Below are 60,948 nucleotides of genomic sequence, written 5' to 3'. Positions count from 1 at the left end.
GATGTAAAAAAAGTTGATTAAAAGTTCACAAACTTAGCACACAACTTTAAATTTCCATATAGATATAAGGCAATCTTGGTTGTATCTTGTGCTGAGTAAAGATAAACATTAAAGAGAACCTGGGAAGGGGGAGGGGGTGTCCCCATCTAAATGATAAAAGAAAAGAGTAATGCTTGTACATTTTATTAGTGTTTTAAAATTAGTGAGTTAAACTGTCAAAGCTTTGATTTTCCTTTCATGTGTGTCTGGGCAGGTCTAAGCCTCAGGTAACGCCCTTTTTCCTTCTCCCTCTCTTACCTTTCTTTGCACCTGTCCACTGTAGGCTCCCAGCAGCTCCCAAGGAGTCCAATTCCCCTCTTCTCTCCTTTTCCTCCTCCTACCCATCCCCTCCTCCCCGCCCCCGCTCCCAGTTCCCTCCCTTCCCCCCCTTCCCTTCTTCAATATACCTGCCAAGCTGGGCTCCTTTTAGCAGCGATCTATCACTGCAAAGGAGCTCACATCAAAGGCAATCGCACGGCCGCAACAGAACAGCATCACGGTTGTTCCAAAGACAACCCCAAAGAGCGGCCTTGACTGCGCCTCCCCGAAGTTGCTGGCCAGCTTTGGCCAAGTGCGGGAATGATTTTTGCGACTGCATGGATAGAGAGCCGTCAAGGGCCCCTTCTGGTCACTTCCGAAGAGCAAAAACGTGAGAGGAGGCCGGTTTAAGATTTCAAACAGAACCTCCCCAGCGAGCATGAAAGGACTTGATTAGCATATGTCAAGAGGACCCGCATATATACTGTGTGTATGTACACAGGACTCTGATCCGTTTGCGGAGTTGGAGCCCCACGCCCAGCCCCAGTATTGGCAGCGGCGGCTATAGATGTTTCTGCAAAGCCAGCAACCGGCTCCCACCTACCCCAGGAGAGAAGATCGCTCCAAGACAGTGAAAGCCTCCCTGCTCTCAGCGCAAAGTTCATCCAGCGACCTCACGGGACTAACCGGGCCTTAGCTTTTTTGCTCTTGTTTGGCTGTAATTTTTCTCCATTCACCTCCCCATCCCTGCTCCATTTTTTTTTTTATTGGGGGTCTTTTGTTTTCCGGATCCACCGCCTCTCCCTCCGGCCGCCCCATGGCTCCCTTAGCCGAGGTCGGGGGCTTCCTGGGCGGCCTGGAGGGCTTGGGCCAGCAGGTGGGCTCGCACTTCCTGCTGCCTCCTGCCGGGGAGCGGCCGCCTCTGCTGGGCGAGCGCCGGGGCGCGGCGGAGCTGGGCGCCCGCGGCGGGCCCGGGGCTGCGGAGCTGGCGCACCTGCACGGCATCCTGCGCCGCCGGCAGCTCTACTGCCGCACCGGCTTCCACCTGCAGATCCTGCCCGACGGCAGCGTGCAGGGCACCAGGCAGGACCACAGCCTCTTCGGTACGTACCGGCACCCCGCCTCCCGCGCTTCTCTATTCCCCCTCTTGCGTCTCCTTCCCCGTCCGCGGACGGAGTCGGGGCTGCGCGGGGCCGGGAGCCCCCGGAACCCTTCCAGTGCGAGGTGCTGGCCGGGGCTGCTGGGCGGCCAGCGCAGGCACCGGAGGACTTTCCCCGCCCGCGGGCCGCCGCGGTTGCCGGCAGGCCTGCTGCTCCAGACGCTGAGGAGAAAGGGGGGTACTCCGCCCGCACCTGGTTGCCCTGCCCTTGCTGCTGCCTGGGACACCGAGCCCTGGACTCGGAGCCACATCTTTCCCGCACTCCTTACCTCGCAGGCAGTTTTTTTGTTTTTGTTTTCAAACTCCCTATTATTTTCTCCTACTTCCTCTCCTATTTCCCCTTAACAAAAGTTAACAACCGGAAGCCTTCCGCTTCTTTAAACCTGCCCTGCAGCTGTGCAGTTGATGAGCCTTCCATGGCTACTGCTCAAAGGACAGCTCTAACATAGGAGGCGAGCTTTTACGTGTCTACCTAGAGAACCATAAATGTTCACCTGAAAAGGTAACAGATTAACTTTCCGTGGGCGCACCATCGCTACTGTCAGGCTCACCTGCCTGCAGTTCTCAGCGCTCTTAAAGTTTGGTGAGGGGAAAAAAAAAAAGCTTATCCGGCTACTGAGCATGCCCAGTCCTTCAGCCGAGATCCTCTTTAGAAACTGTGAAATCTGAAAGCAAAGATCTTGGTATTGACCTTAGGTAAGAGGAAATGGGGAAGTGAAAGAAGATACGGGTGGGAACACAAAGGGATGTATTTCAGAATACCTCCAACAGTGCCTGGGAGCAGAAGGGGTTAAAAGAAAGAAACAAAAACAAAAACAAAAAAACCCCAATGATTGTTAAGGCAGATTGTTTAGACACTAGCTTGGGAAACCATAAGGTCTCGATTGTTAATTACCCCCTAACTAGCTGTGTGACTAGCACGTGCCCTCACCGGTCTGAGCCTTAGTTTTCTTGTCTGTACAATGATGAGGTTAAATCAGGTGATTCTCTCAAGATGCTCTCCTGTTTTAACAGCCCAGAATCTTTCCTCCACTGTGGAAGTTTTCATCATATTAGAGTTAACTGGCTAGCACTCTCAAAGGATTTTGATCATCAAACTTGGGACTTCATTAGAGAGAATCAGTGTATTTCATTTGAAAGATACCATTTACCTGTCAGCAGCAATGTGAAAGGGCCTAACATAGTGTCAGTTTTCCTTTTCTTTCCTAAGCACTGGAATTCTTTGAGAATCTCTTCTCTGAAGGGCCCTCTCTTATCCTCACCCATGTTCTTATTTGACTTTCTTTTTTTTTGACTTGTAGTCCTCATTAAAACTTTGGGGAAGTGTAAATCTCAGTTTGAGGGGCATTTGTAACTCTAGATGTAGAAATGAGCATGTGGTGGTCATTTGGTAGCACTTAAAGGCTTAGAAAATTAACTTTTTAAAACCCACATGTTTGCAGCTTCCACTGATCTCTTCCAAATTCCCGTTGACTATGAGTCCAGAGTGTCATGACCTAGTGGCCCACCTTGGGGTCACTTTCAGAAAGTAGTTTCTAAATTGAGGAGGCTGAGATTCTGAGTCTAAAGAACTTTGTGACACCAGGTGGCTCAGTTCCCTTGCTTATAAGAATTACTACATTACAGAAAAACCCTCCAGCTACCAGAAAGATTTAGAAATGGACGCAAATGTGATAATGCCTATAAGTAGAGCAGGTAGAAGTTAAGCTTAGGTAATATTCAGACATCTCCCCACCTCCCCACCGGGATACATAGTATAAGCTTGGAAATTCTACTTTTAAGACCCTTATAATTCAGCCATAATCTCTCCAATGTCAAGAGTTGCTTCTTCCACTTTGTGTCTCTTTATAAGACTGACTCTATGGGAAGAGATTAGTAAATATTTATAAACTTGATAACATTCATTAAACTGGTATTTTATTTCATTTCTTAATAAATGTTGCATATCAGAATGACCATCTTAGTAGAATATTTTTTTTTGGCTAAAATTTTGTATGCTTATTTAGTAATTGGAAAAATATGACTTGGACTGATGTTTGTGCTGGTTTAAGCCACTCTATGGTGCAAGGGTACCTATCAGAACAAAATATTTACTGTTACACAAAGGAAAGATAACCCAGATTAGCATGGTAGCTTAAAGGAGTAACAACCTCTAGGATGCATTAGAGTGCATCCTAGTGGCCTGTGATAGCTAAAACATCATAATTTATAACAAGAGAGTGCAGGTGAGAAGAAAGTATATACACAACATGTGTAATATTATAAGCTTCTCTCTATATTTGCCTTCCCTTTTTAGTACTTCAATTATTAACTATGAAATTATTTTTCTCTCTACAAATTCATTTCTGTGTCATCAAAGTAAGAATTTTGAAAATGCTTAAGATGTGCTATTTGAGATGTTAAAGTAAGTAACATTTTTGATAATTTATACTAATTTGGCTATGATTAAATAAAAAATTCAGAATACTGTGTTTTAAAATTTCAAAACCACATCAATAGAATATAAACAAAAAGGTCCCAGTAAGGTTTAAAAAAATTCCTATCTGAGTTAGCTCTGTATTTATAATAGAGTTTTCCTGCACAGTAGTACAGTAGGAAGATTTTACCTAATACATAAACCTGGAATCATTACTTAAAAAAAAAAAGTTTAGCCTGAGATCAAACATATTCTTTTAAAGACCTTTCTTTTATTCTCCCCTATTCTCCATAGATTTGTCTGATGTGGTTGCATTGTGGGTTGACTCACCTGTTTATTATGATTTTAAAAAAGGCTGGCTTTGAAAATGATACCAAAAAGACAAAGTACCTCCAAGTCTTTTTATGGGACACTAGGCATTAGAAAATCTATCTAAAATCTGTGATTACCTCTTAAGGAAAGCTTTTCATGTCTACTCTTTGTTAAAGAATTAGGTTAGTTGCCACCTCATATTATAAATAAGAAAGATTTGTCAAATCTCATTTAAGAATCAAATGATTACAAATTACTGTGTGGTATACTATTTCCTGTGGATAAAAAATGATCAGAATTTAAAAGTGTGGCTAAAATCTTTAAGAGGAACATGAAAAGCACATAACCTTTTCCCCATCAGCCCCTATGAGCCATTGCAAAATTATTTCGACCTTGTTATATGTATATGAGGCTTTGGATGTCGTTTAATGAAGTTGAAGCTACTGAATATAATTATTCTAAGAATATATGTAATTTCTTGTCTTTCTACAATTACATATTTTTTGACAACATAACGGCATTATTTTAAGATGAGAATTAAAGTGTAAGTGGCTTACAATTTTTTTCTGCAAGAAAAATGGATACTTTATAAGATCTGTTTTATAATTGATTTATATGGAAATGAATCTTGTATTGTACTTGAAAACTAGTTCTATTATACAGTCTAATCAGTTAATCAGTTCCTGTTCTTTGAAAGACAAGAGCATCTTAACGTAAATCAGATACTTAAAGAGAATTAAGTTACAAGTGAACTGCAGACCACTTCTCAGTTTGAATGTAACATTCATTACAACTTCAAGTAATTATACATTTGTAAGTATACCTGGATGAAATTCCATTAATGTATCTTCTTCTACCAATCATGTTTTGGGCCTATATTTTTGTTTCTAACAGGAATCACTCACTAATGAGCTTGGCAGTACATTTAATTTTCCTTTACTTCCCACCTCTGTATCAGGCATTCTAATGGCCATCCTATGAGGTCTGTGTCTTCCTACTATACCTTACCTCCTCTCTGCCTTAGGCTCTCATACAGGGACGGTGACTCTTTCAAGCCACTTAACAGGCAATTTAGCAGTACGATATTGTTGCTGTAAGATCCTTGTTAGCTCTACTGCTCTACATGATCTCCTAATAGTTTGCAAGAGCTCATTTGAGCTCTTCAGAATCTCTGTTTAGAGCTTAAGCATCCATGTTTCTGCCAAAGAGTGAATTAGGATCTGGGTAGAACAGAGACCTCCATATATGCAAATAGCCAGATTCTGTACTTTCCTTTGGCCTTGGGAACGTCACGTGTCCAAACAAGAACTTGTATAATGAATCAAGAAATGACTTAAGATCAAGAGTCAGGCTAAATGGTACACATTTATACTGTTTGTAGAGCTTAAGAGGGAGTGAAGGGGTGAAGGTAGAAAGCTATTGAGGAAGGCAGTTCCAAGCGTAGAAAGTATGTCTATATACTTTTTCACCAGAGTCTAAAGAGAAGAACAAGATAAAGACATTAGTCCAAAGGTTAGTGTGTGCAGAGGAAAAGAGTGATGCAGAGGGAAGCATTAAGGTTTTTTGTTGCTGTTGTTTTTGTTTAACTATGGTGTATTAAGAGTATTGAGTGGAGAGTTTTCGGTACTCATTTACCTATAGATAAATGAAAATAATTCTGGAAAGTTATTGAAAGCAAAATCTACTTGCATGCTAAATTCTTGGTATTTGGCTATTACATTTCATGAATTATAAAGTCCTTTTACTTCTTTGAACCATAAAATTTATTTTTAAGGATCGTGGGACAGGAAATACCATATTATATAATCTGTAAAATTTGAAACTACTGTCTTGTCCTCAAGAAGCACTGTTTTGAAGTACAGACATTGAATTAGGGCTCAGAAGATGTGAGTTCAAGTATCTGTCCTATTAATTACAAACATCATGTCTTTAAGCAAGCCTCAGTTTCTTTATATGTAAAATGGGATAATAATATCTTCTATGCTTATCTTAGGAGGTTGTTTTTGAGGACCAGATAGAAAGTACTGATAAAAGTAGAAGCCCTTTATAAACTACAAAATACTAATACACCCATATAAGGTATACTGGCTGCTGCTAGAAAAAAATTTACTTGATTCATAGTAAGCAAAAACAAAGCAAAACAATTAATAGAACATGGTTATAGTTAATAGAATCAAGGAGGAGAATTATGAACACCTCTATTATGTACTAATTTTATGGTAATAATAGCTTCCATTTATTGGATGCCTAAATGTGTTAGTCTTTACCACTCTCCTGTAAGGAAGCATTTCACCCATTTTGCGTATGAGGAGATTGAAGCTCAAAGAAGACAAATGACTTACATAGACTAATCAGCAAGTTACTGAACTGGATTCAAACCCAGGTCAGTCTGGTTTAAGGTTTTACACCCTTAACATTTTATCATGATGAACAATTTTTGGTTTTTTAGGTTTATTCATCTGTAAAATAAGAGGCTCATCATAATGACAACTGTACATCCCTTTTCAATTTACAAAGGACTTCCACATACATCATTATATTTAGCAATTTGATCTACTGCTCTTTGGAAGATTTTCATTAGTCTTATGTTCTTTAATAAATGCAAATCATTATTTTGTTTATAAATTCAGGTATCCTGGAATTCATCAGTGTGGCAGTGGGACTGGTCAGTATTAGAGGTGTGGACAGTGGTCTTTACCTTGGAATGAATGACAAAGGAGAACTCTATGGATCAGTACGTATTTTTAAAAAAAATTATTGTAATTCATTAAATAATGACTATCCATTTTATAAGTAAAATAGCTACCGATTATGCATATCAGAAGAAATACATAAATAACATGCTTAAGTAGAAATTAAAAATCTAGATCCTCATAAATTTCCATATGTCTAGACAGTAGTATAGCAACTCACTTTCATTTCTTTTTTTTTTTTTTTTTGGCTGCGTTGGGTCTTTGTTGCTGCGTGTGGGCTTTCTCTAGTTGCTGTAAGCAGGGGCTACTCTTCCTTGCGGTGTGTGGGCTCGTGGGCTCAATAGTTATGGCTCGCCGGCTCTAGAGCACAGGCTCAGTAGCTGTGGCACATGGGCTTAGTTGCTCCACGGCATGTGGGATCTTCCTGGACCAGGCATCGAACTAATGTCCTCTGCATTAGCAGGCGGATTCTTAACCGCTGCACCACCAGAGAAGTCCCCTCACTTTCATTTCTTAAACCCTAAACCTTTATTGCTTTTAGCTCACTAGTTTTTTTCTGCCCGTTATCCTGGGACCAGAGACAGAAAAATGAGAGCATTTTCTTCTTGCCATGTTAGATTCTTTTCATCTTTACATTCATTTAATATAAATTTTCTCTACCTATTATTACCTTCATAGATAAGTATACATCACTGACTTGCTGACCTTTGCAATATAGGAAATGAATGAATGAAATCTTAGGATACCTTAAACAATAACAGAAAATGGCAACCACACTAGTTGGACCATATCTGCAGACTTGATAATTACAGTAGCCATGCTCTTACTCAGAGTTGCATTGGGCAGTTTTTAACTTATCACTGGGGATAAGTGCATACATCTGTAGGTCTACTATAAATGTTTTAAATATGGAACTTATAGTAAACTTTTCAAGTTAATACTTCATCAGTGTAAGTTTTTTTTAATTTTCTTTTTTCTTTTCTTTTCTTTCCTTTTTTTTTAAAATGACAAAGCAGCAAAAACAACACAAGAATTAGAGCAACAGGATAATATAAAACTCAACCTGCAGTACTATGTAGATCTTTCTCTTTCACTGTATCATTTTTTATTTGTTCGCAGTTGCTATATAATTGTAAGAAAATTGTTAAAGTGTAAATGTGGGCCACTCCCACCCATTCTCTCATGTGAAATCCCTCCTTAAAGTCGAAGCCTCTGTAGCTATCTCCAAAGAGAATTTACTTTTATGATTTAGCAGATGACACTATCTGGTACCTTCTTTTTTCTTAAAATCTCAATTGAGACCACAATATACAGTTAGAATCTCAATATACACTGAGGAAAATCAGTTATCATATTTCAGTAAGTGGTACTCCACTTGATATCTGTCCTTTTAAGGGCAACACTTGCCCTTTCTGGGCTTTCTGTCAGCTCAGAAGAAAGAGAAATAATGCATTGTGTAATCTTCTAAGAGTAGTATTACAATTGAAAGAGAAAAACATGCACATAATCTTCCTTCTTCACGTATGTGTCAGACTGAAAAAGCAACTGTAGTCTACCCCTTGGGATAATATACAGTCCATCTTGAAAAGACAAGAAATCACTGGGCTTTTACTACATTTACCTAATAGTAATATCCAGATATAAGTTAATTGTGGGGATTATATTGTCAAACAATAAATTCATAAAGGGAAGATATATGACTTGGAGTGATGATCTTGAGTTAGGAATTTGAATGTTAACAAGGTCTTGAAACATTTCAAGATGGTAGTGGAGATTTGCTGTGTAGAACTTTGGCATCTAATGATGGAACAAGATAAACTACAGGCCTCTTTGGCAGTGATGGTGATGGAAGGGAGGTCAAATGGAGCATGGGCAAGTTTAGAATATTTATTGTTTGAAAATAAAATTGAGAATTGACATTTAGCTTAGAGTTCTGTAAACTAAACTGCTGGATGGAGTCACCTGGGAGAAAGAATTCCAGATAACATGAGAACTAAAACAGAACAAAGCAAAAACAATTTACCCTTTCTCCTTCTTTGACAAGGATATAGTTATAGGCAAAGAAATAGAGAGTTGAGACTTTTCTAAGGAAATTCTCTTAAAGATATCTTTTTCAATGGCAGTTATCTTCTCTCTTTTAGGAAAAACTGACTTCTGAATGCATCTTTAGGGAGCAATTTGAAGAGAACTGGTATAATACCTATTCATCCAACATATATAAACATGGAGACACTGGCCGTAGGTATTTTGTGGCACTTAACAAAGATGGAACTCCAAGAGATGGTGCCAGATCCAAAAGACATCAGAAATTTACACATTTCCTGCCTAGACCAGTGGATCCAGAAAGAGTTCCTGAACTGTACAAGGACCTACTAATGTACAGTTGAAGGGTGATAGTGTCTTTACTGAAGAACCAAACTACAACTATTCTTTCTTATTACAGTTTGCATCATAAAATAATAACACAGGAAGACATTCAGAATGTTATGGAGTCTATTTTCCACTGGGAGACTGAATTTGGAAAGAATATTGAGAACAAACAAACAAAAAATATCTTGACTTGAAGTAGATCAAGATCTCTCTTTACAAGTGGATTAAGTTCCCTCGGGTACACTGTCTCTGTCCTCACTTGTAGATTGAAGCTGAAAATCTGTTAAACTGTGGGTAATGGGAACCCCACCTAGTTTGCTGCTGGTGCCTCGCCTCTCTGGAGTATGTTTACTTTAAAAGTTACATTAAAAATAGATACTTCATGTTGAAGAGATGTATTGACATAGTTGACCAAGATCATTGCTACATAAATTTTGAGAACCTTGTAGGATTTTGCAGGTTACGGCATTTTATGTAAAAAATTTGGGTGAAACATGGACTATGAAACATGCCACACCAAGACGGAACATTTTTTTAAAAAGGATGGACCTATTTATACATTTTCAGTTTGCAAATATTTATTATATATATTTATTTATTAAAGAGTTTATTTTTTACTAGTATATGAAGATAATACAAGAGAAAAAAACAACAAACATTTCTTTATCGTGCCATTACTTTGTTGTGATGTCTTGGGCTGTAAAGAAGACATCATTATTGCTACACATTAAACATAGGATAAGATCTTGAATTTCTTTTTAAAAATAAAGTATAGCATAGATTATATTTTTTTGCAGTCAATTGCCTTCTAAATGTAACATTGGTTTCTTTGGCTTAGAAAAATGCCGTATCAATTTGTATTGAATTCAATACACATTCAAAAAGGGAATTAAACATTTTAATTTTTATGTTTTGGTTTCATTCTTTTTCAGGTGGAGTTATTCTACTTATAAGACATATTTTTAAAGTGACAAAATTCTGAGTTCCTAGAGAAAACTTGATATTTAGAGAACTTCTAATGGTGAAAATTATTGGATATTATAAGCCATTTATACTTACTAATTTTCTTGACTTAGTCTGGCAAAGCCCATTTCTTTTCACCCACTATGATCACAGAAAGAATGCGTCTTTGTGGTACCACCATTAATAATAGAAAGGCTTCATCTACCTATCTGAGTGTGCTATCTTTTCCGTTATAGCTGCTATTTTGTTATTATTTCAATAAACAGTCATTAAGCCTACTCTACAGAAGATACTGTTAGGCACCAAGGAAAATATGGTGATCAAGCCAGAGGTGGGTCCTGCTTCATGGAGCTTAATGTCTAGTAAGGGAAACTAACGAACACCGTAACTGTGAATTGTAACGTGCTCTACAAGAAAATCAAGGTTCAGACACAGAAAAAAAGAGAGAATAAATTTAGATAGGGGGAGTCAGAGGCTTCCCTAAAGAGCTGACATTTCTTAAAGGATAAGGCTAAGAGGAGAATAAGAGCCTTAAAGGAAGAGGAAACAGTGAGTCTGGAGTCCCTAAGGTGAGAAAGAGCTTTGTGGCTGGAGCTGAGTGACCAGTTGGGAGAGTGGCACATATAAGTTTACAGAGCCACACAGATACAAATCCTGTAGGTTCTTAAAGACATTTCTGAGGTTTTATTTGCTCCTACCCAGCAGTTGTCAGTGTCACCACCCACACATGTAGCAGTCATCGTTGGGAATGTGGTTACAATCATGGAAGCAGCTGTCACCAGTTAGAACCTGGAAGTCTTGGTGAAACACATTGCTGGGCTCCAGCCCCACAGTTTCTGATGTGTGGGTCTGGGGTGAGGCCTAAAAATTTACATTTTTAACAGGTTCCCAGGTAATATTGATGCAGTTGGTCTGGAGACCATACTTTAAGAACCACTAGTCTAGAGTGGTGTTTCTCACACTTTAATGTACATGCAAAATCACCTGGGGATCTTGTTAAAGGACAGATCTGTTAAACTAGGTCTCGGTTAGGAGGTGAAGAGCTGAACTTTTGCATTTCTAACAATGTCCCAGGTGATGCTTGAGATGGCCAGACCATGCATCACACTTTGAATGAAAGACTAACTGTTTCTTTAATGTTCTCGAGTTATTCCTGTTAATTTATCCTCTCATTACTTGAATGAATTAATGGCAATGTGGAGGGTGAGGGTAGGGAGTTCAACAGATACCTTTAATAAAGCTACATGGGAATGTGTGCGTGGCTAGAGGGGTAGTGTGTGTACTTGCATGTATACAGGGTAAGAGGCAGATAAATGGTTTAGCTCAAAACCTATTGGTTTAAATATAGAATAGATAGCTAGTGGGAAGCAGCCGCATAGCACAGGGAGATCAGCTCAGTGCTTTGTGACCACCTAGGGGGTGGGATAGAGAGGGTGGGAGGGAGATGCAAGAGAGAAGAGATATGGAGACATATGTATATGTATAACTGATTCACTTTGTTGTAAAGCAGAAACTAACACACCATTGTGAAGCAATTATACTCCAATAAAGATGTTAAAAAACAAAACCTATTCCTTTTATAAATGTAAAAAAATACTAAAAATGGTTTAGCAGTAATACTTTAATAATCTTCAGAATAAAATAATTCCCATTTATTTTTATTTGTCAATAAAAGTGAAAACCTAGTTTTGGTTCAGTGTTTGACACCTATATTTAAAGCATGTGTCCCAAAGCCAGCATTATGCAAGTATTTCGAATCTTTTGCAAAATGTTGCTGGTGTCTAAATTTATAACTGTGGAGGAAGTCATATAAATTTAAACAGATAATACACTGATCAAAGATGGCCCACAACGAATATTGTTACTCAATCAAAATTTCTTCTTTTTTTTAGATATAATAAGAATATAAATTTAACTTTTTTTTAAAAATTGGGGTTTAGTTGCTTTACAATGTTGTGTTAGTTTCTGCTGTACAATGAAGTGCGTCAGCTATATGTGTACATATATGCCCTCCCTCCTGGACCTCCCTCCTCCGCCCCCATCCCACCCATCTAGGTCACCACAGAGCACCAAGCTGAGCTCCCTGTGCTAAACTGCAGGTTCCCACTAGCTATCTATTTTACACATGGTAGTGTATATATGTCAATCTCAATCTCCCAGTTCATCCCACACCCCATTCCCCACCCCGTGTCCACATGTCCATTCCCTATGTCTGCATCTCTATTCCTGCCCTGCAAATAGGTTCATCTGTACCATTTTTCTAGATTGCACGTATATGCGTTAATATACGTATTTGTTTTTTTCTTTCTGACTTACTTCACTCTGTATGACAGACTCTAGGTCCATCCACGTCTCTACAAATGACCCAATTTCATTTCTTTTTATGGCTGAGTAATATTCCATTTTATATATGTACCACATCTTCCTTATCCATTCATCTGTTGATGGACATTTAGGTTACTTCCATGCAAAGAAAACCATAAATTAGACGAAAAGACAACCCTCAAAATGGGAGAAAATATTTGCAAATGAAGCAACTGACAAGGGATTAATCTCCAAAATATATAAACAGCTCATGTAGCTCAATATCAAAAAACAAACAGCCCAATCAAAAAAATGGGCAGAAGATCTAAGTAGACATTTCTCCAAAGAAGACATACAGATGGCCAAGAGGCACATGAAAACATGCTCAATATCACTAGTCATTAGAGAAATACAGATCAAAAGTACAATGAGTTATCATCCCCTGATGCAGGTCAGAATGGCCATCATAAAAATATCTACAAACAATAAATGCTGGAGAGTGTGTGGAGAAAAGGGAACCCTCTTGCACTGTTGGTGGGAATGTGAATTGATACAGCCACTACAGAGAACGTATGGAGGTTCATTAAAAGACTAAAATAGAACTACCATATGACTCAGAAATCCCACTACTGGGCATATACCCTGAGAAAACCATAATTCAAAAAGTTTAACTTTTTTATGGTGATAGCTACCTGTAGAAATTTGAGATATCAAATATGATTGAAGCAGTGGCTTTACAAACTTTCAGAAAACTAGAAAGTCACTATATCTTGCATTCTAATTCTGTTTATATATTGGCATGTCTTCCTATGTCAGAAAAACAATTTATATCTACTGAATTTATACTACTTGAAGAAATGATCTATTCCATATCTGAATAGATTTCACTTGATACTCCTAAATGGAAGTAGTGTGTGAACATATTAATTAATTCATACATGGAAGGATAAGAATAATTTGGTTTATTATCAAATCAATATTTTGAAAATAATTTATTTTATCCTCAGGTTGCTTGGGGAAAATCTCACCTATTAGTCATCTTCTTTCTTCTCTATTTTAAATGTTCTATTAGAAATCATTTATTAACTGACATTTTCCATTCTTTCTTGCTTGGAATGTTAACTATCATTTGCAAAACTTCCCTACAGTTTCTGCAATGATAAGAGAATGTATATAAATAAATTTTCATTAGCAACAATTAGCTTTTCTACTTGCTAAAATAGAACAGATTGATCTCTTTCCTGGTTGAGTGTTCTCCACAGGCTCCAGCCATTGCCATGTATAACTGGATATAATTAATACTTTGAGACCAAGGTTCTTCTCTCTATAGAGACCACTCCGGCATGGGAGGCTGCAATGTGTCAAATGGCCCATGACAGTTGGTTAAATGGTTCCATAAATGCTGAAAATAGCCTTGCTTCTCATCAGACTAAGCAACCCCACATTCAGGCCCCAAAAGTGCAGTTGATTGGGACAAGCTGGTACAGTGAAGTTGTACCCTAGTCTCGCATAGGATACTATGTCCATCAACAGAAAAGAAGGATTAGAAAACTAGACTAGAAAAGAAAAAACTAATCAAAGGCCTTTTAGTTTTAAAAGATTTCTGGATTTCAAATTAAAGTTCCCCTGGCCCTGTTTGAAAAAATATTCAGTGTTTCCTGGTTCCTCAGCCACTAAAGCTTCCTGTATGATTTGGCTTCTAGGTGGTTCACATGTATCTTGCCACCCATTGGGTCAAAGGGAGTTTGAATATTTATTTTAGCATTTCTGGCAACCAGAAACGAATATCTGTCCTCATTTCATCTACAAGTTCCCCCCGCCATGGTTAAAATATAAGAAAATATAACTTCAGATACAAGTGTTTACTTATATTTTTTTGACCAACCCATGTTTTTTCCCCAATGAACCGTATATTGTTTACCCCAATTCAGTAAATAAGTCAGCTCTACTTCTATTTTCTCTCTAGTTTTTTAACGAAGAAGCATTCGGGACCTGTCACTTTTATTGCTCCAGATCTCTTCATGGTGGTGGAGTGGACAGTCGTGTGTGTGGTTCGAGCATATTTATTGACCAGACTGTTACCTCACCCTTTGCCATGGGGCTTGAGTTGTGTGGAGGGTGGGACTGTGAAGGGGGCAATTATTGTGAAGGGAGAAATTATTGAGAAGATAAATTGTTAAGGTGAAGAAGACTCTACCTCCAATCACACTGAGATTTGGATGGCTACCACATCTTGTGGTATTTGAAAATAATCGTCTTGGAGGTATCAGAGTGAAGAGTGCAGTGGTCAAGCACAGTGTTTCTTAGAAGAAGCAGAGTACCTTGGGCATCAGTCAGGGTGCTCTTGCCGAGGGCTGGCTCCTAGTAATGCAGCATGCTTCTGTGGAGGGCAGTCCTCTATCCTGATTTTACTGCTTCCATTTAACAACGGAGCTCTCATCTGCCTGTCATCCCTTGAGAGTACTGTGTATCAAATATAATCAAATTTGTGGTGGTGGCCAAAGGACTTGATGTTCTGTCTTTGGGTTGCTCTGTTTTAACGATGGACCAATAAGTGGCTGGCAACTGATTTGTACTCAAAAATGAGTACACCATTTGACAGACATGACAACATTTTCATTTCCTTAAGGACATGCCAATGATTCCATGTCAAGGGATCACTGGAGAGTCCACTGGGGAGTCATTCTGGGTTATATGGGCTGAGAGGTTAGAAAGTTGCCTGTGTAATCTTTAAGAAACCTGCCTGTCAGGAGGCCACGTGATCTAATGATGGTACTGCAGCAGAATACCCCATTGTGTCGGTATCTGTACCCGGCACTTACTTTCTTTGCATCCTGTTTAGTGATGTGAGTTTCAAGGACAAACATTTTGTTCCATTCAGTGCATAATTTATATGTTTGAAATAACAACACTCCCATAAAAGTTATTGTTTGGTGAAGGGCCCTTGAACTTAGTTTTTCTGTTAAATTGTTCTATCATTTTTGGTTGTCAAAATAATAAGGGAAGGCAGAGCCTCAAGTACAGTTATTTCCAACTGCTACCCCAATGTGCCAGCTCTAAAATGAATACATCTTCTATCTGAATCAGATCAAGGACACCTGTTTAAATGTTACCTTATTAGATTATAATGCAGTGCTAAAGAATTTATCCTATAGTAGGGCCACTCTGGCCAGAAAAAGGCACACTATATTGATGACCAAAATTAACAGGTCATAATTAGCATCTAAAAGGATGCATTTGCTACATCAGTGACCACAGATTACCAAAAGGTTGATTCAATGTCCATCTCTATTTTGGACCAGTCAAACCAGGGTTCAAGGGGTAAGTGGTTTGTGAGGTTAGTCCCAGTTTCTTCAACATCCCTGCTATGAAATTTATTATAGTCCTATTGCACCATGGTACTATTCCACATTTGCAGCAGTGTGGTTCTAGAGCTTCCCTTTTGGCAGGTCCAGTTGTTGGGGGTTCTACTCTGACATTTGAAGGCTCTTTCCATCCCTAGAATTGCAATAAATCCCTTGCAATTACACACTCAGGGAAAGGAAATACCACCCCAGGAAAACTTCTTTGGTCCTCTGTGTCCAGCCACTATCCTAACCCAGGAACCTCAGCTACTTCTCCTCCATATCTTTCAATAGTCAAAAAAATTTCTCTCCTTATGTTCAAGTTTCCCAGAATTAATGTTATCTTTGATCCTGTATCTAAAAGTTCCTGAGATTCTTGAAAATTATCCTTTGTTCAAAACAAGTCTCGGGGTTTAGAGTCTCTCCAGGCCAATCTAATGTTTTACTGGACCCGATGTTAAGGACTTTGGAGCAGATTGTCCTTCCCTTTGAGAGACTGGGTCTGATCTCCAGACTTTAGTGCAGGGTTCTTAAATTAAGAAAGATCAGAAGAAAGCAAAGGAAATGTTTTGGAAGTTGTCCTTTGTTTTCCATGTGCAGGGAGTTTATCCTTAGGATTTACGAAGCCCTTGTCTCAGTGTTCCCTCTCTTGGCTCAGCTCCCAGTGATTTTGAAGTGGCTTGTTGCTATCTCTGTGGAGGGTTTGCCAAGGTTGTTGCCATAGCTGCCATGCCTGCAAGTTTAGCTGATTCTTCTGTCCTATTGATCTCCTCTGAATCTTAGTAAGTTGTCAGTGTTTCTCTTGTGAATGGAGGATGTGATTCCAAATCTAATGACCCTTTGTCTTAGCCCATAGGGAAATTGTTGTGCAGACAGTGGGCCCAATCGAAATTCATATCTTTCCATTAGCCTATTCTCCAGCTATTTCCCATGAAATTCATGCTTCCATAGAAAGCTTTTGGGAGTTAGAAACATAACCCTTTGGGAGAGACTCAAGATGATCATTTCTTTGCATTTCGGCATAAAGATAATCATCTGAATTGTTAGATTCACCTATCCTGTTGGTCAGGATGGTCCCTATTTGAAGTTCTTTCTTTCTAGTCTCCTTGATCCCTTGCTTATCAGTTTTCTATGATGGGGTTGCTCATCTTGGTTTCCAAGCTTTCCCTACCCACAGAATCAAAGCATTAATTTCAAAGGGGTGTCCACTTCTTCCTCTCACATATTATATTCATTACCTCTCCTTTTTCTAAATTGTGGTAAAATATACATAAATTTACCTTTTTGAAACAATTAAAAATGTACGGTTCTATGGTTTTAGGTACATTCATGTTGTTGTGTAACCATCCCCACCATTCATCTCCAGAATGTTTTCTTCTTCCCCACCTGCAACTCTGATCCATTGAACACTAACTTCTCATTCTCCTCTCCTCTCACCCTTTGGCAACTACCATTCTACTTTCTGCTTCTGTGAATTCAACTGCTTTAAGAACCTCATATAATTGGAATCACACATTATTTGTCCTTTTGTAACTGGCTTATTTCACTCAGTATAATGTTTTCAAGGCTCGTCTATGTTGTAGCACGTGTCAGATTTTTTTTTTTTTTTTTTTTCCCTTCTGCGGTACACGGGCCTCTCACTGTTGCGGCCTCTCCCATTGCGGAGCACTGGCTCCGGACGCACAGGCTCAGCGGCCATGGGTCACGGGCCCAGCCGCTCCGCGGCACGCGGGATCCTCCCAGACCGGGGCACGAACCCGCGTCCCCTGCATCGGCAGTCGGATTTTTAACCACTGCGCCACCAGGGAAGCCCACGTGTCAGATTTTTAAGGCTGAATAATATTTAATTGTACATGTATACCATATTTAGTTTACACATTTTTCTGTTCATGGACACATGGGTTGTTTCCACCCTTTGTCTATTTTGCAAAACTGCTATGAACATCGGTGTACAAATATTTATTCAAATCCCTACTTTCATTTCTTTTGGTCATCCTTTAAACAGGTTTTAAAAATATTCTTTAAAAATTTTTATTGTGGTATAATTTACATAGAATAATTCAAAGATTTTAAGTGTAGCATTTTATGGCTTTTGACAAATATTGATATATACACCTGTGTAACTCCCACTACACTCACAATATGGAATATTTCCATCAGGCCAGAGTGTTTCTCCTTGCCCATTTGTGGTCATTACTTCCTTCACCCACAACTCAAGGAGACCACTGATCTGCTTACTGTCTCTATAGATTAGCTTTTATTTTCTAGAATTTAACATCGATGGAAACATTCAGTATGAACTTGACGTTTTTGAGCTTTACCCATATTGCATGTATCAGAGGTATCTTTCTCTTTATTGCTGAGTAGTAGTTCATTGCAAGGCTATAACACAATTTGTTTATCTATTCAACAGTTGATGGACATCTGGTTGTTTCCATGGCTATTGTGAATAAAACTGCTATGAACATATATTTTTCATTCTCTGGGATAAATATCTAGAGTGGAATTGCTGAGTTGTATTTATAATACAGAGCCAACCAGTGTCCCAAAGTGGTTGTACCATATTACTTTTAAAAGAGCATCATAAGGACTTTTCTGGTGGTGCAGTGGTTAAGAATCCACCTGCCAATGCAGGGGACATGGGTGGGAAGATCCCACATGTCGTGGAGCAACTAAGCCCATGCACCGCAACTACTGAGCCTGCGCTCTAGAGCCTACGAGCCAAAGCTACTGAGCCTGTGAACCACAACTACTGAAGCCCCTGTGCCTAGAGCCCGTGCCCGGTAACAAGAGAAGCCACTGCAATGAGAAGCCCACGTACCACAACGAAGAGTAGCCCCTGCTCGCTGCAACTAGAGAAAGCCTGCGCGCAGCAGCGAAGACACAATGCAGCCAAAATAAACAAATAAATAAAATTTAAAATAATAAAAATTAAAAAAAATAAAAGAGCATCATATAAGAGTTCCAGTTGTTCTACATGCTCGTCAACACTTGGTATGAATAGTCTTTCTAGTTTTAGAAATTCTAGTGATATCTCATGTAGTTCTAATTTGCATATAATTTACATCTAAATGCATTTTATTTAATTAATTAAATTCCATAGTGACTAATGATGTGGAACATATTTTCATGAGGTTATTTGTCACCTGTATATCTTCTTCAGTAAAGCATTAGTTAAGATTTTTGCCCATATTTATTGGGTTATTTATCATATTATTATTGAGTTGTAAGAGTTCTATATATATTCTGGGTATAAGTCCTTTTTGAATATATATTTTGCAAATATTTTCTCTCAGTCTGTGGTTTATCTTTTCTTTCATTAACAGGGTCTTTTGAAGAGCAAAGTTTTAAATTTTGATAAAGTCCAATTTATGAAATTATTTTCGTTCATGATGTTTGTTTTGTATCTAGAATTTTTTTGCCAAACCCAAAGTTGCTAAAGATTTCTCCTGTGTGTTCTTCTTGAAATTTTTATAGTTGTAACTCTTTCATTTAGATCTATGATCCATTTTGAGATTATTTTTGCCTGTGAAATTTTTAGAATTTTATTTATCTTTTTTTTTTGACGAAAGACTATTTAATTCTTCGAGAATCTGAAAACAGACCAAATGTGTTTCACTGTGAACACTTTGTAGAGGCGAACTGAGGCTGCAGTACTTTAGTGGTTTTTTTTTTTTTTAATTTTTAATATTTATTTGGCTTTTCCGGGTCTTCGTTACATGCATGCGGGATCTTCAACGCCCCTTGTGGGATCTTTAGCTGGGGCACACATGCGGGATCTAGTTCCCTGACCAGGGATCAAACCCAAGCCCCCTGCCTTGGGAGCGCTGAGCCCTAGCCACCGCACCACCAGGGAAGTCCCAGCACTTTAGTTTTTTTTTTTTTTTTTTTTTTGCTATACGCGGGCCTCTCACTGTTGTGGCCTCTCCCATTGCAGAGCACAGGCTCCGGACGCGCAGGCTCAGCGGCCATGGCTCACGGGCCCAGCTGCTCCGCGGCATGTGGGATCTTCCCGGACCGGGGCACGAACCCGTGTTCCCTGCATCGGCAGGCAGACTCTCAACCACTGCGCCACCAGGGAAGCCCAGCACTTTAGTTTTGATGCAGTATTCCGCCAGGGTCGTGGGGACCTTCGCTCCATCCTTTTCTGCTTTGGCTTTAGTGGCTGGAACCTGTTTCCTAATGATTTCGGCATATTATTTGTCTTTTCCTGTACTGTCCCTCCCTTCCCTGAACATAACAGAGGCATCCACCTCGGCTGGGGAGGAGGGGTTGAGCTCATTAAGCAATGAAATTACACTTGTCAGGATAGTCCTGGAATTTTGAGTAGCGTTCCGCCTTTCAGAGGGCGGTTCTCCACTCCGTCGGTCGTCTACAGGCGGAGGAAGAACGGAACTGCATACGTCTCCATGCTCTGAAATGTTGGGGAGCCACATTTGGGTCGAGAATCTCAAGGTAGGTGGTGAATCCGTGTAATCAATAGGGAATTTAATATGAGCCTTGAAGTAGCCGCCTCCGTAGAGGGTGTTAGGGGGTCTGAAGAGGACAACCTCCCCGTTGTAGAGGGCGGATTCATCCGCCAGTGTGATGCGGCACCCTCCACCGCTTCCTACTGCAGGGATTTCAGCTCGAGCAGCAGGGCCTTCTGCGAACTGGTCGTCTGCTACTGGGCCATTGCATTGGTGGCGGCGTGGGATGGGGGCCCCAGTCCTAACAAGTGAGCGGGGGAGGGGGGAGGGGGACCAGGCCCTTCCCCGCCGCTTTGCCCTGGGCGGGGCTGGACCCCGGCGTCTTTACACACCTCGCGGCGGTACCAGGCCCCTGACGCCAGTGGGCCGGCCTGGTTCTGCTCATGTTCAGGCCGGGTCGGGGGAGGGCTGGAGAGAGTTAAAGAAATTCTGGGTTGTTCCCCGCCCCACCTTAACTGGGGGGGCGGGGCGGTGAGAGGAGGTGGAAGTGGAGGAACGCGTCAGAGGGCCCGGGATGGTGAGGGGACAGTGCCTAGCTTCCTGGCCCTCTCCTAGAATTTTATTTTATTATTATTATTATTATTATTATTATTATTTTTTGTGGTACGCGGGCCTCTCACTGTTGTGGCCTCTCCCACTGCGGAGCACAGGCTCCAGACCGCAGGCTCAGCGGCCATGGCTCACAGGCCCAGCCGCTCCTCGGCATGTGGGATCTTCCCGGACCGGGGCACGAACCCATGTCCCCTGCATCTGCATCGGCAGGCGGATTCTCAACCACTGCGCCACCAGGGAAGCCCTATTTTTTCTTTTTTAAAATTAATTTTTATTGGAGTATAGCTGATTTACAATCTTGTGTTCGTTTCTGCTGAACAGCAAAGTGAATCAGTTATACATATACATATATCTACCCTTTTATAGATTATTTTCCCATATAGGTCATTACAGAGTATTGAGTAGACTTCCCTGTGCTATACAAAGGTTCTTATGAGTTATCTATTTTGTATATAGTAGTGTGTGTATATGTCAATCCCAATCTCCCAGTTTATCCCTCCCTCTCCCCCTTGGTAACCGTTAGTTTGTTTTCTACATCTGTGACTCTATTTCTGTTTTGTAAATAGGTTCATTTGTACCATTTTTTTTTTAGATTCCATATATAAGTGATATCATATGATATTTGTCTATCTCTGTCTGACTTACTTCACTCAGTATGACAATCTCTAGGTCCCATCCATGCAGCTGCAAATGGCACTATTTCGTCCTTCTTTTATGGCTGAGTAATATCCCATTGTATATATATACCACATCTTCTTAATCCAGTCCTCTGTTGATGGGCATTTAGATTGCTTCCATGACCTGGCTATTGTAAATAGTGCTGCAGTGAACGTTGGGGTGCATGTATCTTTTTGAATTATGGTTTTCTCCAGATACATGCCCAGGAGTGTGATTGCTGGATCATATGGTAGCTATATTTTTAGCTTTTTAAGCAACCTCCATACTGTTCTGCATAGTGGCTGTACCAATTTATATTCCCATCAACAGTGTAGGAGGGTTTCCTAAAATAGATACGATGTACAATTTCTGTACATATTGGCTAAAGGTATTTGAGAATTTATTTGCATGCTACTTCAATTATCATAAGGCTGCAAGTATAAACCCAGGAGTAATTTTAAAATATATGCTTATGAAAGTGCATTGTATAGATTCATAAAAATGTCCTGAGATATTAATATGCCCCGGGGCCTCCCATGGCTCACTCTGTGCCCTGAGATTTGTTTAGAAAATGTAATCCAGGTGGGTTCTGTTAGACTCTGAGCTAGAGTTTAGAGAATAGAACATTTATTAGGCATTGCCCTTGGGATAAACAAATGTGGAAAGAAAGGCAAGGAAATAAGATTGGGCAGGAAAAGTTGAGCTGTGATGCAGACGTCATGTCAGACTTAGCCATTTTGATTGAGCTAAAATGACCCTAGCTCACTGGGGTGAGTTGGCTGGAACTTCTCACTCATAGATCAGCTGCTAGATGTGGGTCCCCACAGGTAGTGGGACTCTGCAGCTGAGCCAGTTTCTGAAAGGGCTGACAACACCTAGGCAGCTGGGACTATAAATCCTTCCTTGCAGAGGCATGTAGATGATGAATCTCCATGTCCATCACAGTCTACCCGTTGCTCAAATCCACGTTTTCATGGAGGTGGTATGACTGGGGTACCTCCTTGTCACGGGCCTACTCTAATACCTGCTCTGCTGTGTGTGGGATCCTGGGCAGGTTGAACAAACCCTTGGGTAGTGATGCTGGCTGAGACTCTGTGTGCAGGAAAGGCAATCCATGCCAAAAAAGGTCTCTTCCTATCTGAATCAATCACAGGTCTTTTAAAGGTAGAAGGGACTCAGTGTAGACAAATTGCCATCAAATGGGCAGATTGTCTCCTGAAGGAATGGTGCCATGATATGGACTCAACATTGGTCTCTGTTGCTGACAGGTTGGACATTTAGAGGCAGCAGTAGCTCGATTCATTATGGAAAGTGGGAGCCTATGCTGCTGGGTTGATGTCTAACCTCTACCTCTTTCACCAGTGCCGCTTTTTAATATGTCCATTGTTCCACCATTGGACCGGCCAGTGACAGCTTGCTGTCATCAACTGGCTAAGTCATTCTACCTACTTGGTGGTTTAATGCCACTTCCATAGTGGGAACTCTTGGATTGATGTTAACTTTTAATACAGAGATTTTCACACTTTATATTCACTCCCATTTCTTTCTTTTTTTTCTTTTTTACCATCTTTATTGGAGTATAATTGCTTTACAATAGTGTGTTTGTTTCTGCTGTATAACAAAGTGAATCAGCTATACATATACCTATATCCCCATATCTCCTCCCTCTTGCGTCTCCCTCCCTCCCCCACTCCCATTTCCCATGCACTATATTCCTTTCTGCCAGACCTCTTTGTCTCTGATCTTCCAATCTGTTTTCTTCTATGATTTTGATCAGCTAGCCAGACTACCCATGAGCCCTTATATGTCCTAATCTCAGGCCACTTCTTTTATCACTTGAAGCAGATGGCCAGATGCACTGTCCCGGTCTCTGCCTGTATTAGACTGTAGTGGCTTCCGTCCACACACTGAGCTGACCCATCTGTAAACCAAGCGGCATTTTCATCCTCCATCAGCTAGTCCTCAGAGATCCCCCTTGTGGGCCATGGGACTATGTGGAGGAAGAGGTGCTGGTGCAACCATGGTGTATGACAGGAGTCTGGGCTATCTGAGTTGATGGGTCAGGGAAGGTTTGGCTCATGAATTCATATGGTGTCCCATAGTCCGGCTTTCAGTTTGTACCATGCCAAGAGTTGCATTTCAAAAAACATATTCTCTTCTGCAGACTGTGTGACCTTGCTCCAGTACCCCAGGGGGCAGTGTTATGATTTTCCCACTGGGACTTCCCCTAAATTGCACATGGTGTTTTTCCCCACCACTGATACCTCTAATGCAAGAGGGTCTGTTGGCTCAAGTGGCAGGGTACAGCTTGGACCTAACCATAGGCATTCCTGGTTACTTGCTCAGGGGCATCTTTGATTTGCTTTTATTTTGACTCTTACTTTTTAACAGTATTTCGAAGGGCTATGAACAAGGATCAGAATGAAATGCCTTCATAGTGCAGCATCTCTATCTGAGCCATCAGTGAGGACACCTGAAATGGATTCTAAACAGGGTTGTTTGTACTCTGTAGTTCCTGAGGATGCTCTCTGTTGCCCTCAGCAGACTAGAATGGTTATATCCATAATGGGCCTCCTGATGGGGTGTGTGTTATTGTGTGTTTAAGAGGATTGGAGCAGAGATGGGGGATATAAAAGGCGAGAGTGGAGGGGTGGCAGGAAGTCCTCCAAATTAGCTGTTTGTTCAAGCTAAGGAGTGATGATGTTACTCTTTTGTATTTTCACTTCTTAGAGACGTAAGACTGAGTCCACATCTTCTGGTATATTAACCTCCTCGATACACATTAATAAATATAAAGTAAAACTATAGAAATGGTGAAACATAGATGCCTTTCCTTGTAAGAAGAGGAAAATATGTACTAAGTGTAGTATAGAGTACTTTATGTTCTATTTATTTAATCTAAGAGAAAAAACATTAGAATTTTTAGAGCTTGAAGATATCTTAGCTTTCATCTAGTTCAACCTTTCCATGTTATAAATGAGGAAAATCTTTTATCTTATTGACTCTTTTCAATAAAGTCATGAAACATTTTGTTGTTCATAAGTTGGTAAGTGTATCCATATACTTTTATAAGTTTCTCTTGTGATTTTGGCCAGCAATGATGAAATTAGTATGTTTTGATCTTTGTGCAAGTTGTTCAGAAGGAACTTAAAAGAAGTATTTAGGAAAATCCAAGTGCTGAAACATTTAAGATATGCTTTATGGTCTCAGTTTTGTGTGATTGTCAGCCAGGAAGTTTTCTGATTAAGACAGCTTGCCAATTTCCTGCCAAATACATTATTTATTACACTAATGGGGATTTCCTATTTGAGATTTTAAAGACAAAATGTTACTGGTATTATTTCCCTTAAAACAATTGACATAGCTCAATTGATGCAGTCTAATCAGTTAAAATCAAGAACAAGTCAGAGGTCAATAAAAACATATAGTATTTTACTAGTATATACTTATTGGAATAAACTAGATTTCATTGGATTAGAGATTTTTCATTCATTATTGATAGTGAACTTGAAGCTGGATGTTAATGAATTTGTATTTCCTTTTTTGATCTAATGCTTTGTAAGAATGAAATAACTTTTAGAAAGGACTAAATTCTGTTGGGTTAAAATGGCATTAGGATCCCATAGTTATGTGCACAAATTTTAGAATTTCATGCGTTTCTCCCAAAGCTATAAAGAAACTTCTGCATACTTGCGTGTGTGTGTGTGTGTGTGTGTGTTCTTGTAGTAGTAGCTATAAAGGGAGATGGGTTCCAAGAATCTAAAGAATAAATATATGTAGGGAAATTAACAGACTAAAGTACACCTAATTTTAACCAGACAGCAAAAGCATGAAACAAATTTTGATAATGACATATTTTTAATTTGTTTTTAAAATTAAACTACATTTAAAAATTATAGATTGTAACAACCAGTATAGAGGAAAAGAACAAGGTGCTCTAAGAAAGACCACGGGGCATTTTCTTTAGCTGAGACAATCATAAAAAGCCTTTCTGAAGGACAAATAGTTAGGCAGACAAAGAGTCTGTGTGTGGGAGGAAGGATGTGTGTGGATAGCAATCCAGACCATCCATGAAAAAGGCCTTGTGGCTGCGAGTGTGAGATGTTCAAGAAAGAAGGCCAAGATGGCCAGAGTGCAGTGACGGCAAGTTAGCATGAGATGAGACTAAGAGGATGGCATGACTGTGGGCCATGCTGACTTGTTTGAATCTTATTTTAGTGCAGTAGGGTGGGGGGGAGTGTCATAAGAGGATTTTAAGTAGGTGAGTGACACCATTTCATCTATATCTTTAAAAGACCCCATTGGTTGCAATACGGGTATTGCATTGGTTTTGGATTGGGGTAAGAGTGGAAGAAGATTGACATTTTTAGGAGACAATTGCATTAGTCCAGGTGCGAGTTGGAATAGCTTGGACTGGGGTATTGGCAGTGCAAATGGAGAGTAATGGATGGATTCAGAGTGTTTTGAGGGTAGTAGAATCACTGAGGCTCAGTCATATATTGAACATGGAGGTAAGAGAGAGATATGGCAAGATGTGCCCAGATTTGGGGCTTAAGCAAATGGGTGTGGGGAGGTGATAGTGTCATTTATTGAAATCACGTAAGTCTGGAGGATAACAAATTTGGGAGAAAATAAAAAACTCAAGTCTGGAATGTCAATTTTGTGATGCTATGGAGACGATCAATTGACTGGGTCAAGTAAGCAATTAAATATATAGGTCTCGGGCTTCCCTGGTGGCGTAGTGGTTGAGAGTCTGCCTGCCGATGCAGGGGACACGGGGTCGTGCCCCGGTCCGGGAAGATCCCATGTGCCGCGGAGCAGCTGGGCCCGTGAGCCATGGCCGCTGAGCCTGTGCGTCCGGAGCCTGTGCTCCTCAACGGGAGAGGTCACAGCAGTGATAGGCCCGTGTACCGCAAAAAAAAAAAAAAAAAAAAAAATATATATATATATATATATATATATATGTATATATATATGTCTCTAAGTGTAGGCTAGAGATTATGATTTGGGAGTTACTGGCAAATAGATGGTAGGGAGAAAAAAAAAAGTTCTGAGTCATATTAAGTCGAGTGGAAGAGGAAGAGTTATCTAAGGAGAGGGAGGGAGATGCTGGGTAAGAAAATCAGCAGAGTTTTGTATCACATAGACCAAGAAAAAAGCATTTCTAGAAGGAGGAAACAACTGACTGTGTTATGTGTTACTGAGCAGTCAAATAAGACCAGAGCTAAAAAAAATATTGATTAAATTTGAGGGCATGTGAGTCCATGACCTTCAGGAGGCGACTTCAAGGACAAGAGGGACAAGTATCAGACTGGAGTGGATTGAAGAGTGAAAGATGAGGAAGCAGAGAAAAGATGTGAAGACAACTGTGGTAGACACCATTGGTTGACTACCCAACAGCTATTTCCCCAGTGCTAATAGAATCCCAGTTTTTCCAGTGATATCTGAGGGGTCACATCCCTTAAGAGTGTGAACTGATATTGTCCAAATTAATCATAGTGTCTCATTCACCTTGCCATGTGATTGCCTATTCTATACATTCTGGCCAATATCTTCCTCCTAGTCTTTACTTAGGATAACACTAACATTGTAAATAAAATATCACAGGTAACAAAATAGCTTTGATTTGGGAGTATTTCAACACTCTAGTATTGATCATGAGCAATTATTCTATTTAATCTAAAAAAATTTACTGTCTAACATAACAGCAATTATAATTATTACAATTTATTGCTAGCTTGCTATATGCCAGACATTGTTCAATGTGCTGTATGTATAATATTTCAGCTAAACTCCCAACAAACTTGTCAGGCATCATTACTTTTATTTTTCAGACAAGTTAATCAAGACTCAGAAATGAAGTAAAATATCCAAGGTCACAATCAGGTAAGTGGGAGAAGCAATCAGTGACTTATTCAACCCATCAGAATTGTTCATTCCCTACAGAATACAGTACATTTTCTCCTGCATCTATTAAAGGGGTGTTTTACCCTTGTGCTCGTCTACACTTGCCTGTTTTCTTCCTTGCTCACACCTGCCTTTTTGATTCCATTGGCTTTCAGCCAACTATTACACATGAAGATTAAACATGTTGATTTTACTAAGCTGACCCTACTGGAATGATAAGCTTTCTCTGAAGATACTGGAAAAAGAGGTTGGGTTATTTAAAGGCTGACCATAATGAAAAACATTAATTAAAGATTTTCTTACCATACAACTTTACATTCAACCCAAGGAAAGGAATTCACTGTACATTTATAACATGGAATCAAAGAATATTATATGGAATTATAAAGCACTGACAGCCTGATTTTGGTAGAGTATTTAAATTTTCATTTTCAAAATATGCAAAGACGTAGTGTTTTTGAAGATACAGAGTAGTTAATTAGGGCAAAGCATACTCTGCAAGGAATCAGATAACAACACTTTTATTAAAGGCTCTAGTACTCTGTGACCTGAGCAGGGCTCCTAACTTTTATGAATCTGTTTCCTCATCAGTAAAATGGACATAAAGCTGCATTGTTTTCAACTGAAATTCAAATAAAAGAAAGTAAAACCAAGTTTTATGATCATGGTAAAGTATTCATTCAATAAGTGATAATTTAATGTCTATTGTGTTTGAGGTACTGTGGTCACCTGTAGTTGCTACGGATGGTGGAACAAATGCTTAAATACATAACTATTACGTAGAAAGATGGTAAAAGCTGTAATAAAAATGTGCAAAATCCTATAGGAGTACAGGAAGGTGGATGTGGTGAGAAGTAAGTTTGGAAGCATAAGTTGGGTAGAAAATATAAAGGGCATTAAAGATATACTAAAGAGTTTAGCTGTTATTCATAGCAATGTGGTTATTGAAAGTTTCTACGTATAGTATAAGAATGATATGATTATATGTGAATATACTAAAGATGATGGTTTTGGATAAATTGGAAGAGGAAATATATAGGAGTTAGGGAGATTGGTTATCTTGCTACTTGCAAAATCCAGAAGAGACTTGATGAGCCTCAGGCAGGGCCATCAACACAGAGAGAAAGGGATGATGTTTCTGTTAACTATTGTTGCCTAAGAAGCCACCTCAAACTGAGTGGCTACAAGAAAGAACAATGTATTATTTCTTATCAATATATGAGTTGGCTGGATCCTTCTACTGCTTATCTTGCTGGGGCACATTCCTGTGTTTGCAATCAGATTATGGCTGGAAATCCTGCATGGCTCAAGATGAACTCACACATACGTCTGGCTGTTAGTGCTGTTGCTTGGTTAAAAGAATCGCTCCTGTCCTCCACGTTGCTCCTCTCTTCCTTCTTGAGGTAAGACTGACTTCTTAACATCATGGTGGTCTCAGGACAGAGTTCCAAGAAGACAGGCCAAAAGATACAAATGCTCATGAAGCCTCTCTTTGTGTCACATTTACTAATGTCCCATAGGTCAAATCAAATCACATGGCCAAATCCAGTGATGATGAGAGGAGTGGTAAATAATTTGTGTCCATTTTTAATCCATCACAAATGGTTTGAGGGATTTTGGAGGCAAAGTTGATGGTATTTGAGGGGAAATGAGATGCGGGAAATAGGAAGAGGGAAGATCAAGGATGATTCAGCTGAGGAGTAAATAGTGGTGCATTAATTGAAGCAATGAATAGTACAGGAAGATTTGCTGGGAAGTGATCAGGGAGATTGGATTTGACTATTTTGGGGAGATCTTGAAATTGATGCCTGTGGGATATGCCAAGGGACTACGTACTAAGAATGTGGAAATAAAGACTGGAACATAGAAGAACTTTCTAGGAAAGGGATAGAGATTTGGGAATAATTGGCTAATAGATCTGTAATACTGTAAGAGAGGGTTAGATTTCCTAATGATAAAAGGTAAAATAAAGAGAAAAATGAGCCAAGGATGGAATTTAGGGAAGTACTAATATCGAGGGAAGCAACAGAAAACAGCTAGCAAAAGAAACGGAGGAATTGAGTTCAGAGAATAAGAAACATATTCAGTGAGAGAGAATCATGACAAAGGAATAGAAATATAAAGTAAATTATAAAAAATGCTGCATAATGTGTAATGCTTATCTATTAATAAAGGGATTTACAGTAACAACTAACTCCTCAAAATTTCCTTTGTATAAGGAATTTATATTAGCCTGAAGCTTTTTTTTTAGTTCAAAGAAAAAACTTAAAGTGGTGGATAAATTTTCAGATATAAATTTATTACTGAGCATTTCATATAGAAATAGAAAGATAAAAGTGGTTGGGACACCAGGAAAACTCATTAAAAGCTAACAGTGACCAGCCTGAGAAGATACAGTGTGTGAATCACAATCAGTCTGTAAATTGCATAAAAGCCACAGTATAGAACTGCTCCTGAATTTGATTGAACAATGTTAACAGAAAATTCAAAGGGACAGTGGATATCATTGAATAGCTGTTGGGTGGCGAGTGAAAAGCTGCTTACATTAAAAAAAAATGCATTTGTTTCTAAATGCCTATCATTTAAATTTTCAATCTTCAAACTTATCCTTTAAAAAGTATAGATGTTAATGATGTGAGTGAGGTAATGGAACCCACCACATGAAGTCCAAGAGTACACTGTGGACTTAAACATGGGGACAACCTTGGCACAAAAGGCTTAGGAAGCTGATTTAGACCTGACTTGAGACAACTAGTTTCTTGAGCCATATTATGTTGTCTACATGAGGGAGGGATTATGGGGTCTGAGGGTTGGTTTAAGCCTCCAAGTACTATTATAGTTGAATTGTCTCTTTCTCCCTTCAATTTTGTTGGTTTTTGCTTCATGTATTTTGGGGCTGTGTTATTAGGTGCACGCATATATGTTTATAATTATTACGTCTTGATGAATTGATCATTTTGTCGTTATGAAATGTCCTTTTTTGGTCTCTAATAATAATTGTTGTCTTGAAATCTATTATGTCTGATATTGGTATAGCTACTGCAGCTCTCTTTTAGTTACTATTTGAATGGTATTCCTTTTTCCATCTTTTAATTTCAATCCATTTGTGTCAAAATCTAAGGTGTGTCTCTAATAGACAGCATGTTGTTGGATAATTTTAAAAAATCCACTTTTAAGTCTGCCAATATATCCCTTTTGATTGGAGTGTTTTATTCATTTACACTTACTGTAATTACTGATAAGATAATATTCATGCCTGCCATTTTGCTATTTTCTAGATATCTTAGGTTTTTCTCACTCCTCTATTCCTCCATTATTGCCTTCTTCTGTTCTAAGTATTTTCTAGTGTAGCATGTTAATTCCCTTGTTGCTTCTTTTATTATATTTTCTGAGTTATATATCACATTTTAGACTAATATTTAAAAAGTATGATACTACATGAGAATCACCTAAATTGCTTGGCATAAATGAAAAATTTGGGGCCTCGTACTAGATGTACTGCATCAAAATCTTACGGAACAGGAAGACCTTCAAGATGGCGGAGGAGTGAGACGTGGAGAAAACCTTCCTCCCCACAAATACATCAGAAATACATCCACAGGTGGAACAACTCCTACAGGACACCTACTAAACGCTGGCAGAAGACCTCAGACCTCCCAAAAGGCAAGAAACTCCCCCACGTACCTGGGTAGGGCAAAAGAAAAAAGAAAAAAACAGAGACAAAAGGATAGGGACGGGACCGCACTGGTGGGAGGGAGCCGTGAAGGAGGAAAGGTTTCCACACACTAGAAGCCTCTTCGCGGGCGGAGACTGCGGGGGGCGGAGGGGGAAAGCTTCGGAGCCGCGGAAGAGAGCACAGCCACAGGGGTGCGCAGGGCAAAGCGGAGAGATTACCGCACAGAGGATCGGTGCCGACCGGCACTCACCAGCCTGAGAGGCTTGTCTGCTCGGCCCCCGGGGTGGGCGGGGCTGGGAGCTGAAGCTCGGGTTTCGAGTTTCGGTCGGAGCGCAGGGAGAGGACTGGGGTTGGCGGCGTGAACACAGCCTGAAGGGGTTAGTGCGCCACGGCTAGCCGGCTAGCCGGGAGGGAGTCCGGGAAAAAGTCTGGAGCTGCCGAAGAGGTAAGAGACTTTTTCTTGTCTCTTTGTTTCCTGTGGCGCGAGGAGAGGGGATTCGGAGCGCCGCTTAAAGGAGCTCCAGAGACGGGCGCGCGCCGCGGCTATCAGCGCAGACCCCAGAGCCGGGCATGAGACGTTAAGGCCGCTGCTGCCGCCACCAAGAAGCCAGTGAGCGAGCACAGGTCACTCTCCACACCTCCCCTCACGGGAGCCTGTGCAGCCCGCCACTGCCAGGGTCCCGGGATCCAGGGACAGCTTCCCCGGGAGAAGGCACGGCGCGCCTCGGGCTGATGCAATGTCATGGCGGCCTCTGCCGCCGCAGGCTTGCCGCGCACTCCCTGCCCCTCCCTCCCCCCGGTCTGAGTGAGCCAAAGCCCCCGAATCAGCTGCTCCTTTAACCCCGTCCTGTCTGAGCGAAGAACAGACGCTCTCAGGTGACCTACAAGCAGAGGCAGGTCCAAATCCAAAACTGAACCCCAGGAGCTGTGCGAAAGAGAAAGGGAAATGTCTCCCGGCAACCTCAGGAGCAGCGGATTAAATCTCTACAGTCAACTTCATGTACCCTGCATCTGTGGAATACCTGAATAGACAACAAATCATCCCAAATTGAGGAGGTGGACTTTGGGAGCAATGATATATATATACATATTATATATATATATATATATTTTTTTTCCTTTTTCTCTTTTTGTGAGTGTGTATGTGTATGCTTCTTTGTGTGACTTTGTCTGTATAGCTTTGCTTTTATCATGTGTCCTAAGGTTCTGTCTGTCCGTTTTTTTTGTTGTTGTTTTTTTAGTATAGTTTTAATGCTTGTTAAAATTGGTGGATTTGGGGGCTTCCCTGGTGGCGCATTGGTTGAGAATCTGCCTGCTAATGCAGGGGACACGGGTTCGAGCCCTGGTCTGGGAGGATCCCACATGCCACGGAGCAACTAGGCCCGTGAGCCACGACTACGGATCCTGCGCGTCTGGAGCCTGTGCTCCGCAACAAAAGAGGCCATGACAGTGAGAGGCCCACGCACCGCAATGAAGAGTGGCCCACACTTGCCACAACTAGAGAAAGCCCTCGCACAGAAAAGACGCAACACAGCAAAAATAAATAAATTAATTAATAAAAACTCCTACCCCCAACATCTTCTTAAAAAAAAAAAATTGGTGGATTTGTTTTTTGGTTTGGTTGCTCTCTTCTTTCTTCTTTTTTAATAATTATTTTTTATTTTAATTTAATTTTATTTTTTTCCTTCTTTCTTTCTTTTTTTCTCCCTTTTCTTCTGAGCCGTGTGGCTGACAGTGTCTTGGTGTTCTGGCTGGGTGTCCGGCCTGTGCCTCTGAGGTGGGAGAGCCGAGTTCAGGACATTGGTCCACAAGAGACCTCCCGGCTCCATGTAGTATTAAATGGCGAAAGCTCTCCCAGAGATCTCCATCTCAACACTAAGACCCAGCTCAACTAAACAACCTACAGTGCAGGACACCCTATGCCAAACAACTAGCAAGACAGGAACACAACCTCACCCAATAGCAGAGAGGCTGCCTAAAATCATAATAAGGTCACAGATACCCCAAAATACACCACCAGACGTGGTCCTGCCCACCAGAAAGAGAAGATCCAGCCTCATCCTCCAGAACACAGGCACTAGTCCCCTCCACCAGGAGGCCTGCACAACCCACTGAACCAATCTTAGCCACTGGGGGCAGACACCAAAAACAACAGGAACTACGAACCTGCAGCCTGTGAAAAGGAGATCCCAAACACAGTAAGCTAAGCAAAATGAGAAGACAGAGAAACACACAGCAGATGAAGGAGCAAGATAAAAACCCACCAGACCAAACAAATGAAGAGGAAATAGGCAGTCTACCTGAAAAAGAATTCAGAGTAATGTAAAGATGATTCAAAATCTTGGAAATAGAATGGAGAAAATACAAGAAACGTTTAACAAGGGCCTAGCAGAACTAAAGAGCAAACAAACAATGATGAACAATGCAATAAATGAAATTTAAAATTCTCTAGAAGGAATCAATAGCAGAATAACTGAGGCAGAAGAATGGATAAGTGACCTGGAAGATAAAATAGTGGAAATAATTATTGCAGAGCAGAATAAAGAAAAAAGAATGAAAAGAACTGAGGACAGTCTCAGAGACCTCTGGGACAACATTAAACGCACCAACATTGGAATTATAGGGGTCCCAGAAGAAGAAGAGAAAAAGAAAGGGACTGAAAAAATATTTGAAGAGATTATAGTTGAAAACTTCCCTAATATGGGAAATGAAATAGTTAATCAAGTCCAGGAAGGGTAGAGAGTCCCATACAGGATAAATCTAAGGAGAAACATGCCAAGACACATATTAATCAAACTATCAAAAAATAATAAAAAGAAAAAAAATTAAAAGCAGCAAGGGAAAAGCAACAAATACCGTACAAGGAAATCCCCATAAGGTTAACAGCTGATCTTTCAGCAGAAACTCTGCAAGCCAGAAGGGAGTGGCAGGACATATTTAAAGTGGTGAAAGGGAAGAACCTACAACCAAGATTACTCAGCAAGGATCTCATTCAGGTTCGATGGAGAAATTAAAACTTTTACAGACAAGCAAAAGGTAAGGGAATTCAGCACCACCAAACCAGCTTTACAACAAATGCTAAAGGAAATTCTCTAGGCAGGAAACACAAGAGAAGGAAAAGATCTACAATAACAAACCCAAAACAATTAAGAAAATGGTAATAGGAACATACATATTGATAATTACCTTAAATATAAATGGATTAAATGCTCCAACCAGAAGACATGGACTGGCTGAATGGATACAAAAACAAGACCCATATATATGCTGTCTACAAGAGACCCACTTCAGACCTAGGGACACATACAGACTGAAAGTGAGGGTATGGAAAAAGATATTCCATGCAAATGGAAATCAAAAGAAAGCTGGAGTAGCAATTCTCATATCAGACAAAATAGACTTTAAAATAAAGACTATTTGAAGAGACAAAGAAGGACACTACATAATGATCAAGGGATCGATCCAAGAAGAAGATATAACAATTGTAAATATTTATGCACTCAGCATAGGAGCACCTCAATACATAAGCCAAATGCTAACAGCCATAAAAGGGGAAATTGACAGTAGCACAATCATAGTAGGGGATTTTAACACCCCACATTCACCAATGGACAGATCATCCAAAATGAAAATAAATAAATAAACACAAGCTTTAAATGATACATTAAACAAGATGGACTTAATTGATATTTATAGGACATTCCATCCCAAAACAATAGAATACCCTTTCTTTTCAAGTGCTTATGGAACATTCTCCAGGATAGATCATATCTTGGGTCACAAATCAAGCCTTGGTAAATTTAAGAAAATTGAAATCATATCAAGTATCTTTTCCAACCACAATGCTATGAGACTAGATATCAATTACAGGAAAAAAAATCTGTAAAAAATACAAATGCATGGAGGCTAAACAATACACTACTTAATAACCAAGAGATCATTGAAGAAATCAAAGAGGAAATCAAAAAATACTTAGAAACAAATGACAATGAAAACACGACCCAAACCCTATGGGACGTAGCAAAAGTAGTTCTAAGAGGGAAGTTTATAGCAATAGAATCCTACCTCAAGAAACAAAAAAAATCTCAAACAACCTAACCTTACAGCTAAAGCAATTAGAAAGAAGAACAAACCCCCCCCAAAGTTAGCAGAAGAAAAGAAATCATAAAGATCAGATCAGAAATAAATGAAAAAGAAATGAAGGAAACAATAGCAAAGATTAATAAAACTAAAAGCTGTTTCTTTGATAAACAGAATTGATAAACCATTAGCCAGACTCATCAAGAAAAAAAGGGAGAAGACTCAAATAAGTAGAATTAGAAATAAAAAAGAAGTAACAACTGACACTGCAGAAATACAAAGGATCATGAGAGATTACTACAAGCAACTATATGCCAAAAAAATGGACAACCTGGAAGAAATGGACACATTCTTAGAAAAGCACAACCTTCTGAGACTGAACCAGGAAGAAATAGAAAATATGAACAGACCAATCACAAGCACTGAAATTGAGAATGTGATGAAAAATCTTCCAACAAACAAAAGCCCAGGACCAGATGGCTTCATAGGCGAAATCTATCAAACATTAAAGAAGAGCTAGCACCTGTCCTTCTCAAACTCTTCCAAAACATAGCAGAGGGAGGAACCCTCCCAAACACATTCTATGAGGCCACCATCACCCTGGTACCAAACCCAAAGATGTCACAAAGAAAGAAAACTACAGGCCAATATCACTGATGAACACAGATGCAAAAATCCTCAACAAAATACTAGCAAACAGAATCCAACAGCACATTAAAAGGATCATACACCATGATCAAGTGCAGTTTATCCCAGGAATGCAAGGATTTTTCAATATATGCAAATCAATCAATGTGATATACCATATTAACAGATTGAAGGATAAAAACCATATGATCATCTCAATAGATGCAGAGAAAGCTTTTGACACAATTCAACACCCATTTATGATAAAAACCATGCAGAAAGTAGGCATAGAGGGAACTTACCTCAACATAATAAAGGCCATATATGACAAACCCACAGCCAACATCATCCTCAATGGTGAAAAACTGAAACCATTTCCACTAAGACCAAGAACAAGAGAAGGTTGCCCACTCTCACCACTATTATTCAACTTAGTTTTGGAAGTTTTAGCCACAGCAATCAGAGAAGAAAAAGAAATAAGAGGAATCTAGGCTTCCCTGGTGGCGCAGTGGTTGAGAGTCTGCCTGCCGCTGCAGGGGACACGAGTTCATGCCCCGGTCTGGGAAGATCCCAGATGCTGCAGAGCGGCTAGGCCCGTGAGCCATGGCTGCTGAGCCTGTGCATCCGGAGCCTGTGCTCCGCAGCGGGAGAGGCCACAACAGTGAGAGGCCTGCATACCGCAAAAAAAAAAAAAAAAAGGAATCCAAATTGGAAAAGAAGAAGTAAAGCTGTCACTGTTTGCAGATGACATGATACTATACGTAAAGAATCCTAAACATTTCTTTTAAAAGTTGTCTATGAGATGTCTCAGTTTGATTGTGGACAATTAGGGGTACAGTTGGGTAACCCAGAAGTCATTGCCTGGTTGTGCTCCAGCCATACAGGCATTCATAAACTCAAGGAGAATGATACCCACCTCATACAAAGGTAATTCCTGTCAGGACACAAACCATTCCTGCTAAAGAGGCACTGTTAATGAATTCACTCACAGGGACTGTTGTATTTGCGCACTCAAGCCAGGGGTCAGTTGGGTTTTCAGTGTGTTTGTGAAGTAAATCTCCTATCCTGAAATAAAAAGTTGTTCTAAATTCTTTGCAAAGATGGGTGCTGCTGGTGAGATCTTTTTGTGTTTGGGGGCAGATCTGATATAGATAATCATAAGAATGTGGGGTGCAAATGAATTGTGATTTGCATAGGGATTTGTGTGTAATTGGCAAGTACAGTTACAATGAGAGAAAGGTAAAAACAAGGCACTGGATGTTCTGGCTGTAAAAGTTGGACTCTGACTTCTAAGGGGGGTTGACTGTAGTTTATAGTGACATTGGGAATAGAAGAAAAATTTGTCCTGGGATTTTTAATATCATAGACTGTTCAGAATTTTTGATGACAAGTCCAGCAGTCTAAGAGGTTACCCCCCTTAGCAATGGCCTGGGAGATATGGATGATGGTGTTATCTTTCAAGGTCAATGCCAAGTTCAAGGAAAGAAAGAGAAGAAGAAAGGTTATGAAGTCGATTCAGCATCTTGGGTGGAAGCAGTCTACCTCTGTGTCAGCTGTTTCTCTTCCTTGTCAGTTTGATTTGGAGATCTCCAGAATTTGAGCCAAACCAGATGTCAAGGTGGAGCTTTCTTTAGCTGTGAGACGTGTATCCAAGATACAATGCCTTCTAGTTTTGCAGCAGTGTCAGGGGTCAGGAACACTTGATAAGATCTTTTGCAACAAGATTCAAGGGCTGTCTTCCTCTTGTGATGTTTCCAGAATACCCAGTCAGTAGGTGACCAATAGGATCCTTTGAACTGGGATCTGGGAAAGCTTCTTTAACCTATTGATAGGCTTTAGCAAGACATTAAAGACTTAAACAGTAGCTGGTCATGTTAGTGTGAGATAATAAGGGATCAACAGAAAGTTGATAGACATTGGTCTACCAGTGACTATCTCATGTGGAGTGGGTTTATGTTTCCTGAAGTGGGTACTGTGAACAGTCAGCAAGACCAGAGGCAAAACCTTAAGCCAAGGGTGTCCAGTAATTTCAGCAAGTTGAGAGATCGTGCGTGTGAGGACCCCATTAGTTCTTTCAGCCTTGCCTAATGAGTGAGGGTGATAGGGACAGTGATAATGCCAAGAAGTTTGTGAGGCTTTTATTAAGGCTTGTATGATTTGCCTGGTGAATTGGGTGCCCCAATCACTGGTGATTGTGGAAGGTATACCCCAAGTGGAAAACATGTTTCTAACAGTTTCTTTGCCACTGTGAAGGCATCAGTCTTGCGGCAAGGGAAGGCTTCAACCCACCCAGAAAACATACATACAATAACAAGAACATATTGATAACCCATGTAAGGTGGCAGCTGAATAAAATCCCGTTGCAGGTGCTCAAAAGTTCCAGAGAGAGGAGGCTTGAGGTTTCTGGAAACAAAAACTATTTTCCCGGGATTATGGACTTGAGAGGTCAGACATTAATGATAAACTGTTTTCACAATGTTGTAGAGTCTCTACAGGTATTTATTCATAATGTGAGTTAACTGCACCATGGTGGGTAAAGGAATGCAAAAACTGAAAGAAGGGTTTTGCCAGGGAGACAGGAAGAATCAAGCAGCCATCTTGGGTTTGCTGTAGCCCCTACTGTTCATTGAATTTACAGTCTTTTTTTGCCCATTGTGATTTCTCTCAGGAACAGAATGGTGCCATGTCCCAAGGACATCAGGATGGCAAAAGTCTGGCAACAGGGGGTCATTTTTTGCAGATGCAGACTGGACTTTATCTTCATATGTCACATCCTTTATAGATTCTGTTGCTGCAGCCTTTGCATGAAAGTCAGCCAGGGCGTTTCCCTGAGGCCAGGTTTAATGTTTTAAGTGTGAGCCTCAATTTCGGTGGTAGCAATTTCAGAAGGTAAGAGAATAGCAGCAAGAAGATCATTTACTTGCTGTCCATTTTTGATTGGGGTTCCAGTGGACAAAAGAAGACCCTTTGTTTCCAAAACAACCCCAAATCGTGGATGACCCCAAGGGCATACCAGCTGTCAGTACAAATATTAAAAATTTGTCCTTCTGATAACTGGCTTGCTCTGGTAAGGGCACGGAGCTCTGCTCATTGGGCTGATTTAGCTTGTGGTAGGTTTCCCCTCTCAAGTACTTGATATTGGGTGGTAAGAGCATAGCCAGCTTGGAAATTCCCTTTTTCATTTTGACAGTATGATGCACTAATAAACAAAATTAGATTAAGATTAGTCAAAGGGGTGTCTCGTTAATAAGGATGCAATGTCAGAAAATGGGACGTTATTACCTTGCAGTCATGGGGTTCACCCTGGTCAGGCAGGGATAACAGTGTAGCATCATTAAGAAGGTTGCAACTTTTTTTTTTTTTTTTTTTTGCGGTACGCGGGCCTCTCATTGTTGTGGCCTCTCCCGTTGAGGAGAACAGGCTCCGGACGTGCAGGCTCAGCGGCCGTGGCTCACAGGCCCAGCCGCCCCGCGGCATGTGGGATCCTCCCGGACCGGGACACGAACCCGTGTCCCCTGCATCGGCAGGCGGAATCTCAACCACTGTGCCACCAGGGAAGCCCAAGGTTGCAACTTTTAAGATGCAGATTAGATGATGAAAGCGGATGGATTTCAGAGGAGATTAGTCAGATTGCAGAGAAATGCTGAGTCATTTCAGAGTTAAGACTTTGCACAGCGAGCTTGTGGAGTTTGTAAATAAACATCATTTCCTAGGGTTCAATCTGCTGAGGCCTCTACTAACTTTGCAGTTACAGCCATAGCCTTAAGGCAGTGGGATGGAAGAGCAACTGAATCAAGTTGTATGCTGTAATAGGCAGTGGGCTTCTGTCTATTGCCATATTCTTGTGTGAGCCTCCCCAGAGCTTGGTTATCTCTTTTGTGCACAAATCAGGGTTTGAAAGGCTTTGAACAGTTGGGCAGCTGTAGGGCAGGTGGTTCTTTTAGTCTTATAAAGACCTGCTCATGTTTATCTTCCCAAGGAAGGGGTTCAGGGACTGAAATTTTAATAAGTTCATAGAGTAGGGAAGCCGATGGAGAAAATTAGGAACACAAACTCTACAGTAACCAGCTGGGCCTAGGAATCCACAAAGCTGTTGCTTAGTTGTGGGCCTAGGGAATTCTTGGATTAGTTTAATTATTTTTGGAGATAGCTAGGTTCCTTCAGCATTCAGGTTATACTCTAGGTCATGTCTAAAAATAATTGTAATTTTTTCTTAGAGACTTTATGTCCTTTTCCAGCTAACTGTTGCAACATGGAATAGATGGAATCCAATAGATGGAATCCTTTATGGATGCCTCTTTGGTAACTGAAGTCGTCTACCTACTGTAGAAGGGTCAATTTCCTGGGGAACTGGAGGGTACTTACATCTTAGTGGAGCACTTGGGATAAATAAGAAGGGCCCTTGGTGAACCCTTGAGGCATGACTGTCCAGGGATATTGTTGACTGTGCCAAGTAAAGGCAAATAGATATTGGCTGTTGGGGGCTATGGGGATGCTGAAGACGACTGAACAAAGGTCCACAACTGAACTATTTTGAGTCTGATGGAACTTGTGACAAAAGGGTGTTGGGTTTTGAATAACTAGGAGATGGTGAATAACCACTGTAAGTCCCCTACACACGAACTTTCGCATTGCAGACTTTCACAGATGTGAATGAATTACAAACCTATAACAGTACAGTACTATATAGCCGATTGTGGAAGTTGGGTACATAGGCTAACTTTGTTGGACTTACGAACAAATTGGACTTACAAATGTGCTCTCTGAACAGAACTCTTTCGTATGTAGGGGACTTACTGTATCTTCTTAATAGTTAAGTCCTGCACAATTCCTCATTCCTGCCCATTAGGTTTCTGGACTGGCAAGATCATTGTGTTGCAGGGGCTGGTACTGGCAATAATTAGCCCCAGGGCAATAGGTCTTCTAATATTGGTGTGAGGCCTTCCATGGCCTCAGGCTTTAATGGATATTGAGGAAACTTGGGAAGAGTTATGTTATTCCGATAGTTAGGTCTCTCAGAATTTTTACAGGTTCTGCATGCTTTACTCTTCCAGTGTCAGCATTCAAGGTAGCCCACAGAGTTTTGGGCACTTCAATTAAATTAAGAATCTTTTGACAGAATTCTTCCTCTTCTATATCAAGGACAGATTGTAAGAAACATAAAAGATCAGGTTCGGGTTGCTTAGAAAATTCTAAGGTGAAATCTCTACTGAAGGCAAAACATATTAGCCCTTTTAATTTAGAAGGAAGCTCTCTACCTAATAGATTGACTGCAGCTGTATCACAAAGCAAAAAGGAATGTTTTTCAGTTTAGGTCCCAGAGTTATTTGCACTGGTTGAGGTAGAAACTCTCTCTGAATTTTATTAGATACCCCACTACAGAAACTTCATTTTTACTCTGAGGGATATGTTGTCCTGTGCGAGTGGGGTTTAAAGTAGAGAGTGTAGCTCTGATATCTACTAGAATTTGGCAAGGTTTTCCATTAATTTTAATTTTAGTTCATCCTTGGCTGTTTAAGGGAATAACTGGTAACAGTTTACCAAAGAATCTCTTGGCGTTGGGCCTCCCTGGTGGCGCAGTGGTTGAGAGTCCGCCTGCCGATGCAGGGGATACGGGTTCGTGCCCCGGTCTGGGAGGATCCCATATGCCGCGGAGCGGCTGGGCCCGTGAGCCATGGCCGCTGGGCCTGCGCATCCGGAGCCTGTGCTCCGCAACGGGAGAGGCCACAACAGTGAGAGGCCCGCATACCGCAAAAAAAAAAAAAAAAAAAAAAAAAAAAGAATCTCTTGGCGTCCCATCAACTCTGGGAGGGGCCCATATGGAGGGCCTCCCTTTGGGGTGGATATGGGATTATTCAAGTTGATGTGGAGGGGTCTTTTTTCCAGCGTCCAAGTTGACTACAAATAAGACACTGATCGCTGGGCCAGCATTTTGATGATGAACCCTAGGAGGGTGCAATGCGGGAGGCCCAGGTATAGCTTTACGTTTCTGGCCTTGGAGCTGTTTCAGCTCTTAGGCCAATAACGCGGTGGACTTTTGTTTATGGTCCTGTTCCAAGGTTCTTTAAAAGTGCTCAGGTATGGTCATGAGCTCAGTCAGACTGGTGGTTTCCCATCCTGTTTTCTGCCTCTTAATCAACCCACTAATCTCAGGAGACAATCCATTTATAAATAGGGCAGCTAGAGTAGGTTGGGTGACATCATTTATTGCATGGAAGCTAGAATGCCACAGGAACAGAGCTTCCAGATCAACTTTAAAGTCTGCCACAGATTCATATTTCTTTTGTTTGCAGGTTTGAATAATAAGACCAATCAGTGTGGGCAGGGAAGACTCTGGGGATGGCTTTTAAAATATCAGTTGCTATTTTGTGAGCTTTTTCTGGTCCCTGGGGAGGCCATGTTGAAGACTAGCATCTCAAATGCTATCGTAGGCTTACACCATTCTACCTTCTGCATCCACTTTTGGGTCTCACCAGATCCTACCAGCATGTGCACAAGCTGATAAAGACCTGGCAGTCCAGGATCACAGGACTCTAAATTCTTCAGGAACCTTTTGATGATCCTCCTTGGGTTTAGAAAATTTCTTAACTATGGCCCTTAGTTTAGTCTTTGACCAGTGTATGAAAAATACCTGAAGAGGATCACCTGCAGCTTCAGATGGTCATCCTTTAAAAGTTAGCTGTTTAATTGTCTCTTCAGAGTAGAAAGGCAATTCAGATAGAGAATTAGGAGAATGTGAGTGAGTACTCGGCTAAAAAGGATACAGTGGAGCAGTAGAGGAGTCACGTTAGTCTTATTGTCTTTTGTTTCAGGTACATTTTGCGTCTAATTTTTCACTAGCCTTTTGCCATGAATCTTCCAATGATGCTATTTTGGAATCTTGAAGCCTGTTGGAAGCTTCTGCACACCACGTGGAACAGGTATTCCATTCTGTCTGTTTGATTTGGGAACCCTCCCCCACTTTTAAAAAAAATACCTTTATTTATTTATTTTTAATAAATTATTTTATTTTATTTTATTATTTTTGGCTGTGTTGGGTCTTCGTTGCTGTGCGTGGGTTTTTCTCTAGTTGCGGGGATCAGGGGCTACTCTTCATTGCAGTGCGTGGGCCTCTCATTGCGGTGGCTTCTCGTTGCGGAGCACGGGCTCTAGGTGTGTGGGCTTCAGTAGTTGTGGGTCACGGGCTCTAGAGCGCAGGCTCAGTAGTTGTGGTGCTCGGGCTTAGTTGCTCCGGGGCATGTGGGATCTTCCCGGACCAGGGCTCGAACCCATGTCCGCTGCATTGGCAGGCAGATTCTTTTTTTTTTTTTTTTTTTTTTTTTTTTTTGCGGTCCGCGGGCCTCTCACTGCTGTGGCCTCTCCCGTCGCGGAGCACAGGCTCCGGACGCACAGGCCCAGCGGCCATGGCCCACGGGCCCAGCCGCTCCGCAGCATGTGGGATCCTCCCGGACCGGGGCACAAACCCGCGTCCCCTGCATCGGCAGGCAGACCCTCAACCACTGCGCCAGCAGGGAAGCCCGGCAGGCAGATTCTTAATCACTGCACCACCAGGGAAACCCAAACCCTCCCTTTTACGTGCACTTCTTAAGTGCACATCTTGTCTATTTGGAAATTCCCCATAATGGTCGCTGTAATTCTAGGTTGTCTTAGTAAGATTTTGGCATTTTTTTAGGTATCTGTAGCTTCCAGTACCACAGTTATTAGACATAAAGTAAGCAGGCATGCTGGAAGGTGATGCACTCAACTCTTTGGACCTTAAGAATCCCATTTCTTTAGCTAAGCCTTGGGTCTCTCGGAGCCAAATTAATACCTAAGAGAGATGTGCTTTTTTGTTGGAGATTGTGTAGTGTTTTACAGTGCACCTCATTGCATGGAAATTTTCTTGAGGTTGGTGGTGATCTAGTGTCAGTCTAACCTGTTCCATGACCAACTTATGCTAACACAGGAGTCTTAGAGTTAGGTGGCAAGAGCTCTAACAGCTTTTAAGTGCTCGATCGGTGCCCACCAGTTCTATGGCTTTGGCTTCCAAGATTTCCATTAGCAATAGCCTTTACCTCATGTGCATATGAACTCCTGAGTGACTGGTTTAAGATTCCCTTCCATTTCTGAAACTGTAATTAAATTAAGTAGTAAGTCTCAGTTTGTTGTCTTGTTTTTAACAGGTGCTATCTATCACTTTTTAGATGTTTGAGATTTATGCTTTAGAATCATCTCTAAAATAGGATTAATTATAATGACCTCTTAAGTAGTAAAAAGTCTAGAATTAATGATGCTCAAATCCATATACCCCTATAAATCTGCAAATAATAATTTCAGTCTTGGTACTGACAATATTCATTTCTAAGAGTAGTGATAAATTTTCTCAAAATTAAAAAATTCTATTCCATGCTTTAGTTTGTTCAAATGGGAATAAATTTGCTTGGTTCATTTATTGTGAAGATTAAGTTAAATAAGGCATGTACATGTATTTTATGTACTGGGAGGAGCTATACAAGTGCTATTAACAATTATCCATGATTTTCATTGCTGCGCATGGGCTTTCTCTAGTTGCAGTGAGCAGGGGCTACTCTTCGTTGTGAAGCATGGGCTCTAGGCGTGCGGGCTTCGTTGTGAAGCATGGGCTCTAGGCGTGCGGGCTTCAGTAGTTGTAGCACAAGGGCTCACTAGTTGTGGCACGCGGGCCCTAGAGTGCATGGGCTTCGGTAGTTGTGGCGCACGGGCTTGGTTGCTCTGTGGCATGTGGAATCTTCCCAGATAAGGGATCAAACCCGTGTCCCCTGCATTGGCAGGCGGATTCTTAACCACTGCGCCACCAGGCAAGTCCCTCATCTTCTTTATTAAATAAAAAACTTAAGTTTTTAAAGAGCAGTCTTAGGTTCACAGCAAAATTGAGCAGAAGACACACAGATTTCCCATATGTTCTCATCCCCACATATGTACACCCTCCCCTGCTATTGACATCCTGCACCACAGTGGTACAGTTGTTATGGTCGATGAAGCGGCACAGAACATTGTTAGCACCCAAAGTCTATAGTTCACATCAGGGTCTACTCTTGGTGTTGTGCCTTCTATGGATTCTGACAAATGTACAGTGACCTGTATCCACCATTGTACATTGTACTATCAGCCAAAATAGTTTCACTGCCCTAAAAATATCCTCTGTGATCTGCCTGTTTCTCCTTACCCTCTGAAAATCACTGTCTTCATAGTTTTCCTTTTCCAGGATGTCATACAATTGAAATCATACAGTACAGAGCCTTTTCAGATTGCCTTCTTTTACTTAGTAATATGCATTTAAGTTTCCACCATGTCTTTTCATTTCTCTTTAGTGTTGAATAATAGTCCATTGTCTGAATGTATCAGTCTATTTATCCATTCACCTACTGAAGGACATCTTGGTTGTTTCAAGTTTTGGTAATTATGAATAAAGCTGCTATAAATAATCATTTCAGGTTTTTGTGTGAATTTAAGTGTTCATCTCCTTTGGGAAAATACCAATAAGTGCAATTGTTGGATGATATGATCAGAGTATGTTTACTTTTGTAGGAAGCCAGCATACTGTCTTCCACAGTGGCTGTGCCACTTTGCATTCCCACCAGCAGTGAGTGAGAGTTCCTGGTGCTCCATGTACTCACCAGTGTTGAGTGTTGTCAGTGTTCTGGGTTTTGGCCATTCTAATAGGTGTGTAGTGGTATCTCATTGTTTTAGTTTGCAATTCCCTAATGACATATGATGTGGAGCATCTTTTCATATGTTTATCTGCCATCTTTATATTCTTTGGTGAGGAATTGAAGGAATGCCAAGGATTGATGATCACCAGCAGAGGCTTGCAAGAGGCAAGGAAGGACAATCCCGTACAGGTTTCAGAGGGAGTTGGGCCCTGCTGACACCTTGTGTTTGGACTTCTAGCCTTCAGATCTGTAAGAAAATTAACTTCTGTTGTTCTAAGCCACCTAGTTTGGGGTACTTTGTTATGGAGGCCCTTGGAAACTAGTACACCATCTCATGCATTGTTCTGAGGATTAAATGATCTCATGTCTGTAAATTATCTAGCCCAGAGTCTGGTACATGGTAAGCCTTTAATATAGTGATTGCAATTATTTTAATTGTCATTATACTGAATTATGATTGTCTTTTTACTTCTTTGTCTACTGTGAAAGAGACTCTAAGTTGTCTATTAATATTTATTCTCCTCTTCTCCCTTATTAAAAGATCCTAAATTTTAGCCAAGAATATTACTCTACTTCCAAATGAACAGCAGTGATGAGTTAGAACTAAACGACAATATTATCGTCTTATCCTTCATTTTGTTTTACTCTGTTTTCCATATTTTCCTTAAGGAATAGGATTATTATAATTGCTTAATTGTTAAATAACAAAAATAAAGAAAAATTCAAAGCTTCTGCAATAAAATAAATCTTCGAAGAGCTGATAGACAGCAAATGTTCAGTTGTATTTTTAGACATATATCTAAATTGATATTACCACTAAAATATGCTATTCCATTTTCAAAACACATCAGTGATATTCTTCATACATTCTGGTTCTTGAATCTAAAATTAATGTGGGCTGACATAAAAATTTCATTGTTCTTCATATGACAAAAGTTTTTGAAGAGTCATTTTATACATAAGATTCCAACTTCTTCATATACTTTTCATCAAAAACTCAGGAAACAAAGGAATTCATCTTGAGAAACCTTGAAACTCAAAACAAGAACATTTTATGTGCATAGTGCCAGACCCCACAAGCTGTTTTGCTATTTAAGATACACACTGGAAAAAGAAATTCACCTGAGCACTGCTTTCAAGGAATGTTTTTGAGTAGCGATGAAATCGGGTGATTACAGGTTGAATTATTGCCTGGTCAATTAGGAAACCATTGAAGCACAGAACTGTATTGACCAGCATCTTCCATCACAACATTCTAACAGAGCTCTAAGTCACACTAACAACTTTTGGGTAGACCACCTTCATTGTGTTCAAACACGCACTTCTCACAGAGTAACTTCTTGCAGGGAGGCCGAGAGAGCACACAGAGAAAACAAAACTGAAAGATGAGAAATTGAAACTAGGGCAGGGGAAGGTAATAAAAGAGAGATGTGTTAACCTTCTAAAGAACCGCTATTGTTCTAACCCTAGAAAGTCATAAATTCAGAGACTCAGCCTGTCGTAGATCCAAAGGGTCATGGAAATCCAAGTCTTCTTTGGGATACCAGATCCTGTGAGGCAACCTAAAATTACCAAGTAACACATAAGTAACTGAAATATTCAGCCAGCCATCCTTCAGCGTTAATAGGATACTTAACGTATCTTGTTGCAGCAATGCAATTGAAAATAGTGGTTCACTCCCTGGAAGAAACATGAAGTTGGTGAGGGGAGGAATCAGCTGGGTACAAACAGCTTCATTCGCATCAAAGGCAAGTTCTCATTCTCATGTGTGTTCCAAGTAATTCATAGCACGATCCATCTTATACTAAAATATGGCTGAAAACTTTAACAAATAATTCACATCCATGGTGTTTTTTACTTTCAAAAAAGTAAACTTTTGAAGTTTTAAAATATATCAATCATAAGAAATAATGCACTGAATATTAATGACCTCGTGCTATTAACCAGGGGAAATACTTAAGTAAAAACCTCTGAGATCTCTAAAAAGGGACTAATGTTATATAAGAAAAATAGGCATGAAGGAACAAAAATTCTCCTTTTTAGGTCTGTGTTTTAACAGAAAGGCTATGGATCACCAGTGAAGATACATGTAAAATAACAGGCCTAAATATGGTTTAGATATAACTCAAGGAGGGAAAATTTTATTAAAAAATCAAGTAGGCCTTTGATTAGTAGGAAGACACTTTTGGTCTATAGGAGATGCTGCATTATCGTTATATAAGTTTGCAAACATTATAATATCATTTATCTATGAGGCTGCTATTTAAAATGATTGCTAATGGTAAAGGGTACAAATGTAGCAAATTGCTTCTTCAATATTTCCTCTTTGAACATAAGGACTCTTTCCACGCAGTATCAAGGTACTTAACTGTCATGAAAGCTTTGCCTGACTGTAAACATTAGTGCATCCTAGTACTCATGGCTATGGATGTTTTCCCTCAAGACCACTGTTGGCTTTTGTCTCATAACAGGACCATCCACCTCTTACATGTAACAATTCACTGGTCTTCCTATCTTCAATCTCCATTTACTTTCCAGATCATTTCTAGACTGACATTTCTAAGAACAGGTGTAATTATGGCATCATCCAGATGATGCTGATGTGTTGACACAGAGTTATCAAACCCTGCCTCAGTCACTCATTCCCTCAGCAACCTGTCTTGATAGCTGTGATTTCTCTATAATCTTAATTCCATGCATCCCGTGTGGTGAGCACAATTCCCTTTCTCTCCAGTCCTGTCTCCTGTCTCCAGTGGTCTTTCAACCGCACTGGTACCTCCAATCCATTCATCCTACCATCCTTTTAATATCCCCCACATTCCTTGTGTCCTCGCTCCTCTTTCTCCTGGACTTAAGTTTCATGGTCAGTGATCATGATGACTTCCTTGCCTCCCTCTGGCTTTGTGGATCTTGTACTTACTTGCCAAAATCACAAGCTTGGTTAAATCCAACTCTGCCTCCTCTCCACCTACACCTGTGAAGCTGAATGAAGCTAGAGGAAGACACATGATCACTCTTTCATTCATTTATTTTATTTTTTAAAATTGAAGTATAGTTGATTTACAATATTATATTAGTTTCAGGTGTACAACATAGCGACTCAATATTTTTATAGATTATATTCCATTTACAGTTATCATAAAATACTGGCTATATTCCCTGTGCTGTATAATATATCCTTGCAGCTTATTTATTTCATATATAGTAGTTTATACCTCTTATTTCCTACCCCTGGCTTGCCCTTCCCCCTTACCTCTCCCCACTGGTAACCACTAGTTTGTCCTCTGTATCTATGAGTCTGTTTCTGTTTTTTTTTTTTTTTTTTTGCGGTACGTGGGCCTCTCACTGTTGTGGCCTCTCCTGCTGCGGAGCACAGGCTCCAGACGTGCAGGCTCAGCGGCCATGGCTCACGGGCCCAGCTGCTCTGCGGCATGTGGGATCTTCCCGGACCGGGGCACGAACCCGTGTCCCCCGCATCGGCAGGCGGACTCTCAACCACTGCGCCACCAGGGAAGCCCTGTTTCTGTTTTGTTCTATTCATTCATCTGTTTTATTTTTTGGATTCCACATGTAAGTGATAACGTTTAGTATTTATCTCTATCTGACATTTCACTAAGCATAATACCCTCCAGGTCCATCCTTGTTGTTGCAAGTGGCAAAATTTCCTTCTTTTTTATGGCTGAGTCATATTCCATTGTATATATGTACCACATCTTCTTCATCCATTCATGTGACAGTCTCACTGTTAGAAGCATGTAACAGTGGTCTCCTAATGCCAGGCAATCACACTATACTTTCCTAGCATGTTTACTCCCAAGCTCTCTCTTAGAAGCCTTCTTCACCTATTAGCACCCTCACCCATGTAGTTTGCTTTCCTGCCCTTTGAACTTTTCACATAACTATCTGAGGCCCATCTGTTGACTCCTGCACCAGATACCATTTCCTCTCATTTGCTCAAGGACATTGCTCCAGCAATTTTCCACTCTTTCTCCTGCCTCATCATTTTTTCTCTTTACTGGCTCATCCCAGCTGGCACACGAGTACGCTGTGATTTCCTCATCATAAAAACCAAAACGACAAAGTTCCTTTTGATCCCACTTCTCCCACCGGTGAGCAGCACGTTTTCCTTCTTGCACTGACATCCAGGTACCACACCCTCTTGGGTTTCGTCCGCTTACTTCTCCTTCCTCCTCGGCCTCCTTTGCTTGCAGCTCCTCCCTGTTTAATTTTAGTGTATGCCAGTGCTCAGACCTTGATTCTCTTTCTTTCTCTACGCTCTTTCTCCGCTTGACGATGTCGGCCAGTGTTATGGCTTTAAAAATCATGTATGTGCTTGTGACTCCCAATTATATCTCTCCAGTTCGGATATTCTGCTGAACTCCAGACTAGTAATATATCCAAATGCTGTACTGACATTCCTTTTTGATGTCTAATATTAAATTCAACGTGTTCGGAACCATTCTTTTCTTCCAAAATATATGTTACCCACGGCCTTTGTCATCTCATTTAATGGCAACTCCTTTCTTCCAGCTGCTGAGGTTAAAAACCTTGGATTCATTTTTGACTCCCCTTGTTTTCTCACATCTTCTCACCAGTCTTCCAGAATCCTGTTGGGTCTATATTCAAACTACACCTAGAATCTGACCGCTTCTCCCCTCCTCCACTGCTATAGTCCTGGTCTGAGCTACAGTCATCTTCATATGGACAATGCAGTAGCCTCCTAACTGGTCTTCCTGCTTTTACCCTTGCCCCACCTCCTGGCCGCTGGATTCTTAATCCAGCAGCCAGAGCAATGCTTTGAAATTCTAATTCAGGTTGGGTCACTTCTCTGTTCAAAACCTTGCAACTTGTCCCCACTTTGCTCAGTAAAAGCCAAGGTTTTTACAGGCCCTGTGTTATCTGCCCCCTCTCTCTACGTGTTCACTTCTTCGATTTAATTTCTTATTCATCTACTCATTTTTGCTCTATCTCAGCAACATCCTAGCCCTTTGTGTCAGCTGTTTCCTCTGCTTGGAACCGTCTTCTTCCAATTGTCAGCATGACAAATTCCCTCCCCTGCCCCTGGTCTTTCCTGAACGTCATTTTCTCAAGGAGACCTACCCTGAACTCCCTATTTAACATTACGTTCTCTCCTGCTACTCGAACGCTATGGATTCCCTCCTTACCCTACTCTACGTTATGTTTTGTATAGGCATTCGTTATTTTTTAACACACTAGATAACTTACTAATGTATCATTTCCATTAAATATCTCCCTTTGTCCTTTGGGATGTAAGCTCCAGGCAGACATAGATCTTTGTTTTGTTCACACGTGTAACTGAAATATCTAGACCAGTCCCTGTCATTTAGTTGGTGATCAATACATTTTTTTTGAATGAACAAATGTGAGTGTAATTTTGTATGATGTTAAGTCTGTTTTCAAAAATTATATTTGACTTTAGATGGATGCATTCAAGATATGCTAGAGAAAGTTCATGTAAATACTTATTTTCAGCACATTTAATTCCCTTCTACAACTTCTAAGCTATATCCTACTCCTCACCAAAATATTAGACTTTGGTTTGGGGTGTTGTGCTGCCATCTAATGAGGTAAACATAAATTACATAAATTTCCTTTTATTCTGCTGTTGCAGTGCCTTTTTCTTCAGGAGCGCCCCCTTACCTTCCTAGAGTTGCAAAGACTTGAGGGGAATATTCACTAGTAGATTTTGACCCATATCCTTGTATGCATGCAAGAAGAAGCATGCAGGCAGCTCTCTTGAAGTCTGAAAGTGCCCAACGTACAAAGCTGATGCAGAGTAAAAGATTATATCAATTACAAAGGTATTATCTTTACTTCAGATAACATTTGCACTGGAAAATGAAACAATTTTATGGGTCACACTTTTATTTACAAAATAAACCTCTGGTTTGACCTTGTACTGACCTGGAACATGGGAGATTTCTTTACCATAAAATGGAGCCCAGAGGGAAAATTTGCAAGAGACTTAGGAAAGTGAAAGAGAAGGTCTTTCCTAAGGACTTTCCTACTTTTTTCTCTATGCCTGGGACTCAAAAACAGCTTACTGGGGCTGGAATTTTAGAGGTAGTGGACCACAATAGATTTGATTCAGAAGCCAACTTTGTAGGAAATATCTCACAGGACTATAGACATGGTTCAGCTTTAAGGAACTTGTAACAAAGGGAAATACTGAGGCACAGAAGCCTATCTGATGATCTTGATTAATTATGGAGCAACATTCTGAGAGAACTAAATGAAGACCCCTCACAACTTAAAATATCATAGAAAATTTATTGCAGTGGCTCCAATGTCTATCATTTTATGCATGCTGTGCATGTGTTTCCCAAGGACTAGAAAATTATCCACATTATATTGGCAATCTAATCCACAGTCTGCCTTCATCTCATATATTTTTCCTCTCCCAGGAAGTTATCTACCCTGTTCTTTTTTGGTCAATATTTAGTTTTGAAGTATAGTTGATTTATAATATGTTAGTTTCAGGTGTACAGCACAGTGATCAGTAGTTTTGCAGATTATACTCCATTATAGGTTATTACAAAATAATGGCTATAATTCCCTGTGCTCATCTGTTTTATACACAGTAGTTTCTATTTGTTAATCCCATACCCCTAATTTGTCCCTCCTCCCTTCCCTCTCACCTTTGGTAACCACAAGTTGTTTTCTATATCTGTGACTCTGTTTCTGTTTTGTGCATACATTTGTTTGTATTATTTTTTAGATTCTACATATAAGTGATATAATACAGTATTTGTCTTTCTCTGTCTGACTTACTTCACTAGGCATGATATTCATCCACATTGCTGCACGTGGCAGTACTTCATTCTTTTTAATGAATGAGTAATATCCCACCATATATATATACCACAGCTTCTTAATCCAGTCCTCTGTTGATGGACATTTAGGTTGCTTCCATGTCTTGGCTATTGTAAATTATGCTGCTATGAACATTGGGATGCGTGAATCTTTTCAAATTAGTGTTTTCGTTTTTCCAGATATATACCCAAGAGTGGGATTGCTGGATCGTATGGCAGTTCTATTTTTAGCCTTTGAGGAACCTCCACACTGTTTTGCATAGTGGCTGCAACAATTTACATTCCTACAAACTATGAAGGGTTCCCTTTTCTCCACATCCTCTCCAGCACTTGTTATTTGTAGACTTTAAATGATAGCCATTCTGACAAATGTGAGGTGATATCTCACTGTTGCTTTGATTTGCATTTCTCTAACAATTAGTGATGTTGAGCATCTTTTCATATGTCTTTCTACCTTGTTCTTTATGATTGCTAAGAGTTTCTTCTATTTAGTTTTTTATTTTTATTTTTTACTTTTTTTTACTTGAACTGTGTATATATGGAACATACATCTTGAATTTTCCCCTTTTTAAGACTCGAGGTCTTAAAAAATCACCTTTATTTTATAGACCACAAGGCCATGTTATTATTTTTTATTATGATAATCTGCAATGTTAATGCAGTCTCTTGGCTTGTTTATTGTTAAAAATTAATTTAACAGAAATAGCTCTAACCTCAAGTGCTTGACAGTTTGAATGGCATCAGATACAAAGTAGAAAATTAACATCCTGGCTAAAATTCTATGCAAAATTTATACTAGAATGAGTCCTTAAATGAATTTAAATAAATCCATTCTCTTCCAAATATTTTTTATCAAATATCTACAAATGAACTTACTAAGAAAAAATCTGTATATGATTCCAAATATTTTGAGATTTTGATTGGTTAATTTTCATAGTAGGACAAACCCTTAAGGAGTCTCTGTATCACTATTTCAGCTACAGAACCATGAGGCTAAATTTGTGCTCTGTGTTCCTTCTTCCTCTAGAATTCATTTCGTTTACTTAAATGCTTGAAGCTCGATTCTGTTCTCATGCTCTATCACTCTTCTCCTGTCTCATGCCTGGAGTTTGAACTTGAGAATTATAATAACTTGGAGTATTGAATGAGTAGGAGGGATATTGCTGAAAATAATTCAAGTCTTGACTATGCTTGTAGAAATTGAGTCTCATACTGTTGTTAATCCTGACTTTGTATTTTAAATGAAGTACTAATTTATTTAAACCATTTTATATAAAAAAATTCCAGACCACTTAAATTTTCTCTTCTCAGAAGCAATAACAATCTACTGGTAGCTTTTTGGAAGCTCACAGGTTGCCTTTTATGGTTGGAAAAGTATGAGTCATGTACTAAATTGTTTCCTTAATGTAATTAATGTGCAAGGCAAAGTGGAAACTGATAAGTTATAAATGATTATTATCTTTCATGAACTTTTGCTTTTAGAAACTTCTGTTTTTTTCAAATTATGTGAAATTCACAGTCTATTTTCCGTTTATGTTTCATCACCAGCATAGTTTTAAAGCATAAGATAGCTCTAAACAAGTAGAAGCCAACGCTAGAGGTTGTCAAGTATCCCTTCCCTGTTCAACCCTTCTGTTCATTTCTCCCCAGATTGTTCATTTGTTCAGTGTTTAACCTTCCAGATAGTGAGAACCATCTCTGGTTAAGGGTATGAATGAGTGCAAGCTCCTGCCAGAAACTAGAAAGCAAGGGCTAGGCAGAAAGATCACTGGACCTTTCTCTCATTTCAACAAATAAGTAAAGAGGGTTGAGTATGTGAACCATTTCTCAAACAGAGCATGAAAGAGGAAAAGCTGCAACAGTGAAGAATTTGCTCATCCTTGTGGACCTCAGGGTTGGTTTAATCCTCATCTATGGAATGTGATTTAAAAGGCTAGATGTCAGAGGGAAAGTCTAAAGTGAATGAATAACCCATATGTTTAGCAAGGAAGTAGAGCAGTATATAATTGGTCACCAATAACTAGAGTTAGCTTTATGCAGTGCATATTCACAATGTAGAATAATGGCATTGACTAGTAACCAAGGGGTAGGGAACACTTTATGCCAGATAAAAGACTTCTTCCTTAGTACAGTTCTATAAATGTTCAAGTCTTGTAGAAAAAAGTCTATTTCCCTTTAGTGCTTGACTGAAAATGTAACTTCCTTCCTAAACCTAATCCCCAACTCTGTGCATTTCTTTCACAGCATTTAGCATAGTATGGATTTTTTGCATGTGATTATTTGTGTGTGTGTGTGTCTCCATTAGACTGTAAGTGCCACAGGGCTGAAACAAGGTCTCTTTTGCTCATCATTGCATCTTCATTGCCTATCACAGCACCTGGCACATAGTAGGTATTCAGTAAATAATTGTTGGATGAGTGAAATTGACAATGTATATGTATATCTGTGCCAGATGATGTTTTCATCTAACTAGCCATGTCTGAATTCTAGTGATGAACACAGCTTGGGTTCAAATCTGATCTCTCTCAGTCTATACACCCATTTCAGAAGATAATACAGATGTGAAGTAATGAGAGCTTGAACACATTTGAAGTGAACTAATGGGATGCTTCTTTTCTTATAACAATTTAGAACAATAGAGAGAATCCTTCCCATAAGAATATCACTAATCTGGTCATTACCAGCAGAACTAGCAAGGTTCTGAACTGGCCAGTAGGTGAAGACTAAAGTTCCATCTATGCTATTTAATGGATGTAATGACCGACAACAAGTAACTGAGCTTCCACGGGCTTCACTTCCTTCTTATGAAAGCTGGGGGGGTTGGACTAGATGGTGTTCATGTTCTTCCTTTGTGTGCCACATACCTTTCCATGACCATGGGTGCAGAGATTTGAGGTTTCTTTAGCAGGAATGGAAGATAACTAGAGATAATGGCTATCCTACAGACCTTGACACTCAGTAAAAATTTTAAAGTTAAGAAACATGACATCTTAGGAAACTCATGAAAAAAGAATAGATAGAATGAACCATCTAGACTCCCACTGCTATGAGGATAATCCACTTTGGATACTTCAGCTAGCAATACTGTTAGTGCGTTGCTGAAATTCCCCTGTTGTGAACAATGACTAACTTTCCATTTTTAGAATCACTCTCTAAGATGCAAAGTCTGAGGAATATAACCAGTCAACCAGGGTCATGTCCTTTGATCATGCCCTGGCTACCTGGACCATCTGTCTTCCCTTCTCTTTCCATAGAGAGAACCAAGGCCTTGCTTCCTTTCTAGTCTAGCTGATCAGTTTCTGGGGAGGCAAAAATAACAGACCTCTGCTATATTGGACGTGTGACAAAATAACAATCTAGTGAATTCTTTAATCTTATAATTCTGAGGCTGAATGAAATAGCTTCATGGCATGGATCCAGATTTAGAAAATGTCTTAGACAGAACTAGGGGATGACTGGTTTATGTGCCAACCTTTGTTCCTGTGCATTACAGGACACCCACTGTTTTGAAAGCTGCTCCAGGTTTTCCGGGGATCAGAGGAGGCTGTCTTTTTCCAGCACTGCCAGCAGCCACCCAGAGACCACAGCCACTGGGGACAATTATTTGTCTTCTATGCCTGTGCTTCCGCTGTCTCACTGCCCTGGAGCTATGAAATTTGACTATTGCTCTGATGATAAAAATGCATCCCATTGAAAGTGTGCCGTGGCTGCTCTTGTTTTAACTAATAGTTTCAAGGAATTCTTCATTAATAAGGGGGATATATAAAGGCTCCAAATCAACTTGACCTTACTTAAGGAAATAACCTGACATGATTTCAAGCATCCTTTTCAATGTGATTAACCCCACTCTAATCTGCTAATCTTCTCAGTCCTGATCCCCAAGTTTTCAATTATATCTTCTACTGTTTTATTTAATCTTTGTAATTTCATGTATGTTCATATGAAGTTATTATGAATTCTTTATGGACAATATCTATATAGTAATCTACTCATTCAAAAAAGAACTAAGGACATTCAGTGTTTTAAGTGCTGAGTATACAATCGATGAACAAGAGTCAGTTCCTATTCTCAAGTATCATACAACCTTGTGAGACAAATATATATGTAAAAAATTATAGTACAGTATTATGAGGCATGGTGTAGATGTCTCCACAGAGTGTCCTGGGGCAGAGTGGATGGGCACCCGGCCTCTTAGTGGGCAAGGGTAGAAAGGGTTTCATGGAAAGTTTTTCGGACAAGTTGACAATTGACCTGAAATCAAGAGGAAAGAAAATATTTTTTACATAGGAGAAGCATGATAATGGCATTTTGGAATGTAGAAACAGTATTTGCAAAGTGGGCATGGCATAACTGGTGAGTGGAAGCTCGTTTGGTTATGACTGGTGTATATTTAGATTTATCTTTGGTGAGGTAGAGGTTTTGGTGGGGAAGGGCAATGAACACATTTGAGCTTGAGGCAGATCACTTTGGTGGGAATCACTGTGGAAGATGATGGAGAGGAAGCGGCACTCAGGCATATGTATGTGCATAGGTGTGTGCGCGCATGTGTGTATGTGTGTCGCTGTTTGTGTGTGTCTGCGTGTATGTCCTCAGAGAGGAACAGGGAAGCCAGTGACAATGGCAGGGTGGCATAGTACCTTCCCCTTTCTGGCTTTTAAACTCCAGTGCAGAGGTGCGTGTGTGTGTGTGTGTGCACGCACGTGTGTACATGTAAAGGGAAACACCTAGGAAAAAGTTATACCCAAAAGGGAAACTGAATAAGACTGGCTAAATGAGAAAAGGGAATAAATCTATAAGTGGGCAGTTATACATGAATACTAATTTTGAATTGAATAAAAGACTTATGTGTTTATATAAATTCACATGGCACATGCATTTCCTCAGTTGGGGCTCTGTTTGCAAGCTTGAAGCATCTAGCATTGCTAATAGGTGTATGCATATGCCACTAGGTAGCACATTAGTTGGTTCACACACAAAAATACAGCATGGATCTCAGAGCCATCTGTCATATGCTCGGCCAGATGATGTTAGAAAATGAGCAGATCTTTGAGGCCGTTAAATTGTGAGATACTGAAATAATATAGAATCATATTCTCAAGATTAGGAAGGACTTAGAACTGTTTGGTTCTTGCAGTTAATGGCCACTGTTTATTTTTAAACCTTACTCATTGCTGAGTATGTGATCAAAGACACAGTGTAAGGAAAGCAGGCAAATATTCCTTCTGGTTTCCTTTCCTGCTTCTCTCTCCCTTTCTGTCACGTGTTTGCTGTCTGCAAGGCTCTGTGCTCCATGCTGGGGCATCAGGAAGACTAAGACACAGATCCTGACCTCGTGGAACTCAATTTCTCTAAGAGGATGCAGACAGGACAAGAACTAATTATAATGCAATTTAATAAGTACTCTAATAATAGAATGAGACAAGATTTGGGAGAATGGAGAAAAGAACAATTAATTATTGTTGCCCAGCAGAATTGTAGAAGTCTTCACAGAGGAAGTGACACCTGACCTGGCTGTTGAAGGATGGACAAGATTTTGCCTTATTAGGAGATACGTCAACAGGGAATTGCAGACTTCAGACAGAACGCATTTCCTTACCGTTCAAAAAGAGCCTCCTGAGCCTGTGTTCAGTGACTCAAGAACTTGAGGACATATGTTAATGTTGAAAAAGCAGACTAATTAAATTCTAAAATTGGATTAAAAACTTGGACCAAAGTCTGGGCCTGACGGTGACATGCGGAAGGAAAAGAGAAACAATATTTGCTGTTTGCTACAATTGATCAAGTGCTTAATATAGTAGATCTCAATCCCCAGATCAGCAAAGTAGGTATCAGTACTTTTGCTTTTTTTTTTTTTTTTTTTTTTGGGGTATGCGGGCCTCTCACTGTTGTGGCCTCTCCCGTTGCGGAGCACAGGCTCCGGATGCGCAGGCCCAGCGGCCATGGCTCACGGGCCCAGCCGCTCCGCGGCATATGGGATCCTCCCAGACCGGGGCACGAACCCGTATCCCCTGCATCGGCAGGCGGACTCTCAACCACTGCGCCACCAGGGAGGCCCTGCATTTTTAAAGGTAAGAAAAATGCTCAAGGTCACTCAACAGTAATAGCCAATATTTGGACTTGGATCCTTCTGACTGCAAAAGTCAACGTGATTTTCACAGCACACTCTTGCCTTTATGCACCTGTGTTGAGTATACTATATACATATACACACAAATACAGAGCATTGTAAACAAACAAAAATACATACGTACAAGTAAATAAATAAATCTTACACACATATATATCTTATTTGTGCTCTTTTCCACGATATGCATCTGTGTTGTAGGAAAATTTTTGCCCACTAACATAAGTGATTTGGAAATAAAGTATTTTATGCTCTTCAAGATAAATGCATTATTAGGGAATAACTTTGGAAATTTATGTAAATGGACACTAGCAGGCCTAATCCTGGCTTGAGCTGTGCTCTTTTGTTTTATTTTGGTATGAAATATCAGCGGGACAGCCTGTACCTGTGGCAGGATTCAGCCCATCGCTGAATCTTTTTACTGAGAAGCTTTCAACACAGAGCTTAGTTACTGTTTACTAACACTTACAAGTGTTAAAATCTTTCACGTCAACAGGTTGGGGATCTGGCTGTTGAGTCAATGGGGGCATTTTGTTGACTTCATAGGGTTCTTACAAAGGAGATCAAAGGGATGCATTATGTTTCAATACATAACTTTATAGGACAGATGGAATGCACCTTGAAAGACCCATGACACTTAAAGCCAGATTATCAAAAGTTTCAGACACTAAAACCTATTAGCTTGCTCCAACCTTTTCCTCACATGGTCAGCACTTTTTAGCTTCATTTATAGGTAGCGGACAGTCCAATTTGAATTTTAACTACTGCCAAAGTTCAAGCATGGGTTAGTTAGAAGGATGGCCACTGAAATATGGGTTCTTCTAATGATACTGTGGTCTGGTATGTGAACTTGCTCTCTTGAATGGTGATATCACACAAATGGCTAAATCACTCTATTTGAATAAAGAAATTACCCACTCATAAATTTTGGGAAGGATTCTGGAGCTTGGTATTTGGCTACGTGGCAGCTTCGCAAGTCTGTCATATCTCTGAAGAGAAAAGGGCGTGAAAGTTGTTTGTTCTTTCATCTTCCAGAAACTCCAAAGGGATTCTGCTCCTGCCCACATTTAACACTGGAAATACACACAACCTTTGAGTTTCCCCCCTCAAGCCTGAAACAAACTGCAGTGTTACAAATGAGGGTGGTGCGCTCGAGTGTCCCTATTTTTTTAATCTGTGAAAAGACATGATTTCTGTACATCCAGACCATTAATGATTAAAGCTCATCAAAAATCTTATTTTGTAAAAACAATATATATAGTAATTTAAAATAATTTTTTTATAAATTAAGATGATTAAGAGACATCTTGCTATTTGATGAAATAGACATTTAACCCAGTGTTTGAAAATATTTTTAAATGTAATTACGTCCCAATTACTTTAACATATACAACATTCCAGTACTTTACTATCTTTCACATATACTGCTATTTTAAGTGGTGCTGCAAAATGAAATCTTTTGGATTTTCTGTAAACTTTCCAAGTTTCACAATTTAAAAAATTCTTATTTTTCTATTACTTTAAAATAAGCAGTTGGTTTAATTAAACATTTTCCCAAACAGATGCTTTATTTGTTCATTTCTTAGTGACTCATCTATTTATCAACTTAAGATTTCAAAAAAGTAGATGAAAACAAATGTTTACTATTTTAAAAATAATATGACTATGTATGGCACTAATTTGATTAAGCTTGCAAATGTTTAAAGTCTACAAATTACATGTCTAGTATTTGCGAGATAACTTTGTCTTTCAAAAATTTTTTTCAGAAATTCATATATGCTATATTTAGACTTGATAAATTTTCTAGTAATAAAATAAAAATTGGCTACCATACGTACTATGCAATGTCATAAGTTTACTTTGCTTTAAATAATAATTTATTTTCTTTTGGTGTTTTTAGAAATCTGCTCCCCCCACCCCCCATTTCTGTTAAGAGCAACTATGAATATTTTTTTCTATTAATATAGTTTCCTTCCAAGCATGTTGCCAGATATATTCTATAATTAAGCATTAAACCTTGTCATATAGAGCACTTTTGTTTGCCCGCTCTTCTGAGCATCACCCTTTGAAGAGTGTGCTTTACCGCTTCTGTCTTTCGGGGACCCATCAAGAGCAGCAGAGGTTAAAGGCATCCACCCACCCAGCAGGTGTGGAAGTAGGAGAAGTCTCCGTCTTCCTTTGTTGGCGGCTCTGAAAGCACAGGTGTTGAACATCAGCAGCATCATTCTGTTTGATAGTCGGGCTTTTGTGTGTGTCAGGTGGGACATTTACACTAAATCTGAAGGGAAAAAAACCTCCCATAACTTTGTTGTCTGAGAAGCATAAAACAGATTTTTTTTTTTTTTTTTACTGGTTTTAAAGCTGCAAAGATTGGAGTGGCTTTACCTGTCAAGCCTTCAGGTAGGAGTCTTGTTTTAACTTGACCATAAAAACAGATACAGTTTATTCCTTATTAAAAAAAATAAACATGAAATGGTTCTAAGTAGAGCAGTAG

At 40.0% G+C, this 60,948-nt stretch overlaps 1 protein-coding gene across 1 annotated transcript; it reads left to right on the top strand.

The window, feature by feature from the left end:
• Positions 1–1,094: 1,094 nt before the first annotated feature.
• Positions 1,095–9,264, top strand: FGF20 (fibroblast growth factor 20; the record flags this gene model as incomplete). Its single annotated transcript, XM_082608678.1, has 3 exons — positions 1,095–1,400; positions 6,815–6,918; positions 9,019–9,264. The coding sequence occupies exons 1-3, from the start codon at positions 1,115–1,117 to the stop codon at positions 9,262–9,264; spliced, it is 636 nt and encodes a 211-aa protein (XP_082464804.1). The 5' UTR covers positions 1,095–1,114.
• Positions 9,265–60,948: the final 51,684 nt, after the last annotated feature.

Source organism: Mesoplodon mirus, assembly GCF_964341445.2.
Source record: "Mesoplodon mirus genome assembly, chromosome: 20".
Classification (NCBI taxonomy): domain Eukaryota; kingdom Metazoa; phylum Chordata; class Mammalia; order Artiodactyla; family Ziphiidae; genus Mesoplodon; species Mesoplodon mirus.
Note: the sequence above shows the minus strand (reverse complement) of the source record. Positions and strands in the feature narration are given on the sequence as shown.